Source organism: Rhinichthys klamathensis, unplaced genomic scaffold, assembly GCF_029890125.1.
Source record: "Rhinichthys klamathensis goyatoka isolate OS25496 unplaced genomic scaffold, OSU_Roscu_1.1 h1tg000040l_1, whole genome shotgun sequence".
NCBI lineage: Eukaryota > Metazoa > Chordata > Actinopteri > Cypriniformes > Leuciscidae > Rhinichthys > Rhinichthys klamathensis.
This window is the reverse complement of record NW_026606587.1, coordinates 13,341,814-13,407,077: the sequence shown is the minus strand read 5'-3', so window position 1 is coordinate 13,407,077 and position 65,264 is coordinate 13,341,814. Positions and strand designations below refer to the sequence as shown.

The 65,264-nt window shown below is 43.4% G+C and overlaps 1 protein-coding gene across 1 annotated transcript; it reads right to left on the bottom strand.

Moving 5' to 3' along the window:
• Window positions 1-12,053: 12,053 nt before the first annotated feature.
• LOC130081791 (uncharacterized) lies at window positions 12,054-58,768 on the bottom strand. Its single transcript, XM_056246492.1, has 12 exons — window positions 58,718-58,768; window positions 55,112-55,298; window positions 54,187-54,356; window positions 39,295-39,371; window positions 39,062-39,102; window positions 31,427-31,530; window positions 31,181-31,355; window positions 24,188-24,849; window positions 18,525-18,688; window positions 12,634-12,745; window positions 12,397-12,551; window positions 12,054-12,237 (listed from the first exon to the last, which is right to left on the bottom strand). The coding sequence occupies exons 1-12, from the start codon at window positions 58,766-58,768 to the stop codon at window positions 12,054-12,056; spliced, it is 2,082 nt and encodes a 693-aa protein (XP_056102467.1).
• Window positions 58,769-65,264: the final 6,496 nt, after the last annotated feature.

Genomic DNA, 65,264 nt, shown 5'->3' with positions numbered 1-65,264 from the left:
TACTTTAAAATCAATCCTAAATGTAACTGGGAGCCAATGTAAAGACCTGAGGACTGGTGTGATATGATACATGGCCTGGAGACTAGATTACTGTAATGCTTTATTAGCTAGTTGTCCTGCATCCGCAATAAACAAGCTACAGTTAGTGCAAAATGAGAGTTCTTACTAGGTCAAGAAAATATGATCAAAAAACACCAATTTTATCATCTCTACACTTGTTACCTATTAAGTTCCGTATCAATTTACTACAATTTACTACCGTATTACTACTGACCTATAAAGCCCTAAATGGTTTAGCTCCTGTGTATTTAATGGACCTTCTATCGCCCTATAATCCATCTAATGATCTAATGATCTGAGTGATCTGTTAGGTTTATATTCGGTTAGCATATCTGGAATGTATTGAGGCTCTAGACCATTGAGTGATTTATATACCAGTAATAATACTTTAAAATCAATCCTAAATGTAACTGGGAGCCAATGTAAAGACCTGAGGACTGGTGTGATATGATACATGGCCTGGAGACTAGATTACTGTAATGCTTTATTAGCTGGTTGTCCTGCATCCGCAATAAACAAGCTACAGTTAGTGCAAAATGAGAGTTCTTACTAGGTCAAGAAAATATGATCAAAAAACACCAATTTTATCATCTCTACACTTGTTACCTATTAAGTTCCGTATCAATTTACTACAATTTACTACCGTATTACTACTGACCTATAAAGCCCTAAATGGTTTAGCTCCTGTGTATTTAATGGACCTTCTATCGCCCTATAATCCATCGCGTTCTTTAAGATCACTAAATTCGAGGCTTCTGGTCATTCCTAGGATATCTAAGTCCACTAAAGGAGGGAGGGCGTTCTCACATTTAGCTCCTAAACTCTGGGATAGCCTTCCTGATATTGTTTGAGAATCAGACTCGCTGTCTCAGTTTAAAACTAGATTAAAGACGCATCTTTTTAGCCAAGCATTCACCTAATTCTTACCTTTTATACCACTGTTGAATCAGATCGAATGCATTAATATTATGAACAGCAGCTATGCTAATTATTTCCCATCTGCTTTTCTGCTGTTATCTCGGGACGCTGGTCCCGAGGTAAATAGCGTTCGTCAGTTCCAGTTTGTATCCAGCCTCTCACGGAGACTTCAGATGCCCCAACACCTGCGATGAGACGACTAAATGCCTGTGAAGTGACTCGACGCCTGTGAAGAGACGACTCAACGCCTGTGAAGAGACGACTCGACGCCTGTGAAGAGACGACTCAATGCCGGCGATATGTTATGCCCTAAATTAATACATGATTTACTAACTGTATTTTTCTATGTACATTTCTGAAATGGACTTTCTGTAAAGCTGCTTTGAAACAATATGTATTGTGAAAAGCGCTATACAAATAAATTTGAATTGAATTGATTCTCTGCTTGCAACAAAGTTTATTTTACGATTTCGATTTTGACTACAGGCTCTTAGTAGTACTGAACAGTAAGACATTTCCCTCCCCGGAAATGAACATTTCTTAGAATTAAAGGTGCTCTAAGCGATGTCACGCGTTTTTTAGGCCAAAACATTTTAGTCCAAAACATGCTGTATGTCACATACAGCAAACATCTCCTCACTATCCGCTAGCTGCCTGTCCCCTGAACACACTGTAAAAAGACGCAGTCTCTGCAGACACCCCAGGCTCCACAAACGGCAACAAAAGCAAACTGGGCTTACCCGCACCACGAAACATAACGTCTCGGTTACGGATGTAACCCTCGTTCCCTGAGTAGGGAACGGAGACGTTCTGTCGGATGACGACGAATGGGGTTTCGCTTAGAAAGCCAATCGACTTCGAGTACTACAAAACGAGCCAATGGCAAAGAAATGCCATGGGTCTGCGGAATTTGCATAGCGTAACTCCGCCTCACCTCGTGGGCATGTTTCTTCGCTGAGGAGCCAAGACTGAGCTCAGGCGATCCCCGCGGTACAGCGGAAAGTGGCAGGAAGACGGAACGTCTCCGTTCCCTACTCAGGGAACGAGGGTTACATCCGTAACCGAGACGTTCCCTTTCGTTGTCACTCCCGAGTTCCGTCGGATGACGACGAATGGGGATACCAGTCTAATCACGCCACCTTCTCAGCTGTCTTCCAGTGCCCTGCGTAAATCTGAGATCCCTGTCGTGAGACTAGCACGGACGAAGGACTCCTATTTAGCACAGGAATACCAAGGTACACTGGGGAGCATATCCCAGATTTTAGGGGAATATGCAATTACTGCCAACCCAGAGGGGGGGACTTAAGAATACACATATGACCCGAGGAATGCGTATGGGGAATCACTGGGGTGTCCAGCCGCAGGTGGAATATTTCAACCCCAGGGGTGGCAAGGTGGCTTGCCGAGGGAAAGACACATGCTCAAAGAGGCTTACAGTGGAAATACACATGTGGGGGTCACTCAGGGGAGGGACCATGCACACGGGGAGGCACCTAGCCGACGCGCAGGCAATAGACACTGGCGCCGACGTCAGGAGTGCCGGAGGAACTCAGGGCTTTCGGGGAAGCTCATCTGAGGAGAATATCGCACGTATCCAGTCCGTGGAGTGGAATAGCGAAGACACCTGAGCGGGTCCGTACTAGCTGGTTGAAGCGAGTACATGAGAGGACACTGGCTCCACTCGGAGATTGTAGAATCTGGCGAATGTTTTGGGTGTCGCCCAGCCTGCAGCTCTGCAGATGTCTGTTAGCGAGGCGCCATGCGCTAGAGCCCAAGAGGACGCCACACTCCGGGTGGAGTGGGCGGTCACACCAAGGGGGCACGGTCGACCTTGCTGCTGGTATGCCAAAGCAATGGCGTCCACTATCCAGTGAGACAACCTTTGCTTGGAGAGAGCCTTTCCCTTCAGCTTCCCACCATAACAGATAAAGAGCTGGTCTGAGGTCCTGAAACACTGCGTTCTGTCTACATAGATGCGAAGAGCACGTACTGGACAGAGCAGTGCCAAGGCTGGGTCTGCCTCCTCCGGGGGCAGCGCTTGCAGGTTCACCACCTGGTCCCGGAAGGGAGTGGTAGGAACCTTGGGCACATATCCAGGCCGGGGTCTCAGGATCACGTGAGAGTAAGCCGGCCTGAATTCCAAGCACGCTTCGTCAACGGAGAATGCGTGCAGGTCCCCTACCCTCTTGATGGAGGCCAATGCAATCAGAAGCGCTGTCTTCATTGAAAGTTAAGCTTGACCGATTGCAAAGGCTCAAAGGGAGCACTGCGCAGGGCAGTTAAGACCACTGCGAGGTCCCAAGAGGGTACGAGAGGAGGGCGAGGAGGATTCAGTCTCCTCACTCCTCTCAGGAACCTGACGATCAGGTCGTGCTTCCCCACAGACTTACCTTCTATTGGGTCATGATGTGCGGCAATGGCGGCGACATAGACCTTGAGGGTGGAGGGAGACAGCCTTCGCTCCGACCCTTCTTGAAGAAAGGAAAGCACGACACTGATCGAACATCTCTGGGGGTCTTCTCGGTGAGAAGAGCACCAGTTGACGAAGAGGTTCCACTTCAACACGTAGACGTGTCTCGTGGACGACGCTCTAGCGGAAGTGATGGTAGCCACCACCGCTGGTGGTAGGGTACTCAAACCTGCCTCACCCCGTCCAGGAGCCACACGTGGAGGTTCCAAAGATCAGGACGAGGGTCCCATAGGGTGCCCCGTCCCTGAGAGAGGAGGTCCTTCCTCAGGGGAATCGGCCAAGGAGGTGCTGTCGCGAGGAGTATGAGTTCGAAGAACCAGGTCCGGGTGGGCCAGTACGGCGCGACCAGAATGACCTGCTCCTCGTCCTCCCTGACCTTGCGCAGGGTCTGCGCAAGAAGGCTCACTGGGGGAAATGCATATTTGCGGCCCCGCGGCCAGCTGTGCGCCAGTGCATCTGTGCCGAGCGTGCCCTCGGTCAGGGAATAATACAGGGCGCAAGGGGTCGAGTCGTGAGAGGCAAACAGATCTATCTGTGCGTCCCCGAACTGGTCCCAAATCAGCTGAACCGACTGGGGATGGAGTCGCCAATCTCCCTGGAGGGGCTGAAGCCGTGAGAGCTCGTCGGCTGCACAGTACAGGGCTCCGGGGATATAGATGGCACGAAGCGACCTCAGATGCTTCTGACTCCATAAGAGGAGGTGGCGGGCGAGTTGCGACATACGGCGGGAGCGCAGACCACCTTGACGGTTGATGTACGCTACAGTCGCGGTATTGTCTCAAAGGACTAGTACATGCTGGCCCCTGAGCACGGCTCGGAAGCGGCGCAGGGCGAGCTGTACAGCCAGCAACTCGAGGCAATTGACGTGCCATAGGCGGTGGGGTCCTGTCCAGGAGCCCGCGGCAGCACGTCCATTGCACATGGCACCCCAGCCCGTGGTAGAGGCATCTGTTGTTACAACAATATGCCGGGAAGCTCGTTCCAGGGACACTCCGGCCCGTAGAAAACTGAGGTTCGACCACGGAGTGAAGGTCTGACGGCAGGTCGGAGTAACTGGTACTCGGAGAGTGCCGTGTTGCCATGCCCACCTCGGGACTCGGTCGCGAAGCCAAAGCTGAAGCGGTCTCATATGAAGCAATCCGAGCGGTGTTGCCACGGCTGCAGATGCCATATGCCTCGAACTGTCTCAGGCAAGTCAGCAGTGACTGCGTGCGCTCGCTCGTAAGCTGCGCGGACATGGCGACCGAGTCGATCTCCATACCGAGAAAAGAGATCCTCTGCACGGGGCAAAGTTTGCTCTTCTCCCAGTTGACCCGAAGGCCCAGACGGGCTACATGGTGGAGCACCAAGTCCCTGTGTTCGCAAAGCTGATCTCGAGAGTGAGCTAGGATTAGCCAGTCGTCGAGATAATTCAGAATGCGAACCCCGTGTTCCCGGAGGGGAACAAGGGCTGCCTCGACGACCTTCGTGAAGACGCGAGGAGACAGGGCTAGCCCGAATGGGAGAACTGTGTACTGATATGCCTGCCCCTCGAAAGCAAACCACAGGAACGGTCTGTGTCGAGGGAGGATGGAGACATGAAAGTAGGCGTCCTTCAGGTCGATCGCTGCAAACCAATCCTGGTGCCGCACACATTCGAAAACGTGTTTGGCGGTGAGCATCTTGAACGGCAGCCTGTGAAGGGAGCGGTTCAGAATGCGCAGGTCCAAGATTGGCCGTAACCCACCGGTTTTCTTCGGGACAATGAAGTACGGGCTGTAGAAGCCGGTCCTCATTTCGGCTGGAGGGACAGTCTCGATCGCACCCTTCACCAGCAGGGTGGCAACCTCCGCTCTCATGATAGGGACATTGCCACCGACCATAGTGGAGCGGACTCCCCTGAAGCGGGGAGGAGACCGCGCGAACTGAATCGCGTAGCCGAGCCTGATCGTTCGTGCGACCCAGCGGGACAGGTTGGGAAGCTCTAGCCAGGCTCCCAAGTACTGTACCAGCGGGGTCATGCGAACCACAGACTTCCCGTCGGTGGAGCAGCGAGGCGGTATGGCTGACCCAGACGTGGACGGCATAGCGGCCCGGTGTGGGGGGTACAGTCATAGACCGTATCCTGACAGAGGAGAACAGGGAAAGACGAACGTTCCACGGGGGTCTGCTCTGCCAGGGGTCTGCTGCCCACCCGAGGGTGAGCAGCGGGGAGTGGAGAACAAAAGATTCTCCCCCGGCCCTCCACCGGGGGAAGGAGTGGTCCTGCTACCATCTCCTGAGAAGTGATCATCATCCCTGAGCAGCCCGTCTCAGGAGCGCCGCTTGGCCCGGCGTTTAGCGGGGACGGGGCTGGAGAGGGCTGGGGCGCCTTCTTACGGCTTCCTCCGCGACCGGGCCCGGGTGGAGGCTGCTGCTTGGGCCGGGCGGGAGCCGTAGGAGGGCGCCCTCGGCGGCCAACCGACTGAGTATTCTGCCCGGTCGGCTGGGTGGAGGCAGCAGCGGGCCGTCGGGGCAGAATATGCTTGATAGCCTCAGTCTGTTTCTGAGCAGTCGAGAACTGTTGGGCAAAATCCTCGACTGCCCCGCCGAAAAGGCCGTCTTGTGATATGGGGGTGTCGAGCAGACGAGACCGCTCGGCATCCCGCATATCAGCAAGGTTCAGCCAGAGGTGTCTCTCCTGGACCACGGCTGTGGACATCACCAAACCCAGGGAGCGTGCGGTCACCTTCGTCGCTCGGAGAGCAAGGTCGGTGGCGGCGCGCAGCTCATTGAAGAGCCCTGGGGCTGTCCTGCCCTCGTGCATGTCCCTGAGCATCTGGGCCTGGTAGACCTGCATGCAAAGATGTGGCCGCCTGTCCCGCCGCTCTGTAAGACTTCACTACTAACGTAGACGAATACCTACAGGCTTTGGATGGGTGCTTAGGCTCACCACGAGAAGAAGCGCTCTGAGGACACAGTTGCATCGCAACAGAGCGTTCAACCGGGGGAAGCCCAGTGTACCCACGGGCAGCCGCCTCATCGAGGGGAGGAAAGGCGGATGAAATCAGCGAGCGGTCACGGGAAGACATGGGGGTCTTCCAGGACTTCGAGATCTCATCATGCACGTCTGGGAAGAAAGGTATTGGGGTTTGACGCGGACGGGGGTCCGCGGCCTTACCCAAGTACCAATCATCCAACCGCGAGCGCTCGGGACAGGGTGGAGGGGTCCACTCTAACCCGATGCTCGCGGCGGCCCGGGAAAGCATGGCCGTCATCTCTGGATCAGACTCAGGCACAACCGTATTCACACCGGAAGGTGGCAGCTGTGATGAGTCTTCACTTCCAGAAGATTCAGACCCACCTTGTGATGCTGCAATAGACATCGCGTCCTCCTCTGGAGCGCCAAAGGAAATCCGCGGGACACCCGAAGATGATCCCGCGGAAATCCCCTGAGCACTCGCGGGTTGCAACACTGGAGAGGGTGCGGCTGGGCACGGACTGATAGTCGGCGCTTTGTTCCAAACCGTCACCCTCAGATCACCCTGGCCACCAGCCGAAGTACTAGCTCTATTTCTAGAGTCAGTAGATCGGGGTGTGGATGAGGGGACTCTCACTCTTGCGAGATCACTGAGTCTCGATCGTAGTGTTGCGATGGTCATGTTCCCGCAGAGAGAACATGAGTCATCCACGAGCGCTGCTCTAGCGTGATCAATGCCCAAACACACTATGCAACGCTCGTGCCCATCAGAGTCGGCAACGAGTCTACCGCAACCAGAAGTGCACGGGCGAGGCATCTTTAAAAAGACGTGCCACGTGCAAGCTCTTTTGTGAGAGAAAAGAAACTCTGACTGTGTTGAAGCGCCCGGGGAGAAACACACTCGCTGTCAAACCACAGACAGATAAGCAGGAAGTGTGCGCTCGCCGGAGATCGCCGTCACACCAACACCAGAGAATCTCGCTCGTCTTGAAGAACTGACAGTACAGGAATGGCTTGTGGAACGAAGGATCAACTTGGCTCCGAAGCGAAAACATGCCTATTTGCTGCCAGCGTTCTCCTTAAATACCCACGAGGTGAGGCGGAGTTACGCTATGCAAATTCCGCAGACCCATGGCATTTCTTTGCCATTGGCTCGTTTTGTAGTACTCAAAGTCGATTGGCTTTCTAAGCGAAACCCCATTCGTCGTCATCCGACGGAACTCGGAGTGACAACGAAAGGGAACAAACTGTTCCAGCCGATAACCGACGAGAAGGATTCGGGGGTGAGTTTGGGGGGGTTAGTGCGCTGATGAGAAGGGAGGGTCTAGCTAGCCTCTGTTTTGTTTGACAATACTTTAAACGTCAACAAGAAGTGAATGAAAGATGTCACCTGACATCGCTTAGAGCACCTTTAATAATATTAATTTTACTACATTAAATTAATTTGATTAACTGATCCAAATATTCATAATCAATTATAATAAGTTATGATTGATTATAAATATTTCTTTAGAGCTAATTTGCTACAATATTTTTAATGTTCAAATTGCATGAGATTTAAAAAAAAAAAAGTAATATATATGATAAAGTGTGAATAGTAAAAAGTGAGAGTCTCTCTTCTTCAAATCAGAAACCACCCTGGCAAAGCAGCAACACCATTAAAGACTAAAGAAAATGTCAAACTGCAAACAGTAATGATGTATTGCACTACGCCAGTTAAATGGTATGTGCAAAAATGGGTTTATTTTCAAATGAAAAATTATTCATAGAAAAAAACATGACAACAATTAGCAGATGGCAAATTTTATTTCACTGTTTTCATCAATTAATTTTATCAAAAAGTCTAATATAATAAGCTTAGTGTACTTAGTCTACTGCAAATATACTATAAATAATAATACAACTTAAACTTTTTTGAGTCTATAAAACTATTGAATAAACCACATCCTGAACCTAGAATGTCATGAAGCACAGCAACTTTTCAAACAAACATAATAGGATTATAACAGGTCACGATGACAGCAGTAACGAACATTTAAACAACCGGAGAAGCTCAAAGTTAACCAAGCTCTAGAACCCAACCAATCCAGCAGAACCCGACAGAGACCGATCCGAGCACACGGACCCGTTCGCCCGAGAGGACCGTGAGCCTTTGGACTGAAGACTGACTGAACTTGCTGAGCGAGAGCCTCCGCTGGCCCTCTGACGGCTCGAGGGGTCCGAGGACATCCGGCTCTGCTCCGGGGCCTCAAACTCAAGAGGCTCCTGTAACGTTTGGGAGGAACGACACAAGCCGACTGGAGTTAGAGGCACTTCGGGTTGGGAATGAGGCTGGGGAATGTCTTCAGCGATAAATAAAACAATAAATACACTATCATTCAAAAGTTTGGGGTTGGTTAGATTATCTTCCATGTGAGATTAATGATTATTATTCTTTTTTTTTTTTTTAAATGTATTACTCTCCTTATTAGTTAGGACTTCAATCGGAATAAAAATGTTTATGTTTTTGAAAGAAGTCTCTTCTGCTCACCAAGGCTGCATTTATTTGATCAAAAATACAGTAAGAACTGTGAAATATTATTAAAATATAAAGTAACTGTTTTCTATGTGAATATTTAGTAAACTGTATTGTATTCCTGTGATCAAATCTGAACTCTTGCAGCATCATTACTCCAGTCTTCAGTGTCACATGATCCTTCAGAATTCTGTGGAAACCGTAGATCATGCCTGAAATGTTTCCATATTTTGTTGGAAACACTTTTTCATGATCCTCTAATGAATAGAAAGTTCAAAAGAACAGCATTTATTTGAAATAGAAACCTTCTATAACATTTGTAGTCTTTACTGTCACTTACCAAATTAATGCACCCTTGCTGAATTAAAAATATATTAATTTCTTTAAAGTGGACCTATTATGCCCCTTTTTACCAGATGTAATATAAGTCTCAGGTGTCCCCAGAATGTGTCTATGAAGTTTCAGCTCAAAATACACTACAGATAATTTATTACATCATGTTGTAAATGCCCATTTTTGCAACATGCCGTTTTTGTGCATGTATCTTTAAATGTAAATGAGCTGCTTGATCCCACCCACTTTCCAGAAGAGGGCGGAGCCTGTGCAGCTCGTGCCTCAGATACTCTGACAAAAAATAAAAACATCTGTTTGGTGTTGATTGATCTCTATTTTGTTCACATTGCAGTTCTTCATAATCATGAAAGTTTATTATCTGCATGCGTTTTAAAGCCTTATCAGTCTAAACTTCTGATATATAGATTTCAGAGCGCCTACACCCGAAGCTCGCGCACAGAAAGCTGGATGTCAGATGGAGCATCACGTGAGTATTAAACTAAGTTCTCTTTCACGTCTTATCGAACTAGGGGTGTGAACCTAAACTGGTCTCACGGTACGGTTCAATTACGATTATCATGTCATCAATTCAGTTCAGTTATTACGATGCACTGTATCTTCACTTTTCAATTTTACTTCAAAAGCTATGTGCGTGCGCGCGCGCGTGTGAGTGTTCGCCTGTTCTGGAAGTCACAGTGACAGAAAAAGTGACATTCCAGTTTAAGTTTCAAGGGAGTAAAGCCTGTTTATGCCATTAAGAAAATGAAATTCTGTCAAATCAATTTTGTTTTAAAGAAATGTTCATTTAAAAGCAGCGCTCATTCATCAGTGTATAATGTTACCCTGGAGATGTGCGCATCAACCGTCGCCGAGTCCGCTGTTGAAGGTGACGATCATCCATTTATAATCACGCGTAACAACACAGAATAATTGTAATTTGACCATCGGGTGCGGACACTTAAATCAGAGAGCATTATTAGGGCGGGTGGATGATGTTTTTGGCTGCGGATTCGGGTGACGCTGGAGCTCATCTTACTCTAGAGCAGGCGTTATAGCTTGGGTGAAAACGGCTAACGTGGTTCATCAAGTTAGTGTATTACCTCCTGCTAGTGCTGGGCGGTTTGACCAAAAATTGATATCACGTTTTCTTTTCAAAGTTATGCCGGTTTTCCGGTTTATGACAGGTTTTTTTTCATGCATAATCAGGTGTTCAAAGCATTTTCTACTGGTTGAGAGAGGAATTACTGCAGTAAATTGACCTCGGATGGTCTATTTTACTGGCATTAGTGAATATTATAGAATAGAATAGTGACCAGTATAAACTAAAACTGTTATTTCTTAACATTCTAATAACGTTCTTATAACCAGGAAATAACATTAATACAACGTTTATATAACGGGAGAATTGAATTCTAATGACGTTTGAATGATGTTCTTATAACCAAGCAAGAACGTTAATACAACGTTTATATAACGGGAGAATTGAACGTTCTTATAACGTTTTGAATAACGTTCTTATAACCAAGAAATTACGTTAATACAACATCTAAAAAACTGGACGTTTTGAATGTTCCTAGAACATTCAGAAATAACGTTTTTATAACTTAATGGGAACGTTATGAAAACGTTCTTATAACCTAAAATTGTTAGCTGGGGAAGAGGAGAGATTCGTGATTGCACTGAACACGTTTTAAGTGCAGCATTCTGAGCGAGCCCAGAGAAAATAGACCTATTTTTACAAGAGCAGCGTGTATCTGAGAGCGCGGCACATTATATTCCGCACGCGGGCAGAGAGATTCGCGCTCGTGCATATTAATGTACTTTCGCGCTACAATAATGCGCTCTCGACATTTGACAGGAAAATAACGCCATAGTTCTGCAGCATCCATCTTCCCTGTAACGTAACACCAGAGCACTGCTGTTTACCCTCGCTTCGCAGTCGCTGCTTAGAAGTGCAACATTGTAAAGGGTCCATCTGAAACGTTCGTTCCGAACGTTGTGTAATTAAATACATCGGTATGGCGGTATATTAAAAATTAATATCATAACAAAAATATATACCAGTTTTCAGAATGAACCGGTATACCGCCCAGCACTACCTCCTGCATATTCTATTTGACATGAGCGCACAAAGCGCGTGTCTTCTCCAGGTCTTACCAGGTTGTTCATAAAAGCCAAAATGTGCCCAGATGTAGGCTTTTAAAGTAGCTGGAGCATTTTTAGTTACTCACACTCGCATCTCACCTCCTTCTGCCAGTGTGTGCTACCGCGACAAAGCACAAGTCAGAAAGGCGTTAGTACGGTTATGGTCTATTACTGAACCGATACCGAATCGTCCTCGTCTGCATCGCGATGCATCGTAGAAATGATTAATTTCGACACCCCTATATCGAACTTAAACTGTCAAATACACACAATGTTCACATAAACACAGTTGGTTATGTCTGTGAACGTAAACAGCAGGGAAAAAAATAGCATGTGTAAATTAGATCTGTGTATTAAAGTGAAAGCAGCGTAATATACAGTACCTGCAGTACCTGCTTTAATAAGAATAGATTTCTTACTGCTAAATGCTGTGGCGAGGAGATAAACATGGCCGACTGGGGAGGAGCTATGCTAATAGGGCGGATTCCGTGCCCGTCGTTGGCGGGGCCTGTGCATTTGTGATGTCACATTGGATCACATTCCTGATTGGCTCATTTTGAGACACTGTTTCAGATTTATGGGGAAAATAACAAATGGAGTGGACGGACTTTTACTACACAAAATCTTACTGACCTCAAACTTTTGAATGCTAGTAAATAAATATTCATTTTTTATTAAATAATTTTTGAATGTGTCATGTTTGTCTTATGTCTGCTCACGGCTGGAGTCTCCCTCCTCTCCTCGTTTCTCTGGTTCTCTCGGCTGATGTGTGTCCGCTCTGTTGAGGAGAGCTGAGGATGCCCAAGAAGCCCGAAGTCTGATTGGTCAATTCCAGCCATAGACGCAAACCGGCCAAGCCTAACACAAAGAAATTCCCAATTAATCCCAACTAAATCTTCTAAAATTCAAAATAATAATAATCTGGCATCACGACTTCTGAAGAAAAAAGTCACACAATTCATACAGTAGATGTAAAATTTGAGATATATTAGATATCTGGTAACGGATCAGACAAACCCGGCATCTTTCAGCAGGTCCAGGAAGGCGTGGAATTTGTGGAAGGAGGATTCGATGCTTTCCAGCACATGTTCATCATCTAGAACAGAGGCGTTGAGATGGGCTTCAGACAGGGATTGATTCAGACTGCGCAAACGCTCATTCTCCAGTTCCAGCTACAGGAAGAGACATGATGAACATTACTTTCTGAAATGGTACTATTCATTTTGCCAACAGAATGACTGGAAATACTTGTACCTCCACCAGGCGAGAGTTGGTCTTCAGTCTGGTGTTCCTCTCCTCTGCCAGCCTCAGCCGACACTCTTCTAGCTCCACCTGTGGGTGAGCGGAGGAAGTGCACCACATTATACTTCATGTGTACAGTGGCACCACAATATCTAACTGTATATTAAAGCCATGCTTAAAAATGTAAGAATGTCTTTACATTAGATAAAATATATAAACCAAGTGCCACTGTACATACACTCACCTAAAGGTTATAGGAACACCATACTAATACTGTGTTTGACCCCCTTTCGCCTTCAGAACTGCCTTAATTCTACGTGGCATTGATTCAACAAGGTGCTGAAAGCATTCTTTAGAAATGTTGGCCCATATTGATAGGATAGCATCTTGCAGTTGATGGAGATTTGTGGGATGCACATCCAGGGCACGAAGCTCCCGTTCCACCACATCCCAAAGATGCTCTATTGGGTTGAGATCTGGTGACTGTGGGGGCCATTTTAGTACAGTGAACTCATTGTCATGTTCAAGAAACCAATTTGAAATGATTTGAGCTTTGTGACATGGTGCATTATCCTGCTGGAAGTAGCCATCAGAGGATAGGTACATGGTGGCCATAAAGGGAAGGACATGGTCAGAAACAATGCTCAGGTAGGCCGTGGCATTTAAACGATGCCCAATTGGCACTAAGGGGCCTAAAGTGTGCCAAGAAAACATCCCCCACACCATTACACCACCACCACCAGCCTGCACAGTGGTAACAAGGCATGATGGATCCATGTTCTCATTCTGTTTACGCCAAATTCTGACTCTACCATCTGAATGTCTAAACAGAAATCGAGACTCATCAGACCAGGCAACATTTTTCCAGTCTTCAACTGTCCAATTTTGGTGAGCTCTTGCAAATTGTAGCCTCTTTTTCCTATTTGTAGTGGAGATGAGTGGTATCCGGTGGGGTCTTCTGCTGTTGTAGCCCATCCGCCTCAAGGTTGTGCGTGTTGTGGCTTCACAAATGCTTTGCTGCATACCTCGGTTGTAACGAGTGGTTATTTCAGTCAAAGTTGCTCTTCTATCAGCTTGAATCAGTCGGCCCATTCTCCTCTGACCTCTAGCATCAACAAGGCATTTTCGCCCACAGGACTGCCGCATACTGGATGTTTTTCCCTTTTCACACCATTTTTTGTAAACCCTAGAAATGGTTGTGCGTGAAAATCCCAGTAACTGAGCAGATTGTGAAATACTCAGACCGGCCCGTCTGGCACCAACAACCATGCCACGCTCAAAATTGCTTAACTCTTCCGAGTCGCCGATCACGCCGGCGTGATCAAGTCACATGACCAGTTTAAGACGTCAAAGCATAAAAACAAAGTCACGTTGAGCACTGCCATCCACTTCTGTCGAAAGTGCTGGCTTGAAACTCTATTCTACTTTTTGTTTTGTGTTGATTGACCAAATAAAAACGGAGATATGATCATTTAAACTTTATATAAAAAAATATTGAAAAATATTGACGCGTTCGTAAAAGAACGCAAGATGGGATGCGACAGGCGTTGCATTTATTCTAATAACTTTGTCGGTTTTTGTCATAAAACAAAACGGAGAAAAATGTGTAAATCTGCTGAATCTGCTCTTCAGGCTGCACACTTTAGGGAGTGGAGGAGGAGCCAACTGAGCAAAGAAGCGAAAGGCGGGAGATTGACGGAGTTGACAAGGAGAGACATACTGAGAGAGATATTATTGCTAGTTTAGAGGAGTGGAGTAGTGTAGATAATTTAGGTAGTTTGGGAGTAGATTTAGAGTGTTTTGTGGAAGTAAAATGAAGCGAATGTTTTCGCTTGAACAAGCCCTCGACTTGTTCTATCGACTGGACGACCAGGACGTTGTTTACAGTTCATCGTCGGAATCAGAAAGTGGTGATGATGAGATTGACGACTCGGCTTTTGTGGTTCAGAACGAGAGGTGAGAAACTTTTTGTGAACATTTATTGCTAGCTTATTGTATCTTATATTGTGTGTGTGTGTGTGTGTGTGTGTGTGTGTGCGCGCGCGCGCGTGTGCGTGCGTGCGTGTGTGTGTGTGCGTGTGTGTGTGTGCGCGCGTGTGTGTGTTTCTGTCTTGTCTGTCTGTCTGTCTGTGTGTGTTTGTGTGTGTGTCTCTGTCTGTGTGTCTCTGTGTGTGTGTGTGTGTGTGTGTGTGTGTCTGTCTGTCTCATACTATGGAGCCAGATCAGACTCATTAATAATTCACGCAAAAAACATGATTCACACATGCGTAGACAATTTCACATGCGTGAAACCTAATTCACGTACACACAAAAAAAATTCACGTGCCTGAAAAAAAATATATATTCACAAAAAGCAATTCACATGCGCAAAATAATATTATATATTCATAAAATACATTTCACAAATGCAAAACACAATTCGTAGATATACAACTGTGCACAAAAACCTTTGAATGTTTAAAATGTACGAGTGTGTCCTTGAATTTGAATGTGCAAATCGTCATTCACGTACGAATCGCCTTGGATGTGTGTGTGTGTATTTTTGAGACTTTCCTGGCAGCGCTTCACTCGTAACACAGAGCAGTCGTACTCTTTACCCAATCAGATTTAAGCTCATCAATCGACCAATCAGTATCACGTGAGGGCGGGCCTACCTGCATGTTACGTCATCAGCTTTCGACCAGTTCATGGCTGAGAGCAGAGGTAAGTGCAGTTACTCGTTCATTTCGGTGTTAACTGAAGTTAGAGATCAGTTGAAGCAATAGTTTATGAACTATTAACTGATGTAAGCAAGTGTTGTTGTAATCAGATGTCCCATATCGTGTCAAAAATGAAGAAGAATGATGCTTGTTTTGTTGTATTTTATCTGTACAGACAGCTCTCACAGCTAATCATCACGCTAATGATTGAAAAACAATCATCTGTGGTCAATACCCACCCTAGCTCTCTTAGCACTGGCCTCATCGAGATTGTTCTTTAAATGGTGAATAGACCTATTTTAATGAGCACCCAGTGTTTATTTGCCATTTGTGTATGTTGTTAAATTATTATTAACACTTGTTTCCCTGCATTTTTCAGGATTACTCACCTTTGGTGTGTCACAAACATCTTAATTCATGTTGTTTCTTTATTCTCTTTTATACTTTTTTTTGTATTTATGTCTTAATTGGTAACACTTTACAATAACGTTTCATTAGTTAACATGAGCTAATAATGAACTGCACGTAAACAGCCTTTATTATTTTTGTTAATGTTAATTTCAGCATTTACTAATAGGCTACTTAATTAAAATCTTGTTAACATTAGTTAATGCACTGTAAACTAACAATAAACAGCTGTATTTTTAACTAACGTTAACAAAGACTAACAAACACCGCAACAAATGAATTGCTCATGGTTAGTTAATACATTAACTAATGTTAACTTAGTTATTGTACCATATTGTAGAGTGTTACCATTATATCCAACATTTCCTTATGTTTTGTGCTGTATTGTCATCTCAAGGTTTTTAAATAAGGTTTTTTATTGTCATCTTAAGGTCTCACAGGACAATATTGTGAAGCATTCATTTTACTTTGCTTAGTAAAATAGGCAAATCTGATTTTGTGCTGATAAGACAAAGGTACTTATCATAGAGATGCAATTAAGATTATGCGACTAAGATTACTCAGTAAACTCTATTCAAATACCATCACTTAATTTCCCACGTCCTCTGTCAGCACCTCTTGTACTATAGGTTTTTACTATTTTAAATATCAGGACAAAATCTGATGTCCTAACAGAGAGGTCTACTGATGACTGGATTGAACACAATTCATTTGTTCACTTTTCACTTGATGTATTGCACTTATATTTATATACTTTAAAAGCAAAGAAGACTCTGACTGGATCTCACAACTCTGGAAGAGACGTATATTTCTCTGTACTGAATGTTCCTGATCTTCATATGTAACAGGAACATTAAAGGTTCTCTAAGCGATCCTGGGCGACGTCACTTCTTGTTGACGTTCGAACTATTGTCAAACAAAACGGAGGCTAGCTAGACCCTCCCTCCTCCTCATCCGCACACTAACCCCCCAAACCCCGCCCCCAAACCCTTCTTGTCGGTCATTGGCTGGAACAGTTTGTTATGTTTCGGGGAGCGGGTCGCCGCAGTTTGCTTTTGTTGCTGTTTGTGGAGCCTGGGCTGTCTACAGAGATCGCGTTTCTTTACAGTGTGTTCAGGGGACAGGCAGCCAGTGGATAGTGAGGAGATGTTTGCTGTATGTGACAAAAAATGTTTTGGCCTAAAAAACGCGTGACATCGCTTAGAGCACCTTTAATCATGATCAAGTCATTTTATATATATTTTTTATTCCCAAAGGATTTCGGAAACTTTCAAATTAATAAAACGTGTACATCAAATTGAACTATGTCTTTGAATCTTTTAATTCTGACAAGAACATTTAAAAATGCATGCATAGCGGGGCTGTATTCCTAGAGCGTGTACATATAGTCCGCAGGAGACAAATGAATACAGTAACAATGCATCACTTTCAACCTCTTGTTGAAACAACTGTCAAAATGGTTGGCTTGCAACAGGACTGTTTTGAAAGATTTACAGTAGGAATGGTAAGATCACAGTACTGGTTGTCTGCAACTTCATACATCATCTGTCTCGGAAATCTGAAACAATAAAACTACATAATATATGCAGTTTAAAACAAAACATGTCTCCTATATATGCACGTCATTACATACATTATCATCAGTTGAATGTGTTGTGGACAGGACATGAAAATCCATCAATACTAAAAATAAATGTTTATGTTCACATGTGGACTAAACAGCAGTTCATAAACTATGCTTCAACTGATCTCTAACTTCAGTTAACACAGAAATGAACGATTAACTGCACTTACCTCTGCTCAGCCATGAACTGGTCGAAAGCTGATGACGTAACATGCAGGTAGGCCCGCCCTCACGTGATACTGATTGGTCGATTGATGAGCTTAAATCTGATTGGCTAAAGAGTACGACTGCTCTGTGTTAAGAGTGAAGCGCTGCCAGGAAAGTCTCAAAAATACACACACACACATCCAAGGCGATTCATACGTGAATGACGATTTGCACATTCAAATTCAAGGACACACTCGTACATTTTAAACATTCAAAGGTTTTTGTGCACAGTTGTATATCTACGAATTGTGTTTTGCATTTGTGAAATGTATTTTATGAATATATAATTTTATTTTGCGCATGTGAATTGCTTTTTGTGAATATATATTTTTTTCAGGCACGTGAATTTTTTTTGTGTGTACGTGAATTAGGTTTCACGCATGTGAAATTGTCTACGCATGTGTGAATCATGTTTTTTGCGTGAATTATTAATGAGTCTGATCTGGCTCCATATGTACATTGTGTATTGTACTGTACATTTATTGCTAGCTTATTGTATATTGTGTGTGTGTGTGTGTGTGTGTATGTCTGTCTCTGTGTGTGTGTGTGTGTTTGTGTCTCTTGCTCTGTCTGTGTGTGTGTCTGTCTCTGTCTGTCTGTGTGTGTCTCTGTCTGTCTGTCTGTTATTGTACATTGTGTGTTGTACTGTACATTTATTGCTTGCTTATTGTATATTATTTTGTGTGTGTGTCTCTGTCTGTCTGTGTGTGTGTGTGGCTGTGTGAACAAGCATTTCATTGCCAACGACTTCTTCACTGTAATTGTTGTGCATATGTGCCAATGAGCATCTTGTACTTTGATGTACAATCTTTAATCTTTTTACATGTGTCTTGACGTACAGAGATGATGAGCAGCCTGGTTCATCTACCACTCCGACAACAAGCAGACAGAGGCCTACACAGAGAGGGGGTGGAAGGAAGAGTCAAACCAGATCAAGATCTCCAGCAAAGTCAGGACAGCCACACCACAGCTCTGAGCCCTGGAAAATCGAGAGTGATCCTGATACTGCCCCACAAACCAGTAGGTTCATGCCCCGCAGAACACCAGGAGCCCAGGTGAATATGCATTCAGTACACTCGCCAATGGACCTGTTCCAGCTGTACTTTGCCAGGGATACCATGAAGACACTCTGTAAAAACACCAACAAGCAGGCAGCAAAAAAACAGGAAATGGGGAATAAGTACAAATGGACTGATGTTGAAGTTGAGGAACTATACAAATACCTAGGTCTCCTCATGTACACATCATTGGTGTCACTGCCAAGTCTCCAGGACTACTGGAGAAAAAACCACTTCATGTCTGTGCCGTTTCCAGCCACTGTCATGACAAGAGACCGATTCAGGGCGTTATCTTGGGACATCCACCTCAGTGATCCAGAGGAGGATGTCAGAAATGACCAGAAGAAGGGAACACCACAGCATGACAAGCTGTTCAGAATCCAACCTCTGATGGATGACATTCGGAATGCCTGCAAGGCTCATTACCACCCAAGGAAGGAACTGGCAGTCGATGAGAGAATGGGGGCAACCAAAGCAAAAACTGGCATGACCCAATATATGAAGGACAAACCAACAAAATGGGGGATCAAGCTGTTTGTGTTGGCAGAGTCAAGTAATGGCTACACACTCAACTTCAATCTGTATGTGGGCAAGTCACACACACCAAGCATGCATGGACTGTCGTATGATGCTGTCATGGACCTCATTCAGCCATCACATCTTGGGACAGGATACCATATTTATATGGACAACTTCTACACAAGCCCCAAACTGTTCCTTGGTTTGGCTAACATTAACTTTGGAGCCTGTGGTACCTACAGGGACAACAGGAAAGGGTGTCCTAGTAAAAGAGCAAATGCCCTCAACAAAAAATCCAAGAGAGGCACCATAAGATGGATCAGAGAGGGCCCCCTGGTCTTTGTGAAGTGGATGGACACACGGGAGGTGTCGCTGTGCTCCACAATCCATCCAGCGTTTTCTGGTGAGGCTGTCCAGAGGAGAGTGAAGGGTGGAGATGGACACTGGGCAGTAAAAGACATTCCCTGCCCTACCCCCCATCATTGCCTACAACAAGAACATGGGAGGGGTTGACCTGTCAGACCAGCTTCTCCAGTATTACTCGCCCCTTCGCAGAACTGCTCGCTGGTACCGTACACTGTTTCTGCACTTTGTGGACATTGCTACAACAAATGCCTACATCCTACACTGTGAGATAAGCCACACACAACAGGTTTAGCACATGACACACAAGAACGTCCTGGAAGAACTGGTGTCCCAGCTGTGTGGAGTGGACAAGACAGGAGTTGCCATCCAGAGGAGCACCGACCATGTTACTGTTGCCATTGGCGTGGCTACAGATGTCAAAGAGAAAGCCACACAAGGTCGCAGGATCTGCCATCGTTGCCAGCAAGTGGAGAAGAAAAGGAACCCTTACACCATGGAAATGCAAGGCCTGTGATGTAGCCCTGTGTCTCATTGTTGACAGAAACTGTTTTGAGGAGTGGCACAGATAAAAAACCCCACAAAAAACCACCTGATATTTGTTGTAAATAGTAGTATGTATAGTTTGATTTTGTGTTCATTCACCTTTTTTATAGTATATGTGCACTATTTAGGAACCCCTCTTACTCAATCAATGAAAGCCCTGTAATCTAGCTGTCTGTGTAATTGTACATGAATTGTTTTGAGTTTCTAAGCAAAAAAGAAAAGAAAAAAAACGTCTATTGCCACACCTGCTTTTTGCTGTATATAGTTTGATTTTATGTCAATTTTACCTTTTTTATGTTGTATTTGCACTATTTGGGAACCCGCATACTCTGGGAATGCAAGGCCTTAAATATAGCTCTCTGTATAATTGTGTGCATAAACTGTTTTAAAAAGTGGCAAAGGTAAAAAGAAAAAAGAAAGCCTATGGCTACACCCGCTTTTTTTGTAAATATTTTTTTTTTGTATATAGCTTGATTATATCTGAATTGTACCTGTATATGTTGACATGTACAACTTGTGTTTACATTTTAAACCTTTTAAAATGCTTCATTGAGCATGTTTGTGTTTTTTGTGGTAAAAAAGCTATAATTTTTCTATTCGGATTTTGTGTTTTTTGTGTGATTTTGGGTCCAGTATGTTGATACAGTACACCAAAGTGAAAAACTAATTGTCTGGTCATATAGGTGATGTTGTGCTGAAAAAAATGATACCAAACATTGGTATGGTAAACATTTATTTATGTCGCAAAATAAAAAAAATAAAAACTACTCAAAAACAGCCAAAATATCCCAAGACTCCGAAGGGTTAAATCACCTTTCTTTCCCATTCTGACATTCAGTTTGGAGTTCAGGAGATTGTCTTGACCAGGACCACACCCCTAAATGCATTGAAGCAACTGCCATGTAGTAGTATCCTTTTATTCAGACTCATGGTCTAACCATACAAAATAAGATAAGATAAAAATACAATAATACAAATACAAATACACAATACAAATTTACAAATGACTCGTTTTTAAAAGACACTTATACCAGTGTTCCCAAAACTGAGACATGCAGCGTGTGGCACTGTACCTAACATTCACCAGCACCACAACAACTTGATTTACAGAATCATTCAGTCGACAAATGAACCTGAACATCGCTTTTCGCAGGACAGACTGCAGTGTGTCCACTCTTGTGCTCACAAACAACTCACTCGCACAAGTTGATCTGGGCTTTTTTAGTAACATCCTCAGAGCGTCATTGAATGCTACTTGCAATTTCTGAAGACTAGCTTTTTTATAGTTCAGCCACAGATGTGCAGTGTACAAAGGCGAACAGTATGATTTAAATAGGGTCAACTTGACTCCAGCAGTGCAGCAACCAAATTTGCGTACTAGAACATTTGCCCGCACATACAGCATACGGCACTGACGATTAATGTCATTGTCATCTGTAAGCTGATCTGTAATCAGATGACCAAGATATTTCACTTTACTGCAGATATTAAGAACATTACCTGCGAGCCTAAAAACAGGAAAAGTTAAATGTCTGTCTTCTGCGGTTCTGCAGATCATGATAACACTTTTGGAGTCATTGTACTTTACATCATGTTCTTCCCCAAACGCAGAACATATACTAAGAAGATGCTGCAGTCCAGCTGAGCTCGGGCTAAAAATCACACAATCATCTGCATACATAAGATGATTCATCACTGTACTACCGACCATACAGCCAGTTTTACCTCGGTTTAATTTATATGATAAATCATTCATGTAGAAATTGAATAAAATGGGGGATAAGATGCTCCCTTGTCTTACTCCATTACTGATATGAAAGGGAGCCGACATACAGCTGTCCCATTTCACTTGCATGGTCTGTTGGGCATACCAATATGATAGGATTCTGACAATGTATTTAGGGACTCCTGCTGCATCCAATTTTTTAAATAATTTCCAATGATTCACCCGGTCGAATGCCTTGGATGCATCTAAAAAACATATAAAAACAGTTGAGTTTTTTCTCTTATAGTTGCTTAATAATTCCTTCAGGACATATATACACATATCCGTACCATGCTTCGGTTTAAAACCAAATTGATTATCTGCAGAGGTAATTATTTCATTAATCCTCTCAAGTAGAATTAATTCCACAACTTTTGATACTATATTAGCTAAGGCGATGGGTCTATAGTTGTCTGAGGAACCCACTTTTCCTGCTTTATCCTTAATCACAGGAATCAACATCACAGACATCATTGAGTCTGGAAGAAAGCCATGGATCATGAAGGCAGTAAAGCCTAGTGCAAGAAGTGTATATAGCCTTATGCTTGCATTTTTTAGATGTTCAGCCGAGATAGAATCCAGGCCAGTTGATTTATTAACTGCTAAGTTCCTAATAGCTTTAGATACCTCATGAACATTGATTGTATCTACATTGTCAACATTATCTACTTTAAAACATTTAGTCTGTACACAATTAAACAATTTTCTATAATGCTCTCGGCAGAGCTCAGCAATAGCATTTGCACCAGGGACTCCATCAACTGAACATGGTAGTGAGGGTTTGCAGGTATTTGTACGTTTCACCTCTTTCCAGAAATCATTATTTGTGTTGTCTAAAAGTTTCTTGGCCATAGCTTCTGCCCTCAGATGCTGCTCATTTTTACTAATGAAACGTATTGCATATTTACATTTTGCATTTGTGCTCTTCTTATATTCAAAAATAGGTCCCTGTCTTGGTTTACCAGCCATTGCCCAAGATCTAGTAGCTTCACGAGCCTCAGCATAGAATTCAGCCACATATGCATTCCAGCCAGGCCGAGTTTTTCCTCCCTTTTTATGCTTAAGAAGAGACTTACTAGCTTCAAGTAAAGCAGAGACAATTGCTGTATACATAGCAGAGATATCTATGATATGTTCACTGTTTGTGCAATTACCATTTTTGCACATGAGTGCCTCTCTAGGGAGATATATATTATTCAATAATTGATCAGTATGTTCATAGTACAAAGACATTTCTTCACATGTAAGAGAGGACCAGTCCAAAAAACCATGATTTGAGTTATTTTCACACTTTATAGTTGACGGTATGTACTCAGACCTGATCACCATTTTTACAGGAATGTGATCAGAAGTGGATACATCGTATAAAATTTCCATATGTGCCAAGGATGCGTGAGCATCAGCTGTAGTGAGGCAATGGTCCAGCCAGGACGTGGTGTGCCAGGCCTCACTTATATGTGTGTAGCTATCAACAGGCAGGAGCTCTCTGCTGGACAGTATTAAATTATTATCGGTACATAAGTTATTTAAATGTTTAGCAAACACTGACTTGTTGTCTGAAATGTCTGCATTCATATCCCCAACGATAAAGATATTTGAAAAACACTCATTTTGTAAATAGGAACTAATAAAAGCAACCTTATTTACATAATCTTCTTCATTTTGCTGGCATTCCTATGGGGTATAAATATTTAAAATAATAAATTCCCTATCACACTGTGTCAGATGTATAGCAATACACCAGTCCACACCAAGCCTAACTACATTAATCGCTGAGTCCAGCTTTTTATTCCACAGAATTGCCACACCTCCTGGAATTCTGCCTCTTTGTATTCCCAGGCTGAGGTCAGTGGTAGACTCTCCAGCACCGTGAAAGCTGTCACTGATTGAGTTTAGGCCCGTTAAATCCTGCATTGCAAGAAATGTTTCCTGTAGGCACAGAATATCACTGTGCTCCAGCAACTGTTCAACAATAAAACGGCGAGCTTTATCCTCAGCACTTTGACCCAAGCGCAGGCCACGGCAGTTATATGATAGGACGCGTATATCCATAGCGACATCATACTTTGGCACTCATGCAATTATCAGGCATACTCGTATTAGCAGAAGGTAGAGTAGCCGCTTTAATGCTAGCACCCACGGTTTCAGCTCTCCGTGGTTCATAGTAGCGCCGTACATACGCTCCCTCTGGCCATAGTTCCGGGTTATACATATCACCAACATCTTTGCATTCAGCAGCTATTTTAAATGATGCGTATCTGCTGTTTACAGTAGCAATCCTTTCGCATGATACTTCATGCCCAAGTTTATGCATAAGATGAGCGCGCAATACTTCAACATCTACATCAGGTGAAAACCTACTGGCGAAGACACTCACCCTTTTTGTTGTTATCATCTTGATGTCTCTTGCCGCACCAGTGCCCACAACAATTTTTGCTGCCCTCCGTTCCAACACAGATTTGCCAATGCGTACTCCCTGTTGAGACTCCTCTGTGCGCTTCTGTCGCCCCCTTTTTACAACCTGGTTCCACTTGGGTAAACCAGGCGACAGCCTGGTCAACCCAGGGCTAGCTGCTGGCATAATACTCTCCATTGCTTGAAGCACGGGTCTTGGAGCCTCTCCTCGGCGTGTGTCACCTGTTGTTTCAGGCACCTCCGCCGAACCATCCGCATCCCCGACATCCGTATAGTGAGTAGTGCGCGTGGTGCTTGCATTCTCCATCCAGCTCACCGGCGCATCAAAGCCCGCACCACCGTGGGCAGCGTTCTGCTCGAGGGCGCAAACCCGGCGGCTCACGTCCGCCGCGACTGCACTCAAACCTTCACCCGTTTCAGACTGTCGGTGCATCGCATGTTTCAAGACGGATACATCAGCATGTAGCTGCTCAACTTTCCGAAGAAGGCCACAGACGTCCACACTGGAAAAAGTCACAGGTGGCAGCTCGTCCAAATAATATGATACAAATTTTGGTATATTATCCCCACATTCATTAAGGACTTTAAGACAGCTCTTGATGTTATTGGCGTCTTTCTGTGCTCCTTTGTGAGAGATATTCCGTTGAGTGGTGGAACAAAGTTCAAACAGCATTTTCTTTGAAGCCTCAATCCATTCTGATCCGAAGTGGTTTGCAGCTAAAAGGACTATTTCATCCTGACTTAAAGTTCTCATTTTTATCGAAAGGAAGTGTAAAAGTTCATCTTCAACTATAACTTTGCCATCAATGGTCTTATATATTTCTGGTTTAAGACGAGCTCTGGCAAACCCAGGAGCACTTGTTGCAGTAACATCCGCCATCTTGCTAGTCTCCATACTCCATAAAGTCTTTTATGACCATGTGATTGGTTGATTAGATAATTGCATTAATGAGAAATTGAACAGGTGTTCCTAATTTTTTTTTTTTTTTTTTTTTTATTTAACAGGGACAATACACTAAGCATTGTTACACATAGACAACCGATGCTGTGTACATAGGGCATATAGCATAAAGCTAGTTTGCGTCCCGCGTCCCTGGTTAGGCTTTTACATAAAATCAAAACATCCAAAAAACAAAACAAAAAAACAAACAAACAATCATCACAAGAAACAAAACAAATACAAATACACACATGTATACATGTGTGCACATGTTGTACCCAAACAAATCAACAATGACATATTGACATACCTAAACACATCAACTTCATAAAAATAACGTATCTAATCTAAAAAAAATAAAAATAACCTCAATGTTCACATCGCTGTGTAGATTTCAGCCATTGTTTCAGCTTTGTACATAAAACCGTAAATTCTGGTTGCAACTTTAGATTCACTGGCATGGTGTTCCATAGATGTCCACCTTTCACTGAAAAGGATGATTGACCCATTGCAGTTCTGCATCTCCGTACTCTACAATTCCCACTTACTACCCCTCTAGTCTTTACCCCATCACTGCTGTATTTTTCTGTCAACTGACAGATTACATCTGGGGCAAGGCCATATAAACACTTAAATACTGTTTTTAAAAATGAGAACTTTAAAAAATTATCAAAACTTAACAAATAATACTTCTGAACAATTTGACAATGATGCCATTTCATTGGTTTCTGATCCATCACTTTTAAAGTTTGTTTATATAATGACATTACGGGTTTAATAACTGATTGAGAAGCCTGACCCCAGATTATTGCACAATAGGTCATATGTGACAGTATCATAGTATGCATATACATTTGAGCTGCTTTAATAGATATACATGGTCGTATCAAATGAAAACAGCTCAAATTTGTCTTAATAGTCTTAGACATTTTCTTAATATGGCTATCAAACTTAAGTTTAGAGTCTACAATGACACCTAAATATTTAAATTCATTCACTTCCTTGATTTTATTTTGGTCAATTTTGATTTTAAATCCATCCAGCACTTTGTTCTTTAGTGAAAAACACATAGAAACTGTTTTGTTATAATTTAAAGTTAAACAGTTATCCTGCAGCCACTGGGAAACACTGACCAGTTGTCTGGTTAACATTTCTGCAGCCAAATGAGAGGTTTCTGCTGTTACATAAATAATTGTGTCATCTGCATACATTTGACAACCGACCTCCTTGCAACTTTCAGGTAGATCATTTATATACAGACAAAAAAGCAAAGGGCCCAATATTGAACCTTGTGGTACACCTAGTTTGCATTTTTGAACTGATGACTTCACACTACTAATTTTAACACATTGCTGTCTACAATCCAGGTATGATTTAAACCAGTTTAAAGCTTGTTGAGAAAAGTTAATTTGTTGCAATTTATGTATAAGTATTTCATGATTCACAGTATCAAAGGCTTTTTTAAAGTCTAAAAATACTGCTCCCACTACTTTTCCTTGGTCCAAACTACTTTTTATTGTATCTATAAAATGACATGTAGCCATTTCTGTTGAATACTTTGGCCGGAATCCAAATTGCTTAAAGTTTAAGAGGTGATTTTTTTTCCAAGTAATTCATTAATTGTTCAGCTACTAACTTTTCTAAAACTTTGGAAATCACTGGAGTAATTGAGATGGGTCTATAATTACATACCTCACCAATCGCTCCAGACTTAAAGACTGGGGTCACCACAGCTGTTTTAAAATTTTGTGGAAACTCACCAGTTTTAATAGATAAATTTACCAAATATGCTATTGGTCTTACCAGTGTTTCACTATGTTTTTTAATAAAAGAAGCATCTAAACCGAATATATCTTTAGCTTTTGAACTATTTAATTGATTAATAATTGTATTGATTTTAACTTGATCAACCTGTGAAATATAAAAAGTTGCTGCGAGTTCTTGTACTGATTTAACAAAAAAGGTATTAAATTTATTTGCAATTTCCAAAGCATCAGTGCTGACCTTTCCATCTATATTCAATTTTATTATGCCTTTACTTTGACTGGTTTTTTGATTGGTTAATTTATTCATATGTTTCCAGATAAGTGAGCTATTGCCCTGTGAGTCAGCGAACAACTGCATGAAATAAGATGACTTTGCTTTTCTCAGTTCACTAACCACTTTATTCCTTAAACCTTTAAATATAAATATATCTGTTTGTAGCTTTGTGGATATAGATTTTTTCAGTGCCACATCCCTCTTTTTCATTAGCCGACGAATATCATTATTAATCCAAGGCAAAAAAACTTTTCTCCTGTTACTTTTAAAAGAGCATGTAAACTTCTGGATTGTATTTGCAAGTGTGTCCATCAAAAAATCACAGCACTCATTCAGATTCTCAATTTGATATACACTCTCCCAATTTATGTTATTCAACTCATTTTCAAACTGAGACATTTTCTGCTTGGGAATTCCAATTTGTGAATTATTAGCTCTAGTTCCAAAAAAACAGCTATGAAATCGTTGTTTTGTTAATTTTCGGACAATCAAAGTTAAATTATGATCAGACAAACCTGTTAACAAATTATACAATTTAATAATTCGCTCTGGTTTATTTGTAAAAATTAAATCTATCAACGTTTTACTGGTTCGAGTGATTCTTGTAGGACTTGTTATCATTTGATGTAGTTTATGTTTAGATGCAATCATTTTAAGTTTATTTTTCTTACCGTTATCCAACCAATTTATATTAAAATCTCCCAATAAAATTGTTTCAGCACGACAATTAAACAATTTAAGCAGTTCATCAAAATCATGATAAAACGAAACATTATGAGAAGGAGGGTTATATAACACCATAATATTAAAATTCATTCTTGCTGATAATACTACATTTAAAATTAAACATTCTAACACAGAAGTCTCCAATTCAACCATAGAACATTTAAAAATATCTCTAATATAAACCAATACCCCACCTCCTTTACCGGTTAATCTATCTTTCCTGTAACATGTATAACCAGGGACATCAATCATATTTGTAGGAATGTTAGTGTTTAACCACGTTTCACTCAGTGCTAAGAAGTCCAAATTAGACTCACTCAATAAATGTTGAACATCTTCTCTTTTTGATAAAACACTACGTATATTAAGATGACCTCCAAAAATACCTTTTGGTTTTGACTTTGAGTCCCAGATCACTTTTGCATGATTCACTGTTTGAAAGTATTTCAATTCTTTTTGCTTGTGTGCCGCATAACCAAAAGAACCTTTACTAGTATGTGGTTTAGGTGATTTTTTAGCAAATTGTTCCACTTTAGGCATGTTATTCATATTTGCATGTTCAAGAGCAGAGTTGGGGGCTAATTTTTGCAAGGCATTTCCCATAGTCTCTTGTTGGGATACAAACAAAGAATCCATGTTCTCCACTTCTGCTGTTCCAACAATTACTGAGTTCTGTTTGAATTGCATGAAGGAGCCACTATTCTGTGCAAGGCCTATAGAAGGCCTCACAACTTCAACACCATGTGTGTCCACCAGTGCCCACTGCAGACACCCTTCAGACCACATATCAGCAGACAAACCCAAGTTGATGTTAGTTGAAGGGCCTGGGTTTAACTGTATATCACCACTTAGCAGGAGCAAAAAGAACAGTACTTTCAAAACATGTCCTTTCCTTCTGCCCTTTATACGTTGTTTAACCTTGTTTGTGGTATGAAGCTCTTGATCAATTTGCCAACAAGTTAAGTAAATAACATGATATCCATATCCACAAAAATTCAGTGTTGATATACTAGCCATAGGTGAAACAGGGACAGAGATACTTGATGTTTCATCGTCAGTCAGGCTCAGACACTGACCAAATGGGAAACAAAGAAACCACATACAGAGTAGCCATATGTAGAAATACCTTTTGTTTCTGAAGATGGTACTTGTTTTTTCACTTGGTTCTTGATACTGTTGATTATATTTGTCCAAACAAGACAGCCATGTGCCACCATATCCCCTGTCTCCAAAACTGGGGTTTAGAGCTGAGATTCCTGTATTTTTCACTAGAAGATTGTTGATTTCCTTTTCCTCAGAATGACACTGTTGAAAACTATAAACCAAACCAACCAGAAGTTGTAAACAAAGCTGGTACAGAAGGTAGAGTTGAAGAGCAGATGTTAAGTCCAGCAAACAGATCAGCCATGTGCAGTCATATCCTGTTACTCCCATGTTGTGGTTTAAAGCTGGTAATCCTGATTTTTTCCATGAATGAATGTTGGTTTCTTTCTCATTTGAATGAAACTGCTGAAGAATGTAAACCAATCCAACCAGAATTCGCAAGAAAAGCTGGTAAAAGAGAGCGAGTGTGGAGCCTAACAAACCACCTCTGCTCCCGGCAGCCATCTTGGATCTGTGCAAATGTGGAAAAGACTTCAGGATGCACCAGGGATAATCCTTTAGGTGAGTGTATGTTGAGCGCATGAACACAATGGCCAATCAGACACATATATGTTGAGCATGTGAACCCCATGGCCAATCAGAGACATATATGTTGAGTGCGTAAACACAATGGCCAATCAGAGACATATATGTTGAGCATGTGAACCCCATGGCCAATCAGAGACATATATGTTGAGTGCGTGAACACAATGGCCAATCAGAGACATATATGTTGAGTGCGTGAATACAATGGCCAATCAGAGACATATATATTGAGTGCGTGAATACAATGGCCCAGCGGTTCCCAAACTTTTTTTCCTGCGCACCCCCTACTATGTCCCAACCGGGTTGGCGCACCCCCAATCCCCACTTAAAAAAAAAATGCAACAAAGCTTTGTTTTATCGCCCTATAAAGACTCATGTTTAATCATGCGCTAATAACCAGAACACGCATGACAATAACATCAACAAAGTTTCAATATAATGCAACAAAGCTATGCACAAGCTTCCACTTTTAACCCTTTCACACGTAAGTTTAAAATATTTTAACTGACCCCCCAGCGTGAGTTTTTCAAGGCGACGTTACGGTTTTTAGAACTTGTCACTTTAATGTTTCCATGGTGACGCGTCATTCCTTGTCACGTGACACAGCGCAACCACAACACAGCGCTGAATGAATGATGATCTGCTTTTATGTCATTTTTCCTTTTTTATCAAAAATATTCACAAATGTATTAGCTATAGCATGAAACACTGATATTCCGATTGTCAAATATGTGCAAGTGGATGTGTTTTATTGTTCAAACACCTTCATGATCGTTAGTTTGTGCCACAGAGAATCGGATCTGTTGGATTTACAACACGTGACGTCAATTCCTCCACTTCTCACGAAATACATGAAAGTAAGAGGCCGGTGAACTGGGAGAAGAATAGGGTAAAATGTGAAGCTACGTACACAATGTGTATCTGATATGAATAAAACGTGTCGTCTTATTATAATGAAAAGGATTAATATTGCCGCTTCCATAGAAATCAGCAAAATCAAAATCATTGTTTTGCTAGTACTTAACTTATGTGTATTTAAATGTCTGAAACCTAAAATAAACATTATGTGGTTGAAAACACTCAATGGTTGTGATATATGACAGCACTGGCTCAGCGCCAGCCAACGTGCGAAAGCACATCTGTCACGTTACCGGCTGCAGTGCAGAGCAGTGCGTAGAAGACAGCAGCTGTTTTCAACGTTTCTATCAAAAACTAATAAATTATAGTTTTTTTATTTAAAATAAAAGCGATTACAAAGGAAATGTTTACTGTTCATGGTTTTTATTTTATTGTATGGAAAAATCCCACTTACAAAACAGACCGCCATTACATTTTTCCTCTCGCGCACCCCCTGGTGGCAGCTCGCGTACCCCTGGGGGTGCGCGTACCACACTTTGGGAATCCCTGCAATGGCCAATCAGAGGTGTTTGAGAATCTGTTCAATAGCGCAGCGCGGAAAATCCTGGTATCGTCACATTTTTAAAGTTTCAGTACGACTTGGTACCGAAGTTGGTACTTCTGACAACTCTAGCCTGTGTGTTGAAGAGTGACCTCTCGAACCTTTGACCCACAGGTCCTCTGTAAGCTCACGGGTGAGTGCCATTACTCCTCTGTCTCCGATCAGAATGTTGTCGTTGAGAGTAACTCTGCGTAGTCCTTTCATGGCCTCAAACTCAGCCCTCCTGTAGCGCAGCGTCTCCACCCACACCGCACTGTGCCGCCTCACTGCCTGGTGCTAAACGACAGGCGAAACTCACGAATCCGCTTCCAGAGAAATTGATTATACTAATAAATGTGAACTTGTACCTTTATGATGTTCGCCATATGCTCCGCTCCCTGCCAGGTAATGTTACAGGAAGTGAAATCCACGGTCTTAATCGATGATGAATATTTCACACTCTGACAAATGACTGATTAAAGGACAATATAGTATATATCATACTTATACTGTGAATATTGTTTTTGAAAATACTTAACCTGCAGTGACTTTTTTTGACTGTAAATAAATGTATTTGTATTATTAGAATGTAATTTTCATTGACATCAAAAAAAGTTATGTAATAATTTATGTGACTTGTAATGCATTACTTTACTCATTTCATCAAAAAAGTAATCTAATTACGTAATGCATTACTTCTTAGATCAAAAAGTTATCCGTTTACGTAATGAATGTTGCTTGTAATGCATTTATTTACTCGTAACATCAAAAAGTAATCTGATTACGTAATGCATGTTACTTGTAATGCATTACTTTACTTGCTAGATCAAAAAGTAATCTGATTACGTAATGCATGTTACTTGTAATGCATTACTTACTTGGTAGATCAAAAAGTAATCTGATTACGTAATGCATGTTACTTGTAATACATTACTTTACTTGCTAGATCAAAAAGTAATGCATTAATGCATTAGGACTTCCTGCTCTGCTACTGTTCGGACGCTCTTGCTTACCGCTCCGCGCTTTGCTCTATCGCTTTTATATTTTTATATTTTATCTCCTTTTATCACCTAATTTTAACTTCAGCTAATCAGCACAGTGCTCAAACGCATGGATTACTATAAAAAAGCAGAATAAACCAGCCTCCCACTGCTTACATTCCGGGGAAGAAAACACAACTGCCTACATTCTAAAGGATAAGAGAAAATGCCTCTTCTGGAATCTACTTGCTGCACTAACTGCCACAGACTTTTACAAAGGATTGTAGTTCTTGAAACAAAGTTACTTGTGGGACCACCAAACCAGTCGGAACACACAACAGAGCTTCGTCATGGACGCCCTCAGCATACAGCCGGTGAGTCCCATGAATCTAGTCCTCCTCGACAGGCCATACTGAGTGTAGAGAAACAAGCCGATCGACTTACAAATCGGTGGCACAAACAGGGAGCGAGACCCAAAGGCACTCGAGACATCAGATTGTCACGAGCATCACATATTGCTGCAGTAGCATCCTCTACCCCAGATACAGCTCTGACAAGGATTGCAAACACTGGTCTCCTACCACCGCCTATACATCTTGAGAACAGATTTGAAGTATTAGTGAATGTAAATGAGGAATCCCCAAACGTGATGAATGTGATCGAACAACGACTGAATCAGCCAGTAGCTAACACTGATGCTAACTGGCGCTCAAGGTCGAGCAGACAGCGGCTCTCAGCTCAGAGCACAGCCGAGCACAGGACTCTGATAGTGGGCGACTCAATAATCAGAAACATTAGCAGCAGGGATACAACTACGTGCTGCCTTCCACAAGCAACAACATCTGATGTAAACAGGGAACTTCAGAACATTCTGATGAAACATAAGACGGCAAATCGACTTATCATTCATGTCGGGAAGAATGATATTCATAAAGAGCAGTCAGAACTCCTTAAGAAGGATTTCAATGAACTTTTTGAAACACTTAAAAGACTGAAAGTACAAACATTCATCAGTGGACCACTCCCAGCAAGAGGAACAAACAGATTTTCACGGTTGCTTGGGCTTAATACATGGCTCCAAAAAACCTGCTATTTAAAAGGAGTGAACTTCATTGACAACTTCAATCTTTTCTGGAGTCAGAGGCAACTGTTTCAACAGGATGGGCACCACCCAAACAAACTTGGTTCAAGAGTGCTAAAGGACAATATCTACTTCTCCCTCAATCATCCTTCTGCAGTGTGTGCCAATCCACTCAAGCTGAATGGCGCACACACACCTGGACACAGTATGAATGACCACAGGACTTCACTTCAGCACCTGAATGGACATGCGGTTGACACGTCACACAAGGACAATCATAACACCACTCAGCCAAAACAGCCACTGCTCACGGACACAATCTCAGCTGAGCCCTGCCCACAGAGCTCACCACAGACAGACTGTGACATACTAGAACTGCTCCAAGATTCAGCACCCAAGGACGACTTGCTGGAAAACCAGGACAGCATTTTACAGCCTCCAATAACACCAGAGAAACAGCCCCCTCCAGCCTCTACCCTCTCACCAGACACGTTATCCCTATCTCCAGCATCTCCACAACATCTTCTGTGCTTCTCAGAGAAAATGGAAAAACTGGTGTTTGCTGGAACCAAACTATCTGCAAGCCCCCAGACATCAACCAAAAAACGGCAGGCCCCAAAACCACGAAAGCCTGCGGGCCCAGCTCGCTCTCCGCTTGTGAGAGCTCTTCGGCCTCTGCAAAAACGCCAGGGCTCACACCCTCCTCCATCGGCTCGAGGTGAACCAAAAACAACTGATACCAGCTCTCAGTGATATGTGCCGGGTGCCCGCTATGATAACAGTAACTTTCTCAAATGTTTACAGAACAAGCGGGAACCCAGTGTGCCTGTATCTTTCTCTATTGCTGTTCGATTACATGATAGAAAATCTAAGGCCTTCAAAAGCCGTACAGCAAACCCATCTAATCTGGTGCCTATTACACGCCAAACTAAGATTGCTGTGGGGACAAAAAGTAAGACTGTTAAGTTAGCACTTTTAAACATCCGCTCACTTAAAAATAAATCACTTCTAGTCAATGACTTAATAACCACATACAACCTGGATTTTATGCCTCTAAATGAAACTTGGCTAGAAGACAGCTGCAGTGCAACAGTCCTCAATAAAACAATTCAATTCAATTCAATTCAAATTTATTTGTATAGCGCTTTTCACAATACATATTGTTTCAAAGCAGCTTTACAGAAAGTGCATTTCAGAAATGTACATAGAAGAATATAGTTAGTTAATCATCATGTATTAATTTAGGGCATAACATATCGCCGGCGTTGAGTCGTCTCTTCACAGGCGTCGAGTCGTCTCATCGCAGGTGTTGGAGCATCTGAAGTCTCCGTGAGAGTCTGGATACAAACTGGAGCTGACGAACGCTATTTACCTCGGGACTAGCGTCCCGAGATAACAGCAGAAAAGCAGATGGGAAATAATTAGCGTAGCTGCTGTTCATAATATTAATGCATTCGATCTGATTCAACAATAGAAGGTAAGCATTATGTGAATGCTTGGCTAAAGAGATGCGTCTTTAATCTAGTTTTGAACTGGGAGAGCGAGTCTGAGCCACGAACAGTATCAGGAAGGCTATTCCAGAGTTTAGGAGCTAAATGTGAGAACGCCCTCCCTCCTTTAGTGGACTTAGATATCCTAGGAATGACCAGAAGCCTCGAATTTAGTGATCTTAACGAACGCGATGGATTGTAGGGCGATAGAAGGTCCATTAAATACACAGGAGCTAAACCATTTAGGGCTTTATAGGTCAGTAGTAGTACTTTGTAATTGATACGGAACTTAATAGGTAACCAGTGCAGAGATGATAGAATCGGTGTTATATGATCATATTTTCTTGACCTAGTAAGAACTCTAGCGGCTGCATTTTGCACTAACTGTAGCTTGTTTATTGAGGATGCAGGACAACCAGCTAATAAGGCATTACAGTAATCTAGTCTCGAGGTCATGAATGCATGAACTAACTTTTCTGCATCAGAAATAGATAGCATGTTACGTAATTTAGCAATGTTTCTAAGGTGGAAAAAGGCAGTTCTTGTAACATATGAAATATGATTTTCGAAAGACAAGTTGCGGTCTAGTATAACACCCAGGTCTTTTACTGTAGTCGATAAGGTAACAGGACATCCTTCTAAATTAAAGTTGTATTGTAAGAGATTTTGTGGGTAGTTTTTTGGACCAATAAGTAATACCTCCGTTTTATCTGGATTTAATAGCAGGAAATTACACGTCATCCAGCATTTTATATCTTTAAGACATTCTGTCAATTTTGATGAGTTAGTGTTTTCATCTGGTCGTGATGAAATATATAATTGAGTGTCATCAGCATAGCAGTGGAAATTAATTCCATGTTTTCTTATAATATTACCAAGTGGCAGCATATATATTGAGAATAGCAGAGGGCCTAACACCGATCCTTGCGGCACTCCATAGTCTACTGACGTTATCTTCGATTTTTCCCCATTTAAACAAACAAAATGGTAACGGTCCGATAAGTACGATCTGAACCAGCTTAATGCCTGTCCCTGAACACCAGTGTAGTTTTGTAGTCGATCCAAGAGTATTTTGTGATCTATAGTATCGAACGCAGCGCTAAGATCGAGTAGAACTAATATTGAGATACAGCCTTGGTCAGAAGCTAAAAGTAAATCATTTGTAATTTTAACTAGCGCAGTTTCTGTGCTATGATGCGGTCTGAATCCTGACTGAAATTTTTCATATATCTCATTTTCTTGCAAGAAAGAGCACAATTGAGCGGACACAATTTTTTCTAGTATTTTAGACATAAATGGAAGATTTGAAATGGGTCTGTAATTTGCTAAGTTATTTTGATCTTATTGCGGTTTCTTAGTAAGAGGTTTTATAACTGCCAGCTTGAATATTTTTGGAACATGACCTAAAAATAAAGACGAGTTAATAATATTAAGAAGAGGCTCTTCCACTACAGGTAACACTTCTTTCAGTAGTTTAGTGGGTATTGGATCTAATAAACATGTTGTTGGTTTAGATGCAATGATAAGTTTATTTAGCTCTTCCTGTCCTACAGTTGTAAAGCGGTGTAGTTGTTCTTGAGGGGCGATAATTGATGCTGAATCATAAGACACCATAGTGGATTGTACATTTACAATTGTATTTCGGATGCTTTCTATTTTCTCATTGAAGTAATTCATAAAATCATTACAACTATACTGTAACGGAATAATTTGCTCGGGTGATGTCTGTTTATTTAATAGTTTTAAATAAACTAATAAAACAGCCCTTCCTAACTTTACTTTAATGAGTGTCTGCAGAGCTGTTAGGAGAGGAGGGGGAGTAGCTGCTCTTTTTAAAGATGTCTATTAATGTAAGCAAACATCATTTGGTAACTACCCCTCTTTTGAATATCTGGGTATTGTGTTAAAAGGTGCCCCACGCATTTTACTTATCATTATTTACAGGCCTCCAAAATACTCTCCAGCCTTTGCTGAGGACTTTACAGAACTGTTATCATCAATCTCCTCAGAGTTTGACTGTTTTGCTATTACTGGAGATTTTAACATTCACATAGATAATGATACAAATATGGCAAAATAAATCAAAACTGTTTTAAAAACTTTTGATCTGACTTAGCATGTACATGGTCCCACACACAGTAGCGGTTTTAGGCACGGGCGAACCGGGCAGTCGCTCGGGGCGGCATTTTTTTTCATGTCACATGGGGGGCGGCACGAGCAGTTAAAAAAAATCCTCTGCGCCACTAAGGTTTTCTATTTTCTATCATTTCAATTCAATTATTGGTAATGGCGCCCCTGCTTGCTGAGAAGGTGCCGTGCACAGAAGCGATGTCAAGGGAGTCTCCTGATTGGAGGTAACTCACCAAGGGGCCGTTCACATATCACGTCTTTTGCGCGCTCGAGGTCGTTGTTTCAAATGTAGGCGCACGGGAAGCGCGCTCATAATTGAAGCGACGCGCTCATTTTTTCCACGAGCAGCGAGATGAAATTTTTTTAACTTTTCAGTAGGGGGGTGCACCCAAACACGTGGGTGTTTTTCTCTTCTCCGTAAATAAATCTTTTAGCAGAGCTACAGCAAGCGTTTTTCTGTGGTGGAAATCCATTAGCTACTAAAACTTCTTTGTCGTTGTGGAGAGCGCAGTGCATGGCTGTATAGCAACGACAGCCATGGGAAAATCGGACCGAATTTTACTATTAATAATAAAAGATAAGCTACTGTGCATTATAATGTCAGGAATTTATCTTTATTGACTCATTCTTTTTATAAAGATGATTTAAAGGCTGAAATATGTGAGGTTTATCTTTTTATAAAACCTTTTTTTTGTCAAAAGTTTATTTGAACGTGTGCATGTTTGTAGATAACATAAAAGACACTCCTTTAAAATTTGGCCATCATCTTTAATGTTATTAACTTGGTGAATAGATTTCATTGTGTATTAGGCCTACTTTTTGAACAAGATTCTGTGTTTAACCGTGATCATTTTGGTCACTATATTCATGAAATGAAAGTAATTTTCCTAATGATCAAATAAAATCAACTATAATTATGTGTTTTTACAGTAGCCTATAATATGCAAAGTACAATTTTCTATTAAAAAATAAGGGGCTCGAAGGGGGTCTCGCCCAGGGTGTAATTCAATGTAGAACCGCCACTGCCCACACACAATCGTGGACACACTCTAGATTTACTTATCAATAAGGGTCTAAACATTTCATCGATTGTTATTAAGGACGTAGCACTGTCTGATCATTTCTGTATTTTCTTTGATATATTGATCTCTCCTACCATTGAAGCTAGATCTGTGTCTGTCAAGAAGAGATGCTTAAATGAGAACACTAGTGTGCTATTTATGAAGGCTATATCTTTAAAACCAAGCATATCTGCTGACTCTGTTGATTTTCTCCTTGATTCTTTTAACTCAAAGGTTAAAGGTTGTTGGGAACTTATTTCTTCTAAAGTGTAGGAAAACTCAGAATCGAAGACCAGGAGACTCGGTGTATCTTTTCTAAGCAGGATTCTTTATTTTCTGTAGCCTGCTTCGTCCAAGATCGTAGCCAAGTCTGATTAAAGCAGTAAACATTGTAGTTTTGTATACATTTCAAGGGGGAGGGGTTACATGGAGGTGGAAACAAAACATGTAAATGAAGTATGGAAGTCAGCCGGAAATTCCCCAGCCCTGATCTCATCAGCATAGCAGTTATTCAGAGCCTTGAGATGCTAATCCAATCAGCCTGCTCAAACCTTCACATTATCATAGAGACAAAGGGTGGGAGTCTCAGTAATCTGTGATATTTAACTTACAATAGAGAGATCAGGACAGACAGAAACCGGCAGGTTTGTGAATAAAATTCCTTAGTTTATGTACTATAGTTTTGGAACCTAAATTAAACATTGAAATAAATTTGTAATCCTACATTTCCCCCTTTGAGAGTTCTAAATAACTCTCAAAAAATACAAATTTAGACACTTAAAAGTTCTCTTGTAACTTTGTGAAACATTAGCTCTGTGTTTTCTTTTCTGGAATTGCATGCTGACACAGAAAACAAACATACAATTACGGTCCGTGTAGATTTTACGGATAATTATCTTCATTCATCAGGTGTAATTTAGTTGAAAGATCAAGAGTGTCTTGTTGGAAAACCATGTTTGTGCAGGAGTCCTGGAATGCAGCCATCTTCGTGTGTGACGTACAAGCATTCTTTCCAGCAAACAAGGCGTTTTTGACATATTCATCAGCTAAGAATATGTTGTTTCTGGAGTCCAGACTTTGTGCGATGTCCATGATGGTTAATAGTACGACAATCTTGATCATGTTGATGGATGATTGAAGGTTCCGTATTTCGGTCTCTGCGTTGTGTATTTTTCTTCTTTTCTTTATCCTTTTGTGATAGTTGGCTGTGCAGTGGGTCTAGTTGTTTTCTGGAAGTGTAGTCTTCATATGCAGGTGAGACGGTCGTTGCATATGGATCCCAGAACAGCCATCATGTGGTACCTGCACAGAGGGAGAAAGAAAACAAAAGACAGGAGAGCAGTATTTGTTCAAACCCTATGGTTGTAAACTTTTCCGAGTCTGCTTTTGTTGTTCCCTCTGTCTTTCCCTATTTCTTAATTCGTTTGACACCTAAAGAAAGCAGTGAGGTAGGGATGGACTATGGAGGGGGAAGGCCTATGAGGTAGTCTTCACCGCAAGGGTTGGCCCCCGATGCCTGTTGCAATCGGTTCTTCCCTGGGCTCCTCGCTGTTTCTTGTCCTGTCATTTCCCTGTGGGAGGGGAAACAACTTTTACAGTGTGACACAATGAGTCCAGGTTTATCCTTACACAATACTGCCGCTACTTTAATTTACATCACTTGATGTGGTCCGTGCCATTTAAGCTCTAATGGCTTGCAATATTCTAGACACTTCCTTGACTACCTGTCTGGTGACGTGTGTACCTTGATCTGTGTAACACAATCGTGAGTCATTTCTCCTTCATCCTCTAACACAACTTCAGTCATTGTAGACATCATACATGAGAATGGTGACAAAAATGACGTTTGCTTGATTCATTATTGCGGTCACTACATTGAGGGCATTTTAAGTTTACAGCCTGACCTAAACTCATTACTAATGAAGGGCCTGTGCTGTAGACAACATTTAAGGCTGTGAGTTTACTTAACCAGTGTCCCCCAAAGGAAAGCTGAGACAGTCACTTTCCTTTTTGTTCTATTAAACAAAAATAAGACTTTTATCTCTGTTGTAAGTTACTGGGGAGAATTAAGCACTCACAGCACAAATGGTTAGCACCTCAACATGTTGCCCCACCCGTTTAATGACGTGGGGAGGGGCTGCTTCAAATTAGCAAGCAGATTGAGTAGCAGCTGAGGATCATTGTTAACTTCGATAAAGTTCTTTTTGCTTTTCCTACACTCTTTTCTCCAGTGTCCAGGCTTACCACAGTAATAACAACTGCCCTCTCTCTTAGGACATTTACGTTTCTGTTGGTTCTCTGTGTTGACCTTAAAGGATGCTGCTGCAATGTTTACGCTTGCCCTGACATCAGAATCTCTTTCCCAAGCAGCTAAACTGTCCAAGTTGTTTTGCAGGGTTCTAGTGGACCATGTGAAGTCTAAGAAAGGCAAAGCATTTCTATGCTCTGACAAAAGACCATCAAACCATGTGCGAACGAGGGCACCATTGTCCTCTAGTACCTTCTCTGAAGTGTCAACAATCCCACTGCATGCTGCAGCTGTCTGACAAAATCTTTCTGTGTACTCACATACATTTTCACCTTTCTTCTGTACCAAACTAGTGATTTTTGACCAGTCCACTTTTGGTCCAACAATGTTCTTTAACACTCTCAGAACTCCCTCTCTCAATTCATCTTTTCTGGCATGCTGTAGTTCAGAATAGTTTACAGCATTTTCAAAATCATGGAATTCTGACTCAGTCAAGATCTGTGATATTAGCTGGTTGACTTCAGCTAGAGACATATCGTAGAGCCGCATCTTTTTTGACAATTCTCTCCTAAAATCAGAAAAAATTCTTTGCACTGATGGCAAACTTTCAGCAATTCCTTCGATATCTTTATCTTTATCATATCTTGTAGCTGCAGTATGGGGTTTCCTGATTGAACTGGATCAACCCCTTTTCCCCTACTCTGAGACTTTTGTCTTGCGCCACACACTTCAACTGCATTTACATCTTTCATCAATACAGCACTGACATTGTCCTCTATTCTATCAAAAAACTGTACATCAGGATAGCTTTCATCTGACTGTTGGTTTTCTGAGTCACAGAATGGATGGGCTTTGTTATGGCCCACCTTTGTCTTGAAACAGGACACTTGAGTCTGCAATAGTTTGTTCTGTTCTTTTAACTTAGCAATACACTGAGCTTGAATGGATAAGCTAAATTCCATGTGACAGAAAATAATGCCTTTTAGGTTTCTCTTCCTGATACATGCACCTAACACCTTTTTGCATTCTTCAATAGACCATACTTTTTCAGGGTGTATACCAAATTTCTTTGTCAAATTCAATCTGACTGACTCAGTCCCTATGGAGTCCATGTGCTCTCCTAACAATGACTTGAACTCACTGTCTGACCATAGAGGGCTAGCTAGTCCACCTTTCTGAGTTGATGGAACTAGCCTAGCATTCATTCTAACCATTTTCTGAGTTTCTTTGTTACCACACAAACAAACACTAAAACTTCTCTGTTCAAACAGAGGCTACACTCGAGGCAACACAGAATCTTACTTGTAACCAACACATCAACTATTAGCACGTTACGCTAATCTTCCCTGAAAGAAACGGAAAGGATATTTCACCTTCCTAACTTTTAGAGGATAAAGCAAAATTACTAGCATGTAATGCTAACTCTTCCCTGCCTGAAACAGAGGATCAAACTTTCCTCTCTAAAAGAAAATTTTAGAGGGTAACACCACAAAATAAATAGCCTGTAAGACTACCTCTTCTCTGCTTGCACAGAGGCTAACAATATTTTAACTTGAATGCTAAAACTTCCCTGTCTGCACAGAGGATAACTTTTCATCTCTAACAGAAAACTTTAGAGGATAAACTTAGCCAACCAAACTCTACAGCTGTCTGTTAACTCTTCTCTGACGGCGCAGAGGAATAAAATTTGTACTGGTCTTCAGTGGTTCTTTGAATAGAGTGAAAACTCACCAAATCGTTTGTTGTATAGAAAGATTCAGTCTGGAAACTCGGTCAGCTTTGTTGAGATCTTTTTTGAGATTCAGTTCTGGAACTTAGTCCGCTTTGTTGAGATTCAGTTCTGGAACTCAGTCCGCTTTGTTGAGATCTTTGTTGAACTTGTTTCAACATTCCGTCTGGAACTCAGTCAGAAAAATTCTTCTTTGTTGAGATCTTTGTTGCTTGAAGTTTCAAGATTCAGTTCTGGAATTCTTTGTTGCTTGAAGTTTCAAGATTCAGTTCTGGAAATCTTTGTTGCTTGAAGTTTCAATCTGGATTAAGGTGATTCAGTCTCTATCCGGGTCACAGGGCACCATCTGTTGGGAACTTATTTCTTCTAAAGTGTAGGAAAACTCAGAAGCGAAGACCAGGAGACTCGGTGTATCTTTTCTAAGCAGGATTCTTTATTTTCTGTAGTCTGCTTCGTCCAAGATCGTAGCCAAGTCTGACTAAAGCAGTAAACATTGTAGTTTTGTATACATTTCAAGGGGGAGGGGTTACATGGAGGTGGAAACAAAACATGTAAATGAAGTATGGAAGTCAGCCGGAAATTCCCCAGCCCTGATCTCATCAGCATAGCAGTTATTCAGAGCCTTGAGATGCTAATCCAATCAGCCTGCTCAAACCTTCACATTATCATAGAGACAAAGGGTGGGAGTCTCAGTAATCTGTGATATTTAACTTAAAATGGAGAGATCAGGACAGACAGAAACCGGCAGGTTTGTGAATAAAATTCCTTAGTTTATGTACTATAGTTTTGGAACCTAAATTAAACATTGAAATAAATTTGTAATCCTACAAGGTGTAATAGATTATATTGCTCCTGTGAAAGTCAGGAAGAGTGGTAGACAAAAAGCACCTTGGAGAAACACAACAGCAGTGCAAAATATGAAAAGAACATGCAGAAAAACGTACTCGGTTACTAACGTAACCTCGGTTCTCTCTAGAGAGGGAACGAGTACTGCGTAATAGCTTACGCTAGGGGAAAAACTCTTTTCCGCGAGATATTGAAGCCAAAAATTATCCTTAATTTTTTATTAATGTAAAACGCTTTGCAGCAGCAAGCAGACATAGGCGAAACAGCTCGCGCGCCTATTGGTTGCTCTGCAGCAAATGCAGCAGCCTATCGAGAGAGACTCTGCGTGACGTAATGACCAATGGGGGCAATTCGCGCCCATATCGTCACGTCCCGCCAGAAGGGGCGTGGTCTCACCCTATAAATATGCTCGTTAGGCTGATACAAGCTGGTTTTTATCACTGAAGCGAACCAGAGCGTATTCCAAGCACGGCAAGATACGCAGTACTCGTTCCCTCTCTAGAGAGAACCGAGGTTACGTTAGTAACCGAGTACGTTCTCTTACGAGAGTATCTCTCGTACTGCGTAATAGCTTACGCTAGGGGAACACAATGCAACACGCCGTGCTTACAGGGATCCAACACCAAAGTCCCGGGGGCCGAAGCCCAGGGCTCATGTCAGGGCCGGCGCTAGCCATTTGGGTGCCCTAAGCACAAATGCTTGGTGGTGCCCCCCCACTCCCAACCACCCACCCACCCAAGGAATAACAAGCATTCAGAATTTCTTAGTTGGGTTCTCTTTACTTCCAAAATAACTGCTGCAAATAAATCATTTACATTAACAATGGCACCAAATATGAAAAGAAATAAATAATATAAAGGTTAAAATTATAAATACCAAAAACCACCACAATTACTAAAAACACAGATTTGGAACATGAATGATATATGTGTGTACTGTGCATAATTATTTTGTATATATAAATACACATTTGCATGTATGTATTTAAGAAATATTTGTTATTTATATATAAAATATTTAAATTTATATATAATATAAATTATATATAATTATATACAGTATATACATGCAAATATTTCTTAAATATATACATGCATATGTGTGTGTATTTATATAATATATTCATATAAACATTTTATGTACTGTGTATAATTATTTTGTATATTATACAAAATAATTATACACAGTACAAACACATATATCATGTAGACACAAACTTTTATTTTGGATGCGATTAATCTTTTCCCAGCCCTAATAATTTGACAACTCTGTGAATATGAAAATATACAAACACTGAGATTGTGTTTTTTTTTTTTTTCTAATTGCAGTTTCACCAACAGATGTCGCCCTTGGGCCTTGGCCTATGAACCTCTTGAAAATTATCCGCATAGAACAACAACGAAAAAACGTATCTAAGCGGTCTTCCTCTTCTTCTCAAACAAACTAACTGCATCTTAAACAGCCCAAGTTTCAAAATTCGAGAAACCCCCGGACCCCCGTTAAAATAAAAGATTCAACATGCAGGGCTAAAAAAGCCCCGGATCATTTGCACTACTAGCGACGCCCCCTGGACATGCAATCACGACGCAAGGGCGCCCGCGCTACAAAACTAACATTTTTATTTAAAACATTGTCTACCTGCAAGCGACGCGTGAGTATCATCCCGCTGTCTCTTCTTTTTCCTTTTTTCCGCCCCCAACTCTTGGTGCCTTTTCGAGGCTATGTCTGAGGAGGTCGGTGTCTGCCAAATTTGACATTGATTGAGGCATAATCAAACAGACCACTGGGAGGTGGGGAAGGGGGGGCACCAGAGGGAGACTGTCACAGGAGATTCACCTTTTTCTCGACTAATTTGGTCTAGGCCTATATTACTTTTGTATTGCTTTTGTATATTAACATGCTTTAGACATATTTTATTTGTTATTTCTACTAGTAGCCTATTGTGATGATTTTTCACGACCCAGATTTTTTGGTGCCCCCCCAAGAACTTGGTGCCCTACGCGCAGTGCGTGATGTGCGTGTGCGGAGCGCCGGCCCAGGCTCATGTAGTGCATAATCACCATAAACTCACATAGAGTGGAGGAAGAGAGGCTGGAAGCGTCATTCCCTATAAAAAAGCACCCAGCGGGGCTATTATATGACAATAAAACGCGCAGCCAGGGTGAAAGCTTTCAGCCTGATCTGGGTGACCATACGTGTGTCAACACTCATGAGGGCTGCAGTAAACTCAGCATCTGGGCCGCACAGCGGGGCAGATAGCACTGAATTTTAGACCGCCAAAAGCTTAGCTTGTAAGGCGGGTACCTCCAGGTTATAGTATTTTATAAATGTAGACGGCGAGGCCCAGCCCGCGGCCGTACAGATATCTTGCAGGGAAACCCCGCTTGACCATGCCCACGAAGAGGCCACGCCTCTCGTGGAGTGCGCCCTGACACCCAAGGGGCACTGTAGGCCCTTCGCAGAGTAAGCGAGCGCAATGGCATCCACTATCCATCTGGAGTCCCTTGGAACGCCCGCCAAACAAAACAAAAAGCTGCTCCGTCTGTCTGAAAACAGACGAGCGTGACACATAAGCTCTCAATGCCCTGACGGGGCAAAGGAGACTCGCATCCTCCTCCTCACTGAGAACCGGAAGGGCGGACAGGGAAATTACCTGGGCCCTGAACGGTGTATTGAGGGATTTCGGGACATACCCGTGCTTTGGTTTGAGAATGACCTTCGAGTCATTAGGCCCAAACTCCATACACGACGCGCTTACTGAAAGCGCCTGTAAGTCCCCTATGCGCTTCACTGAAGCGAGAGCCATGAGAAACACTGTTTTGAACGACAGGTGTTTCATGTCCACCAGCTGGATTGGCTCGAACGGGGCGCCTTTCATGGCCTCCAGGACCGTGGAAAGGTCCCACGTCGGGACTGAAGGGGGCCTGGGAGGGTTCCGCCTCCGAGCTCCCCTAAGGAAACGCACGACTAAGTCGTTTTTCCCCAGCGACTGGCCAGACACCGGTTTTGCAAACGTTGCTATGGCCGCCACATATACTTTGAGCGTGGATGGGGTCCTGCCCTTATCCAGTAGCTCTTGAAGGAAGGAAAGCACTTCCGAAACCCCGCATTCCACAGGTGAAAAGCTCTGGGCTTGACACCATGCAGAGAAAACAGACCATTTCGAGGAGTAGAGCCGCCTGGTAGACGGAGCTCTAGCCTGCGCGATCGTGTTTAACACTCCTTCTGGGAGGCTAGCGGGTACCCGTTGACGGCCCATGCGTGCAGGGACCACAACTCCGGGCGAGGGTGCCAAATCGAGCCCTCCGCCTGAGAGAGGAGGTCTCTCCTCAACGGTACAGGCCATGGGGCAGTGCTGGTCAGCTGCATCAGGGCAGGGAACCACGTCTGGTTTGTCCAGAGCGGAGCTACGAGCAGCACTGGGCATCCGTTCTCCCTGATTCGTTCCAACACCTGAGGCAGGAGCGAGACAGGAGGAAAAGCATATAGGGGGCAGCGGGGCCAAACATGAGCCAGCGTGTCCTTGCTTTTCGAGAAAAACTCCGGGCAATGAGCGTTTTCGTGGGACGCGAATAGGTCCACCTGTGCTCTGCCGAACGTTTTCCACAGCAGCTGGACCGTCTGCGGGTGCAGCGACCATTCTCCTGCTGGAACATTGTTCCTGGACAGTCTGTCTGGTCCCACATTCAGGTGACCAGGCACGTGCGCTGCTCTCAGTGAGAGCAGGTTGTGCTGAGCCCAGACCAGGAGGCGTTCCGTCTGCCTGTGAAGGTTTCGTGACCTGACGCCGCCCTGGCGATTTATGTATGCCACCACTGACATGTTGTCCGACCGGACCAAGACGTGGTGGCCTGTTACCTGGGGACAAAAACGCCGTAGCGCTTTGTCGACTGCTATCATCTCCAAGCAGTTTATGTGAAGGAGCTTTTCCCGTTCTGACCACAGGCCAGCTAGCGGTCTGCCCTCGAGCAGCGCTCCCCACCCCGAGGTGGAGGCGTCCGTAGACACCACCTTCACACTCGAAGCGGTCCCCAGACTCACACCTGACTGATACCAGTCGGTTATTTTCCAAGGTTCCAGAGCTGAAACACACTGAAGGTCGACCCTGAGGCGAAACAGACCCGCTGTCCATGCCCTGGGTGGACCCGCGCTTTCAGCCACATCTGCAGTGGGCGCATGCGGAGCAAGCCCAACTGGAGTACAGAGGCTGCTGAGGCCATCAGCCCCAGCATTTTCTGAAACCTTTTGAGCGGAACTATCGCGCCGTGGCGGAAGGATTTCACGCCGCGCTGAATATTTAGCACGCGCTCTGGTGACAGGCGTGCTGTCATGGACAGCGAGTCCAACACGGTTCCCAGAAAGGAAATTTTCTGACTGGGAGACAGTGAGCTCTTCGCCCAATTGACTGTGAGGCCCAGCTCCTCGAGGTGCTCGAGTAATGCGGCCCTGTGTTCTATGAGCTCCGATCGTGATCGAGCTAGAATCAGCCAATCGTCCAAGTAGTTCAGGACTCGCATGCCCTGAAGTCTCAGGGGTGCGAGCGCCGTGTCCATGCACTTCGTAAATGTACGAGGTGCTAGGGACAGGCCGAACGGCAGGACTGTGTATTGATATGCCTGGCCCCCGAAGGCGAATCTCAAGAATCGCCTGTGATGGGACGCTATTTGTATTTGGAAATAGGCGTCTTTCAGATCTATCGACATAAACCAGTCCCCGTGGCGCAATTGCGCGAGGATTTTCCTGGTCGTAAGCATCCTGAACTGGCGTTTGACAAGCACTCTGTTCAGCTGTCGTAGATCTAAAATGGGTCTGAGACCCCCATCCTTTTTCGGCACCAGAAAATATCTGCTGTATAGGCCCCCTTCGCTCTGAGCCTGAGATAAAGGTTCTATAGCCCCTTTGCTCAGTAGTTTCGCTATCTCGGCACGAAGTAGATGAGACACCTCGTTTTTCACCGTAGTTTCGACACGCGCCGTATAACGGCGCGGGCGTCGAGCGAATTGTAGCGAATAGCCTCTCTTTATAGTGTTCAGCACCCATTCTGATACCCCGGGAAGCTTTGACCACGCATCTGCGTGAATAACTAGGGGCAGAATGAAATCCGGGCTCTGGTCGCGGCAAAACGGCAGCTCGAGAGCCCGAGCATTCTGGGAACACAACACCGTGTTTACAGCGTTCGAGGCGGGGGGCGCGCTGATCACAGCGGGCGGCCTGACCGCGCTCAGCTTTTTTATGGCAGATTGTGCAGAAAAAGCGAGCGGGGGAGATCCCGTAGGAATCGGCGTGTCTGTGAGAAAATGTGGGCGCGGGGCTGCGGGCACATTTATTACACTGAAAACACTGTCGTTCATGGCCGACTGAATGTGTGTTGGTTTCGTTTTTACAGAAACCAAGGGACACGCAGCATGTAGTGTGAGCGGGCATGGTGACATGGGCGCGTTTACTACATTGTTTGCACAATCGACCTGAGTCGATTTTATTTGTGCTAGCCCTGCACCGTGGCGGGCTGTGTCTGGGTGTGGGAATGGGCACTGGGTGGGCATTCTTACAACACTCATAACACCATCGGCCGTGGCCGGATTGTTTGTGCGAGCCCTGCATTTTTGCGGGCTGTGTTTGTGTGTAGAAATGAGCCCTGGGTTGTAGGCATTTTCAATACACTCATAACACCATCGGCTGTGGCCGGAATACCAGAAAATACACCATTTATGTGATTTATCTGGGTCGCCGTGGGAACAGCATTAGTGTGCAGGCAAGCGGGCATGGTACTGGCTTGCTTACTGCAAAATACACTGGAACAGTCACATTTTCTGGAACTGAACGAGCGAAAATTTCAGTGGAAGTCTGGCCACGGCGAGACTGAAACACCGTCGATTTCCTAGGAGGCTAGGAAGACTTGTGTTGGTTTCGTTTTATAAAAACCGTGGTAGTGTTTGTGGGCACTGGGTTGTGGGCACATTCACTACATTTAATGCACAATTGTGCGAGCCCTGTACCGTGGCGGGCTGTGTTTGTGTGTAGAAATGAACACTGGGCAGTGAGCATTTTATTACACTTATAACACCATCGGCTGTGGCCGGAAAACCAGAAATACAATGATTTTTCTGGGTCGCCATGGAAACGGCCTTTATGTGCAGGCAAGCGGGCCGTGGTACCAGCTTGTTTACTGCAAAATACACTGGAACAGTCGCATTTTCTGGAACTGAACGAGCGAAAAGTTTCGGTGGAAGTCTGGCCGCGGCGAGACTAAATTTTTATCTGCTGCGAGAGCCGGGATCGAACACGGGTCTCTCGCGTGAAAGCTTCAGGTTCCGCCACTGGGCCACAGGGAGAACTACACTAGCGCAAGCAGATAAGAGAGCGTCATCACAGTTTTGTGTGTGTCGGCGTTTGTATGCAGGTGTGCGTGTTATACAACAGGCTCATTGCTGCAATAATGACATTTTCAGCCGCTCAAACTAGGAGCTGAGAAATGTTTGAGAAATGGAGATTAATCCGGCCTCGGCGGGGACTAAAACACACTCTTTTCTCATTTGCCGGTGACGCACGCCCATGGGGGCCAGGGTAGATTTCTTATAACGCAAAGAAAGCTAGCCGCGGTTTTTAGGGCTCGCGGTCTTGATGCTGGCCCGTTACCTTGACGACTCGCGGACAGAAGGCGGAGGTCCACAGAGCTCGCCTGTTGCGCGGCGGTTGCGCGGGCGCCTCCCAATCGAGGCCGATGCTTTCCACGGCCTGAGAGAGCAGACGCATCAGCTCAGTCTCAATGCCGGCTCTCTTACCAGTGGTCTGGCGGGAAACGCTAGCGGAGGGGAGATCCACGGAGCTCGCCCAATCCTCACTATCGGATGCCAGAAGAGAACACGCCTCGGTGGGTTCGTCAAACTCGTGGATGGACGCGGCGGCAGGCGGCGGCCGTTGTCCGTCAGTGAGCGACTCGAGCAAAGCCGGCGAAGCTGGCGGGCGAACCGGCGAGCTTTGGCGGGCTGGAGAAAGCTCGGGAGCGCGCTGGGCGCGGCGCTTCTTGCGGCGCGGCACCACGGCGGGCTGTGGTGAAGGCTCGGAGAATGATGCCAGGCGAGTCCTCAGAGTCACCATGGGCAAAAACTCGCAATGAGGGCATCCGCCGTCAGCGAGCGCGAGAGCCGCGTGATCCTCACCCAGGCAGGAAACACAGATGACGTGCCGGTCTCCATCGCTGAGCGGGGGGCGGCACGAGCCACAGGAAGGCATCTTTAAAAAGACGCAGCTCTTTTTGTGAGAGAAGTGTGAGTCGCGTCAAGTAAGCGAGCAAACACTCTCAACAGAGTAAATACACACAGAGTATAAAAGGATATAGAACGCCGGAAAGCGCAGCAGGTACGGCAGTTGAAGGCGGCGAGGCCAGCGACTCCAGAGCTCGTCCCGCTGAAAGGCTTGCTTCGACGGCGCGGCTTCTCACTCCGGATCCAGCGATGCGTGTGCTTCGCTGAAGAGGTAAAAATCAGCTTGTATCAGCCTAACGAGCATATTTATAGGGTGAGACCACGCCCCTTCTGGCGGGACGTGACGATATGGGCGCGAATTGCCCCCATTGGTCATTACGTCACGCAGAGTCTCTCTCGATAGGCTGCTGCATTTGCTGCAGAGCAACCAATAGGCGCGCGAGCTGTTTCGCCTATGTCTGCTTGCTGCTGCAAAGCGTTTTACATTAATAAAAAATTAAGGATAATTTTTGGCTTCAATATCTCGCGGAAAAGAGTTTTTCCCCTAGCGTAAGCTATTACGCAGTACGAGAGATACTCTCGTAAGAGAACAGAGCGCATGTGGCGGAAGACAAAACTTGTAGTCCATTATAACATCTACAAAGACAGCATCCATGCTTTCAATATGGAACTAGGCAAAGCTAGACAGACTTTCTTCTCGAATATTATAAACAGCAACTTAAACAACACACGCACTCTTTTTGCTACTGTAGAGAGACTGACACACCCCCCAAGCCAGATTCCCAGTGAAATGCTCTCAGACGGCAAGTGCAGTGAGTTTGCTTCTTTCTTCTCTGAGAAAATTAATAATATCAGAAAGGTGATCAGCACATCATTGAGCCGCACTGGGGTCAGACAGATCAGACCACAACCTGAGAATGTAGTTACTATGTCTGATTTCAAAGAAATTGATGGCAAAATTTTGGAAGAAACCGTACAGCACCTTAAAACATCAACCTGCGCCCTTGACTCACTTCCCACATCTTTCTTCAAAAGTGTGTTAAACAGTTTAGAAGCATATCTCCTAAAAGTGGTTAATGCCTCACTTCTTTCTGGTAGTTTTTCAAACTCCCTGAAAACTGCAGTTGTCAAGCCCCTCCTGAAAAAGATCAATCTGGATAAGACCATCTTAAGCAACTATAGACCGATCTCAAATCTTCCTTTCATAGGCAAGAGCATTGAAAAAGTTGTCTTCAATCAGCTGAACAAATTCTTAATCTCGAATGGATACTTTGACAATTTTCAATCTGGTTTCCGATCGCATCACAGCACAGAGAAAGCGCTCATAAAGATAATAAACGATATTCGCTTAAATACTGATACAGGCAAACTATCAGTATTGGTACTACTCGACCTCAGTGCTGCATTTGACACTGTCGATCACGACATACTTCTTGACAGGCTAGAAAACTGGGTGGGGCTTTCTGGGATAGTCCTGAAATGGTTCAGGTCATACTTAGAAGGGAGAGGTTATTATGTGAGTATAGGGGACCAAAAGTCTGAGTGGACATCCATGACTTGCGGAGTCCCCCAAGGCTCAATTCTTGCACCACTCCTATTCAACCTGTATATGCTCCCAATGAGCCAAATAATGAGAAAGAACCGAATCTCTTACCACAGCTATGCAGACGACACACAGCTCTACTTAGCCCTATCACCTAACGACTACAGCCCCATTGACTCCCTGTGCCAATGCATTGATGAAGTAAACAGTTGGATGTGCCAAAACTTTCTTCAGTTAAACAAAGACAAAACTGAAGTCATTGTGTTTGGAAACAAAGATGAAGTTCTCAAGGTGAATGCATACCTTGACGCTAGGGGTCTAACCACTAAAAATCAAGTCAGGAATCTTGGTGTGTCTCTAGAGTCAGACCTTAGTTTCAGTAGTCATGTCAAAGCAATAACTAAATCAGCATACTATCATCGGAAAAATATTGCAAGAATTAGATGCTTTGTTTCCAAACAAGACTTAGAGAAACTTGTGCATGCTTTCATCACCAGCAGGGTGGATTATTGTAATGGACTCCTCACTGGCCTTCCTAAAAAGACCATAAGACAGTTGCAGCTCATACAGAACGCTGCTGCCAGACTTCTGAGCAGGACCAGATAATATGAACATATCACACCAGTCCTCAGGTCTTTACACTGGCTCCAAGTTACATATAGGATTGATTTTAAAGTATTATTACTGGTATATAAATCATTCAATGGGTTAGGACCTCAATATATTGCAGATATGCTCACTGAATATAAACCTAACAGATCACTCAGATCATTAGGATCACATCAGCTAGAAATACCAAGGGTTCACTCTAAGCACGGAGAGTCTGCTTTTAGCTATTATGCCAGCCGCAGCTGGAACCAGCTTCCAGATGAGATCAGATGTGCTCCTACAGTAGTTACATTCAAATCCAGACTCAAAACACATCTGTTTAGCTGTGCATTCACTGAATGAGCACTGTGCCACTGTTCGTCTGACTGTTTTTACTGTACTGTACTTTATTTTATTTTTTATTCTAAACTGTTTTAATTATTCTTATTAGTTTTGATTATTTTAATTTCTTTATTCTAAACTGGTTTAATTATTGTTATTTCTTTAGAATTTTTTTCTTCTTCTATGTAAAGCACTTTGAATTACCATTGTGTATGAAATGTGCTATATAAATAAACTTGCCTTGCCTAAAAACGTGCATTTCGTAATGCACGTTATTGTAATGTGTTTCTTTACTCGTAACATCAAAAAGCAATCTGATCACGTAATGCACATTACTTGTAATTAATTACTTGTTAGATGAAAAAGTAATCTGATTAGGCAATGCATGTTACTTGTAATGCGTTTCTTTACTCGTAACAACAAAAAGTAATCTGATCACGTAATGCACATTACTTGTAATTAATTACTTGTTAGATGAAAAAGTAATCTGATTAGGCAATGCATGTTACTTGTAATACATTATTTTACTGTAACATTAAAACAAATCTGATTATGTAATGCATGTTACTTGTAACATCAAAAAAGTAATCTGAATGCATTATGCCTGCCCCAACACTGCTCATTTCAGATGAGATTGAAAAAAAAACGTATCACTAGGTTTTCTCAGAGGAGGGCTATGCTAGAAATGTGTCCATCTTGAACAATCAGAATTATCAGCTAATAAGGGTAAATTGACATACTGTACTCTGGTACACTGGAGTGGGGTGGAGCATCTGAGTGGTTTCCGCAGTTGTACCTTGACAGGCTGTAGAAAATTCTGATGGAATCACGTCCTCATGTTCTGATATCAAAGATACACGAAGTGCAACTTGTACGAAGGTCAATTGCCAATATTTTGGAATTTTTTAATATATTTTATAGTTTTCACATGATTTGATATAATTGTATTAATTAGTTAGTTAAATACACATACTTTATCTGTTTGATTATTGTATTATGTTTAATACAGTATCTCTTCAGTTTAAACCATAAATGCATGCTGTCCACTCAAGTGGACATCTGAAAATCTCTTTGAAAAATGTGTTTAAAAAAAAATTCAAATCAAATCTTGTTTTTCATGCCCTAAGAGCAATAAAAACACATAGGAAAAAAAATCCTGACTGAGGTTATGATCATTCATGCATGAAAGGGTTAATGGCCAATTCGCATGGGATAAGATATCTCAGTAAAACTAGCAGAAGTGGGAGGGGTAACTCGCGTCACCCTCCTGTCATCATGTGTGTATTACGCTGCTTCCTGATATCACGTACGCAAACACATATAACCTATATTTATATATATATAACAGTTAGGTCCGGTCAAAAGATGTATTAATTAAATTAAGATTGGATTGTGTTGGTAATAGGCACTTACCTAACGCTAAAAGAAGTTTCGTGCCTCTAACAAGTGCTTTCGATCTTCCTTCTGATCTGAATGGTGTGTGGGAAACACTTGAGTTTTGCCACAGACTTTTCCCAGCATCTAGAATGCAACTGAATGCTTTTTCCAGTGTCTCCATACTTAAAAAAACTGCGGAAAACTACTTTTAAACAGGAAATGATGGAATATTTACGTACATATTTACAGCGGGTCTATTCGCGCTGGATTAGTGTTATCTGAGGTCATTTTTCTGGACCTTTTTACAGCAGGTAAAAGTCGCCGTAATCTTTACTGACACTGTCCGTAATGATAACCGAGACGGCACATTCGGACGGGCCAAAAATCACAGAGAAGCTCTGGTAATAATTACTTTACCCCTCATCTCCATGTTAAACTAACCCCGTCCGAATAGGGCTATAGTGTACCTTTAAGTAATAATAAGATAAAACAAAAATAATAGCTGCACCTTGGTGAGAGCTGTGAGGTCCCTCTCTCTCAGTGGCAACCCGTGCAGATGAAGCGTCTTCAGGCTGCTCGACTCACACAGGCACTTCTGCACAGCCTTACACAACTGAAGCGTCATATTCCTGGAATGAATCACAGGAGTCTTCTTCTTATTATGGGCCTTGTAAGAACCTGAGAAGAAAAGACACTCAATCGTAACAAGAGTTTTGAGGATCCAGGGCAGCTTCCTCAAGGAAAACATTTTTATTTAACAAGTTACGTTGCAATTTAAAGGGTTAGTTCACCCCAAAATGAAAACTCTGTCAGTAATTACTCTCCCTCATGTTGTTCAACCCCGTAAGACTTTCGTTCATCTTCGGAACACAAATGAAGATATTTCTGATTAAATCTGAGAGCTGGATCACTCCTCCATAGGCTTCTAAGGGATTGAAACTTGCCGGCCCAGAAAAGTTATTAAAGACATCGTTAAAATAGTCCGAGTGACTACAGTGGCTCAATCTTAAGTTTATCAAGCGACGAGAATACTTTTTGTGCGCAAAAAACAAACAAAAATAACGACTTTATTCAACTATTCATTTCCTTCTCTGTGGGCCTCGAGATAGTTCACGTAGGGTAACAGCGCAGCGCTTCTGGGTTGTACGTCACACGTAGGCTCACTATTGGCCGACGCTGGTCATGTGTGTGTGTGTGTGTGTGTGTGTGTGACGGGGTTGGAACAACATGAGGATTAATAATTACTGACAGAATTGTCATTTTGGGGTGAACTATCCCTTTAATTAAATAATAACTTGTGCTGGCCTGTACATAATATGTGCAGTACAGTTTAATATATTTCCAATAGATGTTTTTTGTAAACACTATAACACATGTGCAACAGACACTCATTGTGCCTTCAGTGTATATTGTGTGGTTGTCTGTTCACTGACTTTGAGCTCCAGTGCTGGTGAGGTGACAGCTCTTGATGGACACATGCTGGAGGTGTTTGTTGATGGCCAGTGCTGACAGTACGGGCTTCCAGTCCGCTAGACTGATGTGATCCGGGTTGAAGTCTAACGTCCCTCGACTCAGGCTGGCCTTCACCGCGCGGACAGGGTTAATTACACCCAACACTGTCTTAAAGGTACAGTAACTAAAAAGTGGGTGTGAAAAATCATAATGTAGGACTCAATATATTGTATAATTAAATGAACGTGTGCAGAACAACGTGCAGAATGTGTCAACTTTCATTTGAATAAATTAAGCCACTTGAAGAATGAATATAATCAGCTAAATAAAATAAGTAATCAGTATATTATCAGTAAATCCACCTGATATAGTAACGTTATACAGAAGACCAGAAGAAAATAAATTCTCCTTTACTCTTCAGATCCTGATAGCTGAAGAAAACATCGATATTAAATACACGTCAAAATAGCGTGTTATCTATCCACGTAATTTGGCCAGGTTATTCCTCAAATCTCTATGATAGATGTAGGCCTATGTATACGTTACCTTTAATAACGAACATGAGTTTTGTTTTGTCTAAACTACATCAAGCGGTTTAAAGCTGATTTGCTGGTTTTATTTATCTGTTAAAATGAGTTAAAGAGGGATTACCTGTTTGTTAGTTCTATTGTCGTGGTTTCCACTCTAGAGACTGATAACTAACCCAGCGTGTCAAAACAAACCGCGGTGGTTTGGAAGGGAAACCGCGTCTCATTCTGCGTGTGAAACTCCATATGCGCATGTGCGATCAGCGCCAGTGGCCGAAGGTACAACAGCGTCACTTAAAGGGGCCACGTCAGGAAAAACAGGATTGTCCTTGCTTTACTGTTGTTGACGATTCAATATAATTAGCTATTCTAAAATCATCATGGTTTTGACATAAGATTAAGAACAATAAGTGCTACCAGGGGCCCGTTTCAATAAGGAAATATGAATGAAACTATTCCAATCCTGATTGGTGTTGCGTCATGACGTAACATGTGACGGCATAACCGGATGCATAAAAGCGACGCCGGCACAAACACACGTTTGCTTCAGCAAGCGCTCTGTGTCAAACTGTCTGTCCTATTTGGTGTTGTTTGTCCCATAAGATTGTCCTAATAATTGCAATATAGAATCTAGTGGCTCGGATCTCGCGTTTGCTGAGGCAGCGTGTAGATTACGGGTCTACTTTGCAATGAAGATTCTGTGACTGGGATCTCGCGTTTGCCGAGGCAGCGCGTAGATTTAAGGTCTGCATTGCAATTCAGAATCTAGTGGCTCGGATCTCGCGTTTGCCGAGGCAGCGTGTAGATTACGGGTCTACTTTGCAATAAAGATTCTGTGACTGGGATCTCGCGTTTGCCGAGGCAGCGCGTAGATTTAAGGTCTGCATTGTAATAAAGAATCTATAGTGACTCAGATCTGGCGTTTGTCGAGGCAGCGCGTAGATTCGGTCTACTTTGCAATAAAGATTCTGTGACTGGGATCTCGCGTTTGCCGAGGCAGCGCGTGGATTTAAGGTCTGCATTGCAATAAAGAATCTATAGTGACTCGGATCTCGCGTTTGTCGAGGCAGCGCGTAGATTCGGTCTACTCTGCAATAAAGATTCTGTGTGGGTGCGACTGTGTGGGTGCGAGGCAAGCACAGTCAGCTCCTGAGGGTGCTGGCTGTGTTCAATGAGAAATATCTCGACGCACACAGCCGTGCGTTTTCGGGTGTTTCAGCCTCGCGCCCGTTGACTTTCTTCTCGAGAGATGAAAGCCAAAATATATTGTGAATGACTCCAATCTCGCGTTGCCGAGGCAGCGCGTAGATTACGGGTCTACAATAAAAGGGACACACAATCTGGGAAATAATACTGTTTGAGTGCGAGGCATTCACAGTCAGCTCCTGAGGGTGCTGGCAGTGTTCATTGAGAAGTATCTCGACGCGTAGGCCTACATAAACCGTGCGCTGTCGGATGTTTCAGCCTCGCACCTGTTGACTTTCTTCTCGAGGGATGAAAGCCAAATATATTGTTACGGCTCGATTCTCGCGTTTGCCGAGGCAGCGTGTAGATTACGAGACTGTAAATAATATTGAAACAGTATTGTTTGGTGATTATGGCTGCATTTAATTCTATGAAATTAAAATGATGGAATATTATCTCACTTTATGAAGTTAGATATTTAATTCAGCCTACCATTATATGATGTTTTATAAACAAGGTTCGGGAGGAGCACGTTCAAATAAATCATTCCAATCAACTCGTCACCAAACTATTACATGTCTACCCTATCAGCACGAGAGGAAGCATATATAAATATCCACTGTCAACTCACCTAGCATTCCTTGACAGTTTCAGCATCCCTCCACCACCCCGACTCCTCACTCCTGGCTCATTCTTCCACAGTCAGGAACGGGGGAGTACTATGGGTTCGGGCCGCATACCGAGCCCGGAGCCCTCTCCTCGGACAGCACGCCAAATATGCATTTATTCTATCTGACATATTTGTAAGTGTGAACTCGTGAACCAGTGTTTATGGCTGCATTTAATTCTGAGGAATTAAAACGATGATCGGCGAACGTCGTGAATCATTTTAAATTTTTCCCTGCCGGGTTTCCGCTTCAGGGTATCGAAAAAAGACGGAAATAGCAGGGCTGTCCTCCCCGTGGAGGGATGAGCGAGAATCGCTCCTCCGCGGAGCCCTCAGGAAATCGATGTTTGTATCCAGCGTCAAGTGCGTTTCGGGACACATCGGTTTTCAGCGAATGCACGCTGCAGTGTCCGCCACAAAGGCTTGCGGCCAGGCAGTGTGCGCATCCACACATCCACGGAAACTGTTTTCGATTATTCCCTGCCGGTCTTCCGCTTCAGGGTGTCGAGAACGAAACCGAAAGAGCCTCCCATCTGGGGAGCCCTCAGGAAATAGTTGTCTGTATCCCGCCATAAGTGCGCTTCGGGACACATCGGTTTCCAGCGAACGCACGCTGCTCTGTCTGCCCCACAGGCTTGCGGCCAGGCAGCACTCGTGTCAGCACATCGAGAATCATTTCGACCAAACCCTGCCAGAGAGCCGCTTCAGGGGATCGAGAACGAATCTCGAACGATACCCGAAGCCAGTCTCGAGAGGCTGGTTCCCTTGGGGTACAGACTGCAGTTCAGTTTCCACCCACCAAAGTTCAACGGGGTGGTCTGGACTGTAGTTGACCCAAAGCAGGGTCGGGTATTGGAACAAGAAGTAAACTCCCTGCTGGTAAAGGAGGCTATAGAACGTATTCCTCCCCCAGACAGGGAGTCTGGGTTTTACAGCCGCTACTTCATAGTTCCCAAGAAGGATGGGGGGTTGCGTCCAATAATAGATCTTAGGCACTTGAATTGGTCTCTGAGGAGGTTCAGGTTCAAGATGCTCACCATCGTGAATCAAATTCAATCCGAGGATTGGTTTGTCACGATAGATCTGAAGGACGCATACTTCCATATTTCCATCCTTCCATGTCACAGGAGGTTCCTGAGGTTCGCTTTCGGAGGCGAAGCGTACCAATATTGGGTTCTTCCCTTCGGCCTAGCTCTCTCCCCTCGCACCTTCACCAAGTGAATGGATGCAGCGCTGGCTCCGCTGAGACTCCAGGGCATCCGTGTACTCAATTACATCGACGACTGGCTAATATTGGCCAGGTCGTGCAAGATGGCAGTTCGGCATCGAGATGTCGTTCTCGCCCACATCAGGTGCCTGGGGCTGAGACTCAACACAAAGAAGAGTGTGTTGATGCCCTCCCAGAGGACTACGTTCCTGGGGGTTATATGGGACTCCACGACGATGCGGGCACAAATGTCTCCCGCACGCGTGGAGTCCATACGGGCGATGGTCTCCAGAGCAAAGCTAGGCCACAACCTCACTGTGAAGCAGTTTCAGAGACTGCTGGGGCTCATGGCAGCAGTGTCCAGTGTCATACCTTTTGGCCTGCTACACATGAGACCCCTACAGTGGTGGTTGGGAGCCAAGGGGTTTTACCCGAGGGGAAATCCGTTCCGTATGTTCAGGGTAACGCGCAGATGCCTTCGTTCTCTTGTCATATGGACGAAAACCTTGGTTCCTGTCCCAGGGACCGGTGCTGGGAGCATCATGTTGCTGGAAAACCGTTTCAACAGATGCCTCCCTCACTGGTTGGGGCGCGGCCATGGACGGCCGCTTTGCCAGGGGTCTGAGGCAGGACCATCATAATTCTTGGCATATAAATTGCCTGGAGATGTTGGCTGTGTTCAGGGCTCTGAGGAGCTTCCACCCAGACGTCAAGGGTTACCATGTCCTGATACAATCGGACAATACATCAGTGGTAGCTTATCTGAACCGACAAGGGGGACTCAGATCGCGCCCTCTATCCAGACTGGCGCATCAGATTATCCTTTGGTCCCAAGGGAAACTATTGTCTATCAGAGCAATGTACGTTCCGGGGGTTCAGAATCAGGGAGCAGACATCCTGTCGAGGCAGGGGCTGAGGCCCGGGGAATGGAGACTTCACCCAGATGTGGTGAAGTTGATATGGGAGAGGTTTGGACCAATGGAAGTGGATCTCTTTGCGTCTCGAGAGACGTCCAACTGTCCACTTTGGTTCTCCCTCACACATCCAGCCCCACTGGGGTTGGATGCCATGGTACATGCCTGGCCGAGGCTACGCCTGTATGCTTTTCCCCCGATCGCTCTGCTCCCGGGAGTCCTGGAGAGGGTCCGTCAGGAGGGCATCAGTCTTCTTCTGGTAGCCCCGCTGTGGCCGGCCCGAGTATGGTTTTCAGACATAATTTCACTCCTGATAGCTCCGCCGTGGCAGATTCCTCTGAGGAGGGATCTGTTGTCTCAGGCGGAGGCCACAATATTCCACCCTCGCCCAGAGCTGTGGAAACTGTGGGTCTGGCCCCTGAGGGGGTTCAGTACCTAAATGCTGGTCTATCAGCCGGAGTGGTTGAAACCATACTTAGCTCTAGGGCTCCGTCTACTAGGAGATTATATGGCCTCAAGTGGAATGTATTTTCCACTTGGTGTAGAGAACATGAGTTAGATGCAGTTAACTGCTTGGTGGCTTCAGTTCTGGAGTTTCTTCAAGATCGTTTCTCTGCCGGTCTCTCCCCTTCCACACTTAAAGTGTACGTGGCTGCCATTGCGGCTTTCCATGCATCACTGAGTGATGGGCCTCTGGGGAGGCACCAGCTGGTCATTCGTTTTCTCCGTGGTACATGGAGGATGAGACCGACGACCAGGTCCAGGGTTCCTGCCTGGGACCTGGTGGTGGTTCTCAAAGGGTTATCCCTGGCCCCCTTCGAACCCCTTCAGTCGGCTTCGCCCAAGGACCTGACGTTCAAGTTGGCTTTTCTTTTAGCTATTACCTCTTTAAAGAGGGTGGGAGATCTTCAAGCCCTGGCAGTAACACCAGCCTGCTTGGAGTTTGCCCCTGGCAGAGTTAAGGCCATTCTGCATCCGAGACCTGGCTATGTGCCTAAGGTGCCTTCTAACTCGGCACGGTCTACGGTCCTGCAGGCATTTCATTCTCCACCTCATGTGTCGGCAGAAGAAGAGAGGCTCTATTTGCTCTGCCCTGTCAGAGCATTGAGCATTTACATCGAGAGGTCCTCTTCGTGGAGGAGGTCGGACCAACTGTTAGTGTGTTTCGGGTCACCTAAGAAGGGGCTCCCTGCATCCAAACAAACCATTAGTAATTGGATTGTTCAGGCTATTGCCTTGGCCTACAAGGTGCGCAGTTTGCCTTCACCTTTGGCCATAAGGGCTCATTCTACCAGAGGCATGGCGTCCTCTAGGGCCCTCCTCTCGGGAGTGCCCCTCCAGGAGATCTGTGAGGCAGCCGGTTGGGCTACCCCGCACACTTTTATCAGGTTTTATAGTCTGCACCTCCCTAGTACGCCTGGCGCACATGTGCTCTCGTCCTAGCTGAGTGCCTGAGATCAGTTTCACTCTAGGGCAGGCCTTTTTTGGTGCGTGGCCTAGTGGTCATTCGTTCCCCAAAGAGTCGTTTTCACGCCCCTCAATGCCTGAGAGCGGCTTGCTTCATCGCTAGGCTAATGTGTGTTTGTGCCGGCGTCACTTTTATGCATCCGGTTATGCCGTCACATGTTACGTCATGACGCAACACCAATCAGGATTGGAATAGTTGCATTCATACTTCAGAGGTGCACGCTAAGGGAGCGTCCCCAAAGAGTCGTTTTCAACGACCCAGTGTCTCGTTCCCTTCTCAGGGAACAAGGGTTATAGTCATAACCCGAGACGTTTTCGGTTACAGAACAGCTTAAATGAGTAAGTTCAATCAACTCTAAGTTGACTGACTCTGAGTTAAGCGCGTGCACCACAACTATAAAAAGCCATTATCAATGGAGCGCAGATATTATGTGTCACCATGGTAACAGCGCCAGACAAAAAGAGGTCTGCATATTTCTCCCCAGCAGTACGCAAAAAATAAAATAAAAATTAAGTAACACGGCAGCAGCGGCGATCGAGAGAGTTAGTTTGGGAGAAAATAGTTGCTCGAATCAATGCGTAAGTTTACATTTTAATTACGGTTATACAGTATTGGGTGTAACCAAGTAATCTAAATACTGTCCTTTTGGGAAAGGGATTACTCTTAATTCTTCTGTAATATAAAGTAAAATATGATGTCATTGCATTAAATACTGCATAGACTATAGAACAATTCTGTTTAAAACAATAGTGGATTTAGCATAACATTTTTAAAAGGTATATTTTTAATGTAACCTTCACTCTACACACTTTGGTCAATTCAAGAATAGTTCATGCAATTGTATATTGTTAATTTGAAAGCATTAAAAGTGCAGTTTTGTTTCTTTTTGTATTGTTCAAGTGGTTGAGGTTGATATGGGATTTAGAAAGTAATTAGTAATAAATAGACCAATACTTTCTGGAGGTAGTACACTAACTTGATGAACCACGTTAGCCATTTTCACCTGAGCTATAACGCCTGCTCTAGAGTAAGATGAGCTCCAGCGTCACCCGAATCCGCAGCCAAAAACATCATCCACCCGCCCTAATAATGCTCTCTGATTTAAGTGTCCGCACCCGATGGTCAAATTACAATTATTCTGTGTTGTTACGCGTGATTATAAATGGATGATCGTCACCTTCAACAGCGGACTCGGCGACGGTTGATGCGCACATCTCCAGGGTAACATTATACACTGATGAATGAGCGCTGCTTTTAAATGAACATTTCTTTAAAACAAAATTGATTTGACAGAATTTCATTTTCTTAATGGCATAAACAGGCTTTACTCCCTTGAAACTTAAACTGGAATGTCACTTTTTCTGTCACTGTGACTTCCAGAACAGGCGAACACTCACACGCGCGCGCGCACGCACATAGCTTTTGAAGTAAAATTGAAAAGTGAAGATACAGTGCATCGTAATGCATCGTAATAACTGAACTGAATTGATGACATGATAATCGTAATTGAACCGTACCGTGAGACCAGTTTAGGTTCACACCCCTAGTTCGATAAGACGTGAAAGATAACTTAGTTTAATACTCACGTGATGCTCCATTTGACATCCAGCTTTCTGTGCGCGAGCTTCGGGTGTAGGCGCTCTGAAATCTATATATCAGAAGTTTAGACTGATAAGGCTTTAAAACGCATGCAGATAATAAACTGCAATGTGAACAAAATAGAGATCAATCAACACCAAACAGATGTTTTTAGTTTTTGTCAGAGTATCTGTGGCACGAGCTGCACAGGCTCCGCCCTCTTCTGGAAAGTGGGTGGGATCAAGCAGCTCATTTACATTTAAAGATACATGCACAAAAACGGCATGTTGCAAAAATGGGCATTTACAACATGATGTAATAAATTATCTGTAGTGTATTTTGAGCTGAAACTTCATAGACACATTCTGGGGACACCTGAGACTTATATTACATCTGGTAAAAAGGGGCATAATAGGTCCACTTTAAAGAAATTAATATATTTTTAATTCAGCAAGGGTGCATTAATTTGGTAAGTGACAGTAAAGACTACAAATGTTATAGAAGGTTTCTATTTCAAATAAATGCTGTTCTTTTGAACTTTCTATTCATTAGAGGATCATGAAAAAGTGTTTCCAACAAAATATGGAAACATTTCAGGCATGATCTACGGTTTCCACAGAATTCTGAAGGATCATGTGACACTGAAGACTGGAGTAATGATGCTGCAAGAGTTCAGATTTGATCACAGGAATACAATACAGTTTACTATATATTCACATAGAAAACAGTTACTTTATATTTTAATAATATTTCACAGTTCTTACTGTATTTTTGATCAAATAAATGCAGCCTTGGTGAGCAGAAGAGACTTCTTTCAAAAACATAAACATTTTTATTCTGATTGAAGTCCTAACTAATAAGGAGAGTAATACATTTGAAAAAAAGAAAGAATAATAATCATTAATCTCACATGGAAGATAATCTTACCAACCCCAAACTTTTGAATGATAGTGTATTTATTGTTTTATTTATCGCTGAAGACATTCCCCAGCCTCATTCCCAACCCGAAGTGCCTCTAACTCCAGTTGGCTTGTGTCGTTACTCCCAAACGTTACAGGAGCCTCTTGAGTTTGAGGCCCCGGAGCAGAGCCGGATGTCCTCGGACCCCTCGAGCCGTCAGAGGGCCAGCGGAGGCTCTCGCTCAGCAAGTTCAGTCAGTCTTCAGTCCAAAGGCTCACGGTCCTCTCGGGCGAACGGGTCCGTGTGCTCGGATCGGTCTCTGTCGGGTGCTGCTGGATTGGTTGGGTTCTAGAGCTTGGTTAACTTTGAGCTTCTCCGGTTTGTAAGGAAAAAATGATGTGGACGTCGAAGATCTCAAAAATCGAAATTTATTACAGAAAAGTAGTAACAAAATACAAACAGTACTTCGGATTCAGCGGAGTCAAACAGAATCCCGAACTTATCCCAGCGTAAACAATTTATACCGTATTACATCCGTCTTCCCCCTCAGCATGTAAATGAAGCTCTCTTTTAAATGTAAATTGAGAATAACAAATTCGTCTTCTCTCTCAGCGTGGAGCTGAAAATCTGTATTAAATGTAAATTGAAGAGAACAACAAAAGTGGTACCTCTGTGTCCATGTCTTTGATATTCTTTCAAGTAAGAACGGCCAAATGTTTAAAGTGATACGGCCACATGTTTAAGGTGATAACATCTCTTTGAAGCTCCCTAATCAAGATGGTTCTTGAATACCCGCTGTCATTCCCACGCTATAGGTAATAAACGTGACTCTGTGATACTTTTAAGATTGTAAGGAATTAATTCTATGATAAATAAGCTCTTTTAAGTGAAGGAACATTTCAATACATCTATATTGGAGTGGAAGTTGGATCGGAGCAGACTATAATTTCTTACAGACCCCCCTTTGATGCTCTTGGCCCATAAGTAGCATCACATCCACTCCCTTTTCCTAAATAACACCTCCCTTTCCTGGTGGGCAAGTGCCCAGTGGCGGTGGCATCCTGGCTTAGGTTGTCCCCCTATGGCCATCGGAGAATCTTACCCGTCATAGGAATGACACCTCATGCACACTGGTTACAGCTCTACTTCACTTGAGCAGAATTATCATAGTTGGTGTTAAGAAATTATTATTAGGGCCCAAGCCTTGAAAAGGCGAAGGCCCTATTGTTTTCCTAAGGATTATTCTTTATTAGGGCCCAAGCCTTGAAAAGGCGAAGGCCCTATTAGGGCCCAAGCCTTGAAAAGGCGAAGGCCCTATTGTTTTCCTAAGGATTATTATTATTAGGGCCCAAGCCTTGAAAAGGCGAAGGCCCTATTGTTTTCCTTAGGATTATTATTATTATTAGGGCCCAAGCCCAAAGGGCGAAGGCCCTATTGTTTTCCTTAGGATTATTTATTATTATTATTAGGGCCCAAGCCCAAAGGGCGAAGGCCCTATTGTTTTCCTTAGGATTATTAGGGCCCAAGCCTTGAAAAGGCGAAGGCCCTATTGTTTTCCTAAGGATTATTATTTATTAGGGCCCAAGCCCTGAAAGGGCGAAGGCCCTATTGTTTTCCTTAGGATTATTATTTTTTTTTTTCTCTTTTATTTTTCTTACGACTATTCGGGCACTTTTGGGGCTCTTAAC

What these genes read in the sequence shown, in the direction of transcription:
- LOC130081791 (XM_056246492.1), bottom strand. Translation starts at nt 58,768, where the DNA reads ATGCCCTGGAGTCTCAGCGGAGCCAGCGCTGCATCCATTCACTTGGTG. An exon ending in ATATGGCGAACATCATAAAG is followed by an intron (nt 31,356 to 31,426) that starts GTACAAGTTCAC and finishes CCTGTCGTTTAG; the next exon opens with CACCAGGCAGTGAGGCGGCA. An exon ending in GACCTGCTGAAAGATGCCGG is followed by an intron (nt 12,238 to 12,396) that starts GTTTGTCTGATC and finishes TCTTTGTGTTAG; the next exon opens with GCTTGGCCGGTTTGCGTCTA.